Source organism: Cryptomeria japonica, chromosome 2 (assembly GCF_030272615.1).
Source record: "Cryptomeria japonica chromosome 2, Sugi_1.0, whole genome shotgun sequence".
Lineage (NCBI taxonomy): Eukaryota > Viridiplantae > Streptophyta > Pinopsida > Cupressales > Cupressaceae > Cryptomeria > Cryptomeria japonica.
The window spans coordinates 152861153-152933241 of NC_081406.1; the positions used below are offsets into that span (position 1 = coordinate 152861153).

The following is a 72089-nucleotide window of genomic DNA, read 5'->3' on the forward strand; positions in this document are numbered from 1 at the left end:
TTTGTTGGGAAATATTGATTAGTCTTCATGCTGTCTTAATATCAATGTTTAGCATTAATCTATGTTCGTTCAATTATTAGTTAAATCACTGTCATTATTGATGCTTATTAATCTTAATCGATGCCATCAATTACTCCATAGTATATGCCTTATTCAATCTGTTTTGTTACGAATCACCGATTTGTATATCTTCTCTGATCATTCTGATTTTGCATCGACAGTATGTCTTGATAGTATTGTATCTCCATGTACCGCAAACATTGATTCAACCCTCAGCTCACAACGTTCGTGTGATATATGAATTTCATGGCCTGATGTATGATCTTACTTCCCACGGATCATGATCAATTACAGAACCATCACTTATCTATATCGAATGCCCAAGGAGTCTTCCCCTGCTCAGCGCTAGCCTTTGCGTTGAATATGAGTTGTTGCATCGACCAGGTATTTGTCTCAACTATAGCGCCAACATAATGATTATCGGAAACATTCTTTAATTCTCCATACCCACAATAGTATAGCTGAGAGTTGCTTTTATCCCAACTAATAATCTCGAACTCATTTATTTTAATTGTCTTAATAAATATTATTGTTATCCATTTTTATTCTTCAGCTCAGTCAAGTGGAGCTGGTCAAGTTTTATAGTTTTAAGGGGACATGTCTGTTGTTTGTGGTTTTGCCAAGAGATGCTAGAATGCCATAAAAGAACTTCAGATAAATGCAAGTGTTCACAACAAAGAAGAACCATACAGCATTGCATATTTGAGAAGGCATTTTCTTTATTCATAAATGTCAAATGAAATGCTCCCACACAAGCAGTGGGGAAAGACTACCATATTATAAGAATGAAATATAAACAAAGACGAGGGATCCGTCATTGCCTCGTAATGACGAACCCCTGCAGCTTCAGCTCCAGCTTCTTCATAGAGGTCCCCTGCTGCTCCAAATGTCTGCAAAGAGATAGAGAAAAATTGTGTTAAGAGCTCGGGATACCATATCCTTGCATATACATTATCATTACATACACAATTTACTCCTATGATGCATTATACTAGTCTAATCATGATATGTACCAGAAGAAGACCAGAAACAAATCTGAAGCTCTTAGTTTTGTCTAACAGTTTGTTCAATGTGCAGATATAGGTGAGGTTTCATTAGTGATTACTTCATTCAATGTGCAGATACAGGTGAGGTTTCATTAGTGATTACTTCATTCAATGTAATTATTACAGCATGTGGGGTAAATGGGCTCCCACAAGGGTTGAGCTCGGCATGTTGTGATACTAAGGACTGATTATTGTGACAAACATGCAAACTATCTTTATCCGTCTCCTACGGTAGTCACAATAAAGAAGTACCTATTCGCTCATGGCAATAAGTTGATAGGAACATTAGGGTCCTAAATGTTAGTACCAACATACTGTCATGAATGAGGGGCACTCATTCATGGAGACCATCATACAAGAGAGATAAAGAGGATTGCATGATCATCATAATAATTGCAGTTAAGAAGGAAAGTTCATCATTTAATGTGCCAATATCAAAGAGATGTCATTACAGTGTTTCAGAAAGCTACATTTCAACAGTCATAAGGCTCAAAACAACAAATACTGCAAACAGGGTACACGTTTTGGGTGGTTAAAGACAGCATGATCAGGAGTAGTCTCAAAGGCACAAAGAAATAGAGTATGCACTCCTATCACCCAAGGGATGTGCATGAAAAGACATCTGAAGCATTATAACAATCTGAGAATAGAGATAGGCATCAAGGTTTGAGAATGCATTCAAGACCCTATACACCAGTGATAGATCCTCAGAGCAGCACTTTACCTTCAGGACAAAGGATGCAGTCCCAATACACATAAAGCAGCATCTTTGGGGCAGCAGAGTCTCAATCTAAAGAGAGGGTCTACAATAGAACAGACAAAGATAATCTTGCCAACAAGACAGCCTGTGCATGAAGATATGATAGTCTTAGGGGTAGAGGATAAGTTACATCTATAGGGGAACAACATCAAATACACAAGGAGCAGATTTACAAATGTGTTCGTAGAGCAGCCTTACCAAGACGGTGACGTCTCTTTTTACAGAGAAGCAATAGCATGTTCCAAGTTCCAATAGCTACAATTATAATTATTAAGAGTCCTTTGTTTTAGACTTGTATCATCATTAAAAGACTAATGACTTGTGACTGTGAATTCATGTTTGAGTCAGGCTTACTGGGTTCTCAGGGCAACAAAGGTCCATGATTGAATATAACAGAGAATAGTCAATAGTTTAAAACACAAAGATGTATTTTACACAGTGAGCAGCTTTTAAGCAGATTCACAGAGAAATTTGACATCCTTACTCATGTCAAAGACATGTAAGAAAACAAAAAAAAAATCATATGATGGTAACCTACAGGAACAGTCATATGTGTGGGCAGCCTAATAGTACAGTCCCTGTTAAGAATTGCAGCCTATAGAAAGCGTTAGTATAATGAAAAGGGCAAGGTTACAGTCCAAGAGAGTAGCAGGACAGTTATTAATGTGTGAACCATCAACAAATACATGATTTCATTCACAGTATTACTGTCAAAAAGTCATATAACAGCTATACGAGGAATTGACAGAGCCCATGTTATGAGCAGTAATGGTACAGTCATCAGCAATATCTCTTATAGAAAATCATGGTAATCAATATGTATGACAGAGGTAGAACAGTCCATTGCCAAAAAGACAGCAACATTGAAAGATGGTTTAAAGGCCGTGACAGTCATATGCAACCTTCTAAACATGCATCACAACCAGTTCACAACATTGGCAGTGAATATCAGGCCAACAAGGACAGTCTACAACAGTCCTAGCCACAAAATGGGACAAAAGAAGCAAAAATACAGTAGAGAACCGCAGTGTTTCACGAATTTTCAAATCAAGAAAATGTTCAAGTGGTAAAACCATATTTTATTGTTTCGAATCCAAGAATGCAGCCGCAAGAACACAGGGAAGCAAAAAACATAGCAAACGGTAATATTACAGTATTTTTTCCAAGGTAAATATGGTCAGAATTGAATTATTTCTATGGAGAAAATGTGCATCTGAAATGGCTAAAGTAAAGAAGCCTCCAAGCCCTTGCGAACTTCTCTATGGCATCGCCCAAAACACAAGAAGATCAGAAAATATGCCCTCCATCCAAAAGGCAGAGCTTGTAAATGTTTTCTTCTTTTAGAAAATGCAAAATGATAAGTTTGGCCTACTGTAGAATCGCTCAGAAATTGCCAAAATTCGTGGCTCGAACCCTCCAAAGTCCAAACCCTAGCTCATGGCGGCCACTTCACACAATAGCAGAAAAATGAAGATATCAAATGCCAAATGGAGATGAAGAATGGAATAAGTTTTAGGGTCTCTTTTCCCTATATTCTCATCGATGGGTTAAGGCATTATTGCCTTTGTTTTATTTTTTCCTCTTTCCATCAAAAGCCCTCGTGAATAGAGCTAAAGAGGTCAATATTTTATCCCTCTAAATATTGTGCCAAGGTATCATATTTAAGTGATTTGTTATATCACTTAAGTTTTTAAACTAGTGGCTGGACCTCAAGAAGGTCCAATTTGTACTACCGATAGCAATTTCTCAGATGAAGTCTACCTGACTTGAAAGCTCACTGTTAGACCTACGGCTGTTATTGGCAAGTTGTCTTATACCCTTTTAAGATTGTTGTCAGTGCTCAATATGCGTTGTTCTTGACTTTTGATAAGGATACTGTCAGATAGATTGGCCCTTAACTCTCTTTATCTCCATCGCAGCAACTATCATAGAGTCTTTACTCATCAGTACCGACATCGATGACAATCTTACTGTTTCATTAAATCTGCTTTAGTTGGCTTTTTGGTTTTCTAATTTTGTTAGTTCAAAACAATTGAAAAAACAAAAGTGCTGGCTAGTGAGAGGTTGAAGCGTGCACCATTTTGCAATAATTTTGTGCATGCCCAGTAAAAACAGTGAAACACTATAATTTGTTGTCCTAGTGTCGCATTGCACATACAGTTGGAGATTTGAGAATCCAAAACTAAAAAACGCTTGGCTAGATATTTGTAGTACATATTGGTTATGTTTCATTACTTCCTGATAAATTTTCATGACAGTGAATACAAAAGACTCCTCTTCATAGATTTATAAATTTACGCATGAGAGTGAATACAAAAGACTTCTAACTATATCAATTTTATTCACAAAAGTGGCTAATAATTAGAACCTGATGACTAAATTTGTAGCCATCGACAAATAAGTGCAAGGTGTTAAAAGTATAAATGCAAAATTGTCTATTATGAAATGTCATTATGCAAACAAACTGTTATTTTCTGACCGAGCTGTACAAAAATAAATCAGTGGATCAAATAGTCTGTATTCTTTTCTCCTACTATCATGAATTTTGAAAACATTTTATTCTATTCTATTCTACTATAATCTTTACATAGCCTTTCTATTCTATTCTACTATAATCTTTACATAGCCCTTGAAGACTGATAAAAAATATTTACAGTTGCATTATATGGTCAGACATTGAAGCTCCAGTGGTCCGAGGCCTTCAATTAAAACATGCTCATGAGATTCGAATAAAAAAGCCACAGATCATTACTCATAATATTTCGGATCTCTTTGACGTGTTCTGGGGCACAAAGTAGAGCACATTCCTGAAATCAGGGGTGAGTGACATACCAATTTACACAGTAGCCAAACAGTTTAAATGCAAGCCAATCTAACAAACAGAGGACCAAAAACATTTATCACTTGTTGCTTACCAAAAATCCCACTGCTTATCTGATATGCATGTGTTTATTTCAAGTTGAACCAGCTTAGTGCAGTGTTGCAAACTTTCAATTTTCAGTAAGGCACGACAAGACAAAAAAATACAAAATAACATACAATAGTCTAACAACATTTCATGTGCAGATATTTTCTAACCTGTCGGAAAGTTGTGCATTGATGATTGCAAATATTTGAATGAATATTTTATTGACCAAAAGCGATGACACCTGCAAGATAAACAAACCCTGAGCAACATGCCCAAATGATGATGGCTCAATTAAAGCAGTGCATAAATCTCTGAAAATGATTCACGAAGCATACTTATTTTTTATCCGGACAGTTGTTGCAGTCGAGCTTCTTCCTTTTTCCTTAGTACCATGTATGAATTGTTTTCCATTTTTGCATACCGCTCGTAGGAGAATGCTTGGTCAATCCGGAGGTCTTCTAAGGATTTCACTCTGGAGACAAATCCAATGGATTTGTGGCTACTATGTCTATTGTGTTTAGGAGGCATGGCTACTGTGTCTATTGTGAAATTTGTTCACAGATGCTTTACTTTGGATTTAATAGTTCCTTAAGAATATATATGGCATTAACAAATGTAAACCAAAACATGAATTCAGTGAACATCTGATTAAAGATATTTTAACATGGTCAAGAATATAGCCCAATGTATGTAAAAACAAATGTGGTATCATAAGCCCACCATCTAAATGCATGTCTTTTGAATCATACGCTCATTGTAGGCACATAGTACATGTGTGCTTACATAGACATAACTAATTCAAAACAGGAGAAGAAAGAATTGAAAGAATTGAAAGAATAAGGAGTAATAGAGTGAGAAACATCGATTATTCACTGGCTAGAGCATTGTAAAAATCTCGTCAAAGAAAATTGAACCCAACACTGATTCCTATAGTGGCCAAGGTGAGAGCAAATACACTACCAAGTCTTAATCTAGCTTGAACTTTATCATCAGATGTGCAATATGGTGCAGCAACCTTCCAAAACCTATTGATAAGTGTTTCAAGGTCTGAACATTCTCTCTGCCAAAAAGCAACTCTATTAAATAGCCTCTAAGAAAGTAAAAGAAGCACATAAAACAAACGTGCAAGTCTCTCTGAGTTATGATAATAATATAAAGGTCAAGATTTTCAACTTGCAGCATAGATCAGATTGAGTAAATTGTTATAAAAGTACCAAGAATAATAGACAGCCTTTAGAATACTTAAGAGACCATAGCAAAAATCAACATCCAAGAAAATTGAACCCAACTCTGATTCCTGTAGTGGCCAAGGTGAGAGCAAATACACTACCAAGTCTTAATGTAGGTTGAACTTTATCATCATATGTCCAATATGGTGCAGCAACCTTCCAAAACCTATTGATAGCTGTTGCAAGATCAAGCCAGCTGTGAAAGAAGCAGCAAGAAGGATAGCTGTTGCAAGATCCGTCCAGTGGAACAAGAGAAGGTATTCTTTTTCTAAAAAATATAAATAATTCAATTTATTGATACTTGCAAAACTGTGCCTATATGTTAAGATCTTCTTTCTATTTACAAAGTTGGGTGTAATTTTATGTAACAGGTAATGTGCTTACCGTTTATACTGGTATATGGCAAGTTTCTGTGAGGCTCATTTAAGTATATGGCAAGTTGCAGTTGGTTACTTTCACCTCTAAATCATCAATCAACATCCTAATCAAGCCACAGGATTTTCAACCAGAATAACTTGAAGAACCACATCACAGATATGTAGTGGCTTCATAGTATAATTTGAAACCAAGGAATTTTGAGAATTGAGCTGGATTATTGTATTTGTAGAGGTGGAGTTCTATTGCGGAATATAGTAAGCAGTCCCTATTTGCAGTGATACCATAACTGCAGTCACAATGTGTGATGGAAATTGGGAGGTATTATCTTTGATTTGCTGGTGCGGGTAATTCTCTTCTTGCAGAGAACTCTATTCTGCCTAAATGCCAGGGCATGTTCTGCATTGAAACTTTGTGCCAAAATTTAAATTTGAAATAGTAGTGAATCCTATCTTATGAATGTAATAGCTTTTCATAATAATCATGTTAAATTCGTTTAGATTTATTTCTGTGATCTATTATCAATTTTTTTTCCGGCATCAAATTTGTAATTTATTTATCTTTCTTTTTAATCCTATTCAAGATTATGCAGTGTGATCCAAATGTTGATGAAAACAAAACAAACTTAGTTATCCCATATAATTGTGAACTGTGAAAACGTCATGCTTATTAAATCCTCTGTTTTCCTTTTAACACTAACTTGTTATACAATATAAATTCGTTTTTGGAAATGAAAAGAGTGGCGAATTACCCAAAAATTTCAATCTCTCAAACTTATCCTGATTGCAGGGTATTCACAGAATAATTATGGTAAGGAGGCTTTGAGGATTTTTTATCAAATGCAAGCAGTAGGTGTTATGCCTAATTGTGTTACCGTGGTAAGTGCACTTACAACTTGCGGAGAATTGGGAGCTTTGCATCGGGGTGAGTGGATCCATGAGTACTTAGTTAGGAGGGGATTTGAATCTAATGTGTTTGTTGGGACTGCCCTTGTGGATATGTATGCAAAATGTGGCAGTGTTGAGTTTGCACGACAAGTATTTGATAGAATGCCTAGGAGAAATGCGGTCTCTTGGAGTGCGATGATTACTGGGTACGCCTTGAATGGACATGGAAATGAGGCCTCGGGGATTTTCAATCAAATGCAACTCACAGGTGTTAAACCCAACTCTATTACCATGGTAAGCTTGCTATCGGCATGTGCTCATTTAGGAGCTCTTCAACAGGGCTAGCGGATCCATGATTATGTAATCAGAACTGGACTTGATTCATTTGTTTCTGTGGGAACTGGCCTCATTGACATGTATGGATTGCATGGATATGGCAAAGAAGCCCTATTACTTTTTTCCCAAATGAGACAAACACATAAGAAACCAAATGAGATTACTTGCATACTCAGGTCATCAAACCCTATAAAAGGCCATATATACCATGGGTTATTTGTAAATTGATTAGGTGCCCTGTAATTTTTGTTATCTTAAGGTTTTTATTTCTGTTGCAGATGAGATTGTGAGGCAGTTTTACAGAGAAATCTTGAATTTCGAGTTGCATAGGGTTTGATATTGATGAACTTTTGGAGAACTACAGAAGTTTGTTTTCTGTTTACTTGTTTTCCAAAGTTAAGGAGCATATGTTTCATTCCTTTGGCTTGTTCAAGCAAAGTAACTAAATGTAGGGTCATCATTTACAAAATGATATTTTTTTGTGATGGTTGACATTTTAGACTTCAGTTGTGGCTACACAACCTCTTGGCATATGTTCAAGTTTTCCTGAGCTGCAATGCCTTTCTGCTAGATATGATCTTAAGAAAGATCAAAAGCAAAGCAATAGGAAATGGGTGTTTGTTTTTGCTGATATGCTGGAATGTGAACTGGGTTGGATATGCTGGAATGTACCGCAACAATAGACGAAGGGGAAGCCGGAGAGGAATGGAGAAGTCATGGGCATAAAGCATCACTAGCGGTTAAACTCCTTCTGCACCATGGTGCCAATCAAGGTAGTGATTCGAAGTGGATTTGGTATAACAAGCTTGTAGCTACAGTATTCATTCCCCTTAAGCAATATTCAACAAACCCAAAAAAACCCAATTGATACATTTAAACGTGCATGTATTACACAAAGAAAAAATGAATGAATGACAGAAATACCAAAGGGTTCGAATCAATGGTTGGAGTGAGGGGGAGTCGTGTTCGCTCAGATTTGTTGGAGATAAATTCCTGGGGAGTCGACTCTGTTCAGTCATCAGTACATTAACCAGTGGATTCTTATCTTAATCCGGTAGATGGGTTCAAGCGATTGTTGCCAACAATACACCTTGGAATGAAAATGCAACCCGCATGCAGGCAACCACATCAATATCCACCACAGTTGTAGTGTAAACCCCAACCACGTGGAGCTGTCACAGAAAGCCTTTCGGGAAATGTTTTGGCAGCAACGGGAAAGTGACAATTTGGCGACGTGAGACAAATTATTTAAAGAATATGTGATAAGTTATTTTTATTTATTACATATTAAAATTAGCATATAATTTGTTAATTAAGTGATACATAGAAATAATTTATCACATATTTTAAATTTTTTTTTTTTTTTTGGTAGGTAATAGGCCGAAGCTGCAGTATTTTGAATTATTATTATTATTATTATTATGTTTTTGATTAGATTGACCCTAGACCTTCCCCATTTTTATGGAAGGCCACGAGACACAACTTACAATTCATTTGAGATGTCCCTATTGGGAATTGAACTTGGATCTCCACAGTGAGAACTCAATGTTTTAACCAATTAAGTTCAACCCCTTGGACTGAGAATAGAATTATTAATAGGCCGAAACAGCAGTATTTTGAATTATTATTATTATTATTATTATTATTAGAATGACCCTAGACCTTCCCCATTTTTATGGAAGGCCAAGAGTCACAACTTAGAATTCATTTTAGATGTCCCTATTGGGAATTGAACTTGGGTCTCCACAGTGAGAACCCAGTGTTTTAACCAATTAAGCTCAACCCCTTGGACTATTTTTGAATAATTTTATTATTAAATGAAATAATAAAATTATTTATTTAAGTGATTTAATTTATACTCACTTTAGTAAAATTATTTTATTATTTGGATTTATTAATATCTTGACTTAAATGTACAAAGTGGAATAAAATGAATATTTGATAAAGTGTTAATAAAATAAAAGAATCACTTTATTAGATATTTGTTTTATTTACATTTATTAGGAAGCCAATGATATTTTTTGCATTTATGAGGAGTTGCAGACTGTTCAAAGATATTTTAGGGTCATTTATTGAGCATTTAAGAGCTTTTATGGCAGGAGATGGGGTGGCTTGACTTTTTCTCAAACCCATCCCCTTCTAGACTTGTTTTGGACTCTAAAAAATAGACTTTTAGGGTGAATTCGACCAAGATGATTAGGGTTTAGTTGATAGGGTACAATTGTTGGAAAAAGCATATATACCTCCAGTCTTCATTTGTAAGGGGGGTCTTTTCATTCACTGGATTATTGTAACTCATTTTGCAGAGTTCTTTACTCCTTAGAGAGATTTGTAACTCATTTTTCCAGATTTGTATATCAAACTACCTTTTAAGATTAATATATAGGTGTTTGCCTTCTCCTGTTTTTGTCAAATTGTATGCACTTAGGTGATTTAACACTACTATTTTGTGATGTTTATCGCTTCCTTGTAGTTTCTGTTATTATTTAAGTATCTTTTGCAGAAACATTATGCCTTGTTCAGATTTTTACAAGTTGTCTTGTGCTGTAGCTGTCAAAGTTGTGAAGCTTATGTCTTCCTTCTTAAATCAGGTGCAGAAATAACATTCTTGTAGAGTGTTTATGCAAGGTATACAATTGGAGTTTGTGCAAGTTAGCTTATTGCTTAGTTGAAATTGTGTAATAGTTATTTCTGATTTTACAGATTTGGGTAGAACACTTTGGTGCATCACCCATTAGATTGTAGTTTCAATTCATGCAGTCATTCTTACCCTTCACTCAACAAAGTCATTAGAATAACTAATATTAGGTGATAACCAGTTAGAAAGAACCAGCTTGCTCTGGAGGTCCACTTCATTTTAGGTCACCCACAACCTTGAAGTGTTCCCATGTTTCAATAGGTTATTGAAGTTCACAGCTTTGGTGAGGGTGCAAGCCTTATTGATAACAATTATATTTTATTATTTCTTACTTATCTACTTATATTATTATTATTATTATATGTATATATATATATATATTTTTCTCTTTTATATTTTAATTTTATTATTATTTATTATCTAACCTTAGTTCAAGAATGGGATATTACATGAATCTAGATGGTTATGAATGCCCTACAATAGTACATGAAAAAGAAAATGAACTTTGAGAGCTTTGGCTCACAAAACGGGATTAAGTTGTAAACCACCTATAGCAGACCCTAATACTATAGCAGGTCCATCAAAATCTTTCTTCTTTTGCCTCTTCTAGCATTTGGCAAGGGCACAAACTATCCTCCTCAACCACGTGTGATTTCCATTTGTCTCTTCTCTCATGGAACTATGTATACTACAGCCCAACCTAATCCTAGAAACACTTCTCCTTTGAGAACTCCTCACATCACCTTCCTTAATTCCTCTCCATGTACAATTCAACACTACATAGCCCAACTTCCTCCACAAAATGTACTGTATTTCCCACTTCTCTCTCGTGGGACTAAACCCAGCAAAATCTGAGCTCCTACCCCGAAAGTTTCCTACAACCTCATTTTCACTCTCCTCATTTGTATCCACCTCTCTTGCATCATCAGCTACAAAATTTTCCTCATCACCATCTTCTACAAACTTTACATCTTCACTTTCAGCCACACTTTTCTAAAACTTCCATGCCCAGAAAAGGACACTCAATTCCTTCTCGAACATTCTCATTATTCTCCTTAGTTGTTGCTACAATATTCTCTTCACAACTCTTTCTCGTAATGCTTTTTCTCTCATCCTCTACCTCTTTTGCAACCTCTTCTTAACCACCTTCAACTACAAATTTTTTCTTCTTCTCTTCTTCCTTCTCTAAACATACAAGTTCATCCACACAAAACCCTTATTCTCCTCTTCTTTCCTCTTTTCCGCCACTACTATACCTTCTTTCAAAACTCATACAGACTTCTACATCATGCTAATCTCTACTCTAAATTCCTTCTCTCTCAACACAAGCGATGAAATTTCTAAATTCTTCCCTATGTTTATCCTTATGCTCACACACACCACAACTCACAACCTTCAAACCTTACTCACACTTCCAACAAACATTATTCACACCCACACCTATCCTTTACCCAACAAATATTTTTTGAAAAGGCTTCTCTACCCACTCTTTCTCAGTGGAAGTTATCAACACCTTCCACCCAACCTCAACCTTTGTTGTAGGATAGCCCTCAACTTCACTCTTCCTTTCTGCAATTAGAAGACTCCTTGCTTGCAACAAAATCTCTCTCTCACACACACCCTATCCTCTACCAACGATCTTTGTTCCTTTCCATATTTCCGTCTTGCAAACGTAAAAGGACCCAATAGATATCTTAGTCCATTTGTCTCACTTCCATGTCCCAACATTCAATTATTTTCCACACCTTTCCTAATATAGCACTATGTAGATTTACATTTTTCTCAAGGACTTCATCTCCCATCCACATTTAGACATGAGAACCTCTAATTCCTTAATCATTTTTTGGATTTCTACCACTCCACTTTTTGTTGAATCTTATTGCACTTATGAACTTTCTCTAGTTTTCTCTCCAATTCCAACCACTACATCCACATCATATTTCCTTCCAAATGAAACCCCTACACTCATATATAATAATAGTTGCTACACTGGTTACTACACTCATATAGATAATAGTTGGGGTGGTTCCTCAATCCTCCAAATGCATATATAATAATAAAAGAAAGAAAAGATTAGGAGGGTACATGGCACCTCTCCATATCTACAAAATATTTTCAGGTTGACAAATTTGAAATGGTGCACAGTTTCACACTTAGAATTATGGTGGGCCCCTTTTGTCCTCTAAAGGGTCTATGAGCCATCAAAAGGACAGTTGGGTAATGCACTCATAAAACACATGGAAGGATTTTTCTTTTTAAAATTGTTACATAACTAATAATACAATGTCATTGCACCATCGATGGTGTAAGTATGAAAGATGGACCTACCAGTAGCTACCTTCATCATCTGACCTTACATACAAGACATATATTTTCTTTGTGAGAGCAAAATCAGTCCTACTATAATAGTGTATTATTTACCAACAATAGTACTGCAATTGATATCATGTCATATTACTAGCATAACATTCAATAATTTTCAATCTCCATCTTTCAGGAAGCTAGACATTTTAAATCTAATTGAAACACAATTATGTGGTGGTTATGCATGCAGCCAAGCATGAACACTTCTTTTTTCCTGCATAAGGTCTTTCTTTTGTTTTGATTTCTTATGGAAATTGTTTTGAATAAATAAAAGTTTTATGCTCGTGCATTGGTAGAAAGTATTACAGATGCACATGCCATAAGAGCTCGGCATAATTGTTATTTTCTCAAATATATATCAATTATAATAGCCTTCATGTAAAGAGACTTGTCTTAATAGATTAAAAGTCTACTACTATATAGTGTACACTCTTGGATGATTAACATATTCAAGTGATCAATTCATCCTTTTTCTCTTTGCTTATTTCATAGTCTTGTTAGCAAGAAATCTTGGGAACACAGAGCAAAATTTTGAGCCCCATGTACTTTCTGAGTGTTCGAGTTTATACCCTTAACTCAGTCATACAAAGGGAATAGGGATTAGATCCAAATAGAACGCTAACTTTTTAATAGAACGTAAGGAACATCACATAGCATATTATATATAGAACTCCAATGTAATTGCATTATTTGCATCAATAAAATACAATTACATATCCTTATATCTTCCTCTATATTCTTCCATTATATATTATCATGCCTACCAATACTTTGTCATCTGTTGAACACACCAGGATGTTAGGCAGGGGAGGGTAGGAGTGAATTGGCATACACTAAAATTCATTCATACATTAATTGTTAAAGCATTGAATCCAGATTTGCAAAAGTAAACAAAGCATGCTCCACACAAAGACACCATAATTTTCAAGTTGAAAACCCAAGAAGGGGAAAACCACGATGACGATCGGCTCTCAATAAATAGATAAACAACTATTACTATATCTGTTTTAGGCTCATTGCCACCTAGAATCATAGGATAAGGTACACTGCCCCAGGGCATGATACAAGGACTTGTGCACTTAAGATCACTTCTTCAAGGAAAGATACAATAACATGACTATCATAGCTTTACAATGAACAATACTGGTTGAACTACAGTAGATGAAGCATTTCAAATGCTGATATTGCAGTCCTCTTTGAAGCTCATATATGATTTTGTCACACTGATTCTACACACTTCACAATAATTCTGATATTTGCACTATGTGATCAACACACACAACTTTATCATTCACAAAGGATTTATTCCTCATATATACCTTTCACTGTACCCTAAAAACTTCTTTAAATTGTTCCATACCTAACAATACAATGTCACTGCAACATTGATGCTGGAAGTATTAAAGATGGACCTACGAGTAGCTACCTACATCATTTGCCCTTGCACAAGAGACATGCATTTACCATCCATTGCTTTGTGAGAGCAAAACTGGTGCAGGAGCACCTGAGGGTTGAAATGCCCTTAACCAATTTTGTCTTGTGAGACCTTCCAGTGGTCATGTAAATACATAAGAATTTGCTCTAGTCCATTTGTATGGTTGTTTAATTGCAATTTTTAAAATTTCTCTTATCGGCAAGACCTACCCCCGATCAGCAAGTCTTACCCCGATGAGTTCGCCAGAGTTTGGAGTGGTTCACACTTACCCCAATGACCCGATAAGTCGTCAGTGCTCGGAGTATTGTTATCGGAAGGAGTAGTTTCAAGTTTTCCTGATGATAAACTTGACCTATATTCGGACGGTGATCGTGGATGATCCTACCGCTATCGCTATACCGCGATGGGAAGATGATCGCCAGATAATCCTCATGACTTGGCGACAAAGCACGTGCAAAAAAAAGAGGCGAGTTAACGACCATGGAGGTTGAAGGTGGACCAACGACGGTCGCTATACTGCAATGGAGAGATGCACGAAAGTTATTCCTTGCGACTTGGCGACCAAGTGGCGAGACTCGGCAAGAGAGCAGCTCAGGCGAGTTAACGGATGAGCAAGTCTGGGATGATCGAACGATTGTCGCTATACCACTATGGCAAGATGCATGAAGGTTATCCTCCGCGACTTGGCGACCAAGGTGGGGCCCAACAAGAGAGATTCATTCAAGGCGGTTAGTGAGGCCATGCTAAGGTGGTAGGGTAGGGACCCCGGAGCCAATCAGGGGATGCCATGTGGCAGAGCGCAGAAAGAGATCAAGGAAGATCAGACGGTTAAATTTCAAACCATTGGTGCAGTTGCAAATGGAGACCATTGGTAACGAGATTTATCTCGTCCAATAGGAGGAGTTCCAAACAGAGGATGTATGTATAAAAAGGCCCAACAGGCATCTGTAAGAGGCTTAATGGTTAATCGTGGATCATTGATCATTGTTTGTCGATTGCCTCGAAGAACATATTTTGTTTTTTTGGAATGCAATAGAGAAGTCCATTTTTTGGTTTTCAATTAGAGTTTCATTTCTGTTCATTTCACGTATGTTGTTAATGTAATTGTTTCATTTCTTTGTTCTGTGAGTTGTTGGTTTGAACCCATGAATAAATTTGGGATCTGTAAATAAAGCTTTCCTTTTCAGTTTTTGTTCCCTATTTGCAATAATCAAATGGCTCTGACTTGAAACTCCACAAGATCTTTGGAGATTGTCAAGCAGAGCTAGGAATGTACAGTAGGTTTTCATTTGAGAGAGACCAGGAAATGGCAATTGCCATTTCTACATACTGAGCCTAGGTGAGCTTGGTGAAGAAGGTAGAAGATCAGGAGGAAGAGAATAGACTCCTGAAAGAAAGATTGCTACAATTGGAGAGCAAACTAGATGCAGTTGAGGATAAAACTGAGAAAGTAACAATCCAGGTCAGTGAAGGGAAGGGTAAAGAATCAGTGGAAGAGGATAGGATACCTCCCCCAGACCCTTTCCTACCTGAAGAACCTTTCCTTAAAGCAGTTAAAGTCTTAGGAGGAAAATCCCTAGAAAGAGTTCCACTTTTTTATGGGAAAATGGAGCCTGAAGTAGTTATGGAATGGATTAAAGGATTGGAGAATCACTTTGAGTGTGATGGAATTAGTGAAGCCCAAAAGGTGAAGGTAGCTAAGTCTATATTGAGAGAAGCAACCTTGACTTGGTGGAAATTTATCCAAGAAGAAAGGCAAAAAGAGGGTAAGAACCAAATAGCCTGTTGGAACAGAATGGTAGCCAAGGTAAGGGAAGCCTATGTCCCTGAAGATTATGAGATCCAACTGCACAAAAGGAGACAAAACCTGAGACAAAGAGACTTGGATGTGAGCAGCTACACTGAGAAATTTCAGAAGTTGTGTCTGAGATCCAAGGTGGTAGAGGATGAGAGCATCAAGGTAGCTAGATACTTGAATGGCTTGAGATGGAATATTCAAGAGGAGTTGAGTTTGTTATGTCCTAACTCTGTGTATAAGTGCTATCAATTGGCACTGAAGGTGGAGGAAAAGAGTAAAAAGAAGCAAGAACAAAGCAACAAAGGAAGAGGCAGAGGAAAAGATTGTAGAGGCCAAAGAGGCAGTTTTGGTGGAAGAGGAATAGATCAAAGGTCCCAAGGAGAGTCCAAACTTATAGAGAAAAGTGAGGATTCACATAGCAAGAGCAGCTATAGAGGAAGGGGATCATCTAGCAACCCAGGAAGAGGTAGATCTATTGGACCGGGAAGAGGGTCCTACTTCTCCACCATGAAGTGTTACAATTGCCAAAAGTTGGGTCACCTTGCCTATAGATGTCCAGAGAAATCCTCTTCATCTCAAGGAAGTGAAAGAGGAGTGACATATGCGCAAGAAGATGCAGAAAGCAGCAAGACACAAGGTGTGAGCTTAGCTCCCGAAGATGGAGAAAATTTAATGATGAGAAGAGCCTTGATTAAGGAACCAATCAAAGAAGAACCAACTCAAAGAAGAGCTTTGTTTAGAATCAAATGCAAGGTCCTTGGTAAGGTTTGTAGAGTGGTGATAGACTCGGGGTCTACTGACAACATTATGTCAGAAGAAGCAGTAAGTAAACTGAAGTTGAAAAGAATTCCATATAGTAATCCATATAGGGTCACTTGGCTCAACAAGGAACAACATGTAGTAGTGAATGAACAAACATGGGTTGAGTTCAACATAGGTAGTTATAAGGATAAAATCTTGTGTGGCATCCTACCTATGGATGCTTGCCATCTACTTCTTGGTAGACCATGGCAGTTTGACAGAAAGGCCATTCACAACGGAGAGAAGAACTCTTATCCTTTTCAAAAGGATGGAGTTACATACCATATTCAGTCCTTAAGTGATGAAGGAGAGAGCAACAAAACTAAAGGCCCAAATGTGTTACTAGTAGGTGAAAAAGAGTTCATTAACACTCTCAAGGAAGGAGAAGGAGTGGGGTTTGCTCTTATAGTGAAACCAAGGGAAGCAAAGCAAGAAAAGAAGGTTCAAATACCTCATGAAGTGCAACAGATACTAGACAACTTCAAAGAAATCATAAGTGATGGAGCACCAACAACCCTACCACCTATTAGAGCCATAAGCCATCAGATTGATTTCATTCCAGGAGCATCATTACCCAACAAAGCAGACAAGTCCAAGAATTGTTGGACCAAGGGTTGATAAAAAAGAGCACAAGTCCTTGTGCCGTACCTACAGTGTTAGCACCCAAGAAAGGAGGAACATGGAGGCTATGCACAGATTCAAGAGCCATAAATAGAATCACTATCAGGAACAGATTTCCTATCCCAAGAATTGAAGACTTGATGGATTGCTTGGGAGGTGCAAAGTACTTCACTCAGATTGATCTCAAGAGTGGATACCACCAGATCAAGATAAAGGAAGGTGATGAATGGAAAACAACCTTCAAAACCAATGAAGGACATTATGAGTGGCTTGTTATCCCATTCGGTCTTAGTAATGCTCCCAGTACATTCATGAGACTCATGAATGAAGTGCTGAAAGATTTTATTGGTAAATTTGTTGTTGTATACCTAGATGATATCTTGATTTTCAGTAGAGCTAAAGAGGAAAATCTAGAGCATCTTAGTATTGTATTGCAAAAATTGTATGATGAGCAACTAACAATAAACTTGGAGAAGTGTGAGTTTATGAAGCAGGAACTTGTCTATCTTGGATTTGTAGTTTTAGGAGGAGATTTGATGATGGACACATCAAAGGTGGAAGCCATCACAAATTGGCCAACACCAAAGACAGCAAGTGAAGTAAGAAGTTTTCATGGTTTGGCACAATTCTACAGGAAGTTTATCAGAGGGTTCAGTGAGATTTGTGCACCCATGTTGGATACCATCAAAGGAGGAGTTAAGACTAAGTTTCAGTGGACCAATGGCACTAACAAAGGGTTTGAAATTTTGAAACAAAAGGTAGCTACACAACCAGTACTCATTCTTCCTAGTTTTGACAAGTTGTTCACAATTGAATGTGATGCAAGTAATATAGCAGTTGGTGTTGTTTTGAGTCAAGAGAATAGACCTGTAGCTTTTTTTAGTGAGAAGCTCAATGATGCCAAGAAGAAGTACCCATCCTATGATCTCGAGCTGTATGCTCTTGTCTAAGCTCTTAGGAAGTGGAGGCACCACTTGTTACCTAAGGAGTTTGTTGTTTACACAGATAATCAAGCTTTAAGTTTTCTGAATTCACAAGATAAGCTGAGTCATAGGCACGTTAAATGGGTTGAGTATTTGCAGTCATATACTTTTTCTATTAAGCATAAGAAAGGACAATATAATAAAGTAGCAGATGCTTTGAGTAGAAGGCTACTAACAGTGCAAGAAGTGCAGATTCGGAGTATTGGAGTTGATTACTTCAAGGATTTGTACCCCAATGATGAAGATTTTGCAGCTATTTACAAGGTTTGTCAAGAATTTCAGAATCACTTTCATAGTGAATATGCTGACTTTACTTTGCAGAATTGTTTGTTGTTTAAAGGTGGACAGCTGTGTGTTCCTAAAGGATCAATGAGGGAAAATCTGATCCAAGAAAAGCACAATGGATGTTTGAGTGGTCATTTTGGCCTTAATAAGACATTGGAACTTGTGCAAAGGTTCTACTATTGGCCCAAAATGCAAAGGGATATCCGAAGGTATGTTGAGCAGTGTATGGTTTGTTAAAAAGCTAAAGGTACAACTACTAATGTTGGTCTTTATCAGCCTTTACCTATTCCTACAAGGCCATGGGAATGTGTAAGCATGGATTTTGTGGTTGGATTACCCAAAACAAAGCTTGGTTGTGATAGCATTTTTGTTGTTATTGACAGATTCAGCAAGATGGCACATTTTGTTCCTTGTAGAACTACCCATGATGCTAGTCACATTGCACACTTGTTTTTTAAAGAGCTTATAAGAATCCATGGTTTGCCGGTTAGTATTGTTTCAGATAGAGATGTCAAGTTCCTTGGACATTTTTGGAAAACTCTTTGGAAAAGACTGGGAACTAACTTGTCTTTTAGTTCAGCCTATCATCCCCAAACATATGGTCAAACAGAGGTGGTCAATAGGACACTTGGAAACCTTTTAAGGTGTTTGACAAAAGAATATGGACAGAGTTGGGATCATGTTCTTCACCAGGCGAAGTTTGCCTACAATGAGAGTGTCAACAGATCTACTGGGAAGAGTCCTTTTGAGACAGTGTATGGTATTCACCCACGAGGTGTTATGGAATTATGAGATCTTGGTAATTTGTCGCACAGAAGTGGTCAAGCTGATGATGGTGCTCAATCTATGAAGGAGGTTCATGACCAAGTTAGGCGAGTTCTGCAAGATTCTTCACAAAAAGTTAAAGCCCAAGTTGATACCACACAAAGAGATGTGCAATTTTCAGTTGGAGATTTGGTGATGGTACATTTGAACAAGGCTCAACTTCAACAAGGGGTTCCCAGCTGTTGTCCTTATTTTTGTTTTAAAAAATGAAGGACCATTACATAAATTTTTTGTGAAAAAATGAAAATTTTACTCTAAGGCACATTTCCCGAGGTAGAATTTCAACTAATCCTTGAATTGGCTTAATCCTCAGTCCATCCTCGAACCACGTTTCGAATTTTGTCACATTCTCGGTTCGTTTGCTATGTCTTTCCTTCAATTTCGAGTTTTTTCTCCTTGACTGCAAGTGGAGAATTTTCCTTGAACTTCAAGTTTTAATGATTTCCATTGTTTTGGTCTTTGTAGGGAAATTTTTGGCTAATTACAAGTGCACTTTATTGAAAAATAAAAACTTGTAATTTTCTTTTTATTTCCCCCTTGATGGGTTTTGGCTTTTTCAGTTAAAATAGGGATTTTTTGGTTAAGTTACAAGTAAACTTGTAATTCTTTTCTAAAAACCCTACTTTAATGGTTTTTACATGTAATAGGGATTTTAAACCCCTATTACATGTGTGCAAGTGAATTAAAACTTGTTATAGGGATTCTGTTAAAACTTGCTATTTTGCCCAAAAAACCCGATTTTCTCTATAAAGTGCATTTTTGAAGGATTTTAAACATGTAATTGCATTTTAAAAACCCGATTTTGCCTTGTCGAGGGAAAAGTGACATTTTAAACTTGTCATGTTGCCCAAAAAGCTCGATTTTGCCTAGGAATGAGATAAAGTGCATTTTAAGCTAGTTTTTTTCTCAAAAAAACCCGAATTTCAACAATACATGCAAATTCGAACTTGCTATTTCCTTCAAAAAACCCAACCAGCAAGGAGAAACGTTTTTGTTGAAGATTTCAAGCAATTTTTGTGGAGATTTTTAGGAAGGAGAGGCGTTTGGGATTCTTCCCTATTCTTGTGCATTTGCAAACATCTTTCACGCCATTCTAGGGTTTTAGGAGTTCGATTTATTGCTGGTTTCTTGGTGTCAAAAATGCAAACACGTTTTTACCAAAAATCACGTTTGTCTCTCACAAAATGCCACAAATCCTTCCTCTTCAAAGTCGTTTCTGCCTCTCTTGCCTAGGCGTTGAAGGTGGATGAAGATTCGACCCCTCAGGCCATTTTATTTGGATTTGTTGCCACGTTTTTTAGTTTATGACGTTTTTGTAAAAACGTGGCAAGGGTTTGGCATTGCGGATTGTCTTTATTTAATGGATTGTCTTCTTCTTTCAAAGATTGTTTCATCTTTTTGAAGAGGCATTTCAGATTAAAGCAAGGTATGATTTCTTTTCTTTTCTTGTTTCATTTTCTTGTTTTCTTATTTTCCTTTCTAGTTGTAAATTTGTAAATATGTTGTTCTTGCCCCTAAAATTGGTTGTGAGAGAGATTTCCCCCCTTCATAAGCAATTTTTGGATTGTGTTGTTCTTCCCCTTTTTTCCCTCTTTACTTGTATTCGGGATTTTAAATCCCGATTACAAGTTGGCTAGAAATACCCATATTCAAAGTTCTTCCCATTCTCATGAAATTGACATTCCCGTATCTTCCCATTTTTATCCATTCATGTCACCCATGTCCGTACTTTCCATTCTCGTCATTTTCCACAAGTCTAGTTCTCATTTTCCATCCATTTCTCCATTTGCAAATTTACAAGTGTACTTGCATTCGGGTTTTACAAATCCGATTGCATGTATGCTTTTTCCAACTTGTATACTTGCAAAAATTTCACCAAGATCCGAAATTGGTCAAAATCAAGATTTCCCCATTCCCATTTATTTCCCCTCTTTCTCTCACAAAAATCGTGAAGTGCAAGAGTCGAAGTTTTTCCCATTTGAAGAAGGAAAAATGTTAGTTGCAGCTGAATATGATGTTGCCTTAACACTTTTAAGTCTTCATCACAGTATTCCAGGTTGCCAATCAATGTCAGATTTACCGTCATCACCAATTCCAAAAAAGATGAAGTACAAATATGACAAGTACCAAAACGAAGTTGCGCCTTCCCAAGCTTCCTCTCCTTTGGATCGCATAAGAGATACAGAAATAGGGCATGTGGATATGTCAGAGTTTGTCAAGAGGGTTGAGGATCCACAAAATAGCAATATGCAGCGGCTGTTGGACAGCCATATCCATCACGCATCTTCTTTGACAAGGAGACCTGAATTTGTTCTCACTTGCGCCCATCACTTTGACAAGGAGACAAGAATCATTAAAAACGATGATGGTGAAGCAATAATCTGCCTAGATGCAGACACAATTGAGAAAGTTTTTTGAATACCTTCCGAACCTATTTACATGGAAATATCCAAAGAGAGTGCAGTTGAGTATTATGTGAAAAGGGAAAAAGACTGTAAACGACATATCAATAGGTGGATCCATGAGCCACGAGCCGCCTTCTCAAGGTGGGCTAAGTTGTACCGCTTTGACTTCAAATGTGAAATAGGAGACATCGTAACCCTCCTCAACAGAATAATGGGCCTTGAACATTGAGCCCTGGATGTACGAGTTCATCATGTTCATAAGGCAATCCCATTATATATCATGGGGAGAAGTCATCAGCGATGCCTTGTGTGAACAACTTTCAGCAGTCTCTTCCACCATGACTTTCTACATGAACTCATATTTGGTGTACTTGGTAGCATCACTTAGACATTTTCGAGGTCTTTCTACCAAGGGTGATCGCTCGCTTATACCAGTTTGGGAATTGTTATCTAAAATTTCATTACCCATGTAATTTTAGCCAAAGGATGCATATTTATCAAATGATTGCAAAACAAAAGGTACATTGCAGTGTTTAAAAAGAAAAAGGCGTATTTTTCATTTGTATTGAACAATGATAGATTACAAATTGAGTTCATGCATCTGAAGCATATTTATATACACTGAGTTTCTTAAAACCTCACACAAGCCGCGAGCTTAGCATTTCTATCTTTCCTACATATCCAAAACAGAAAAGGATAGAATCAAATAGTGAGTGTGAGGATAACCAGTCATTGCCTTGGGTTGCTTTGACTGGTTATTGGCTGCCCCGTTGCCCTTATGAATGTTTTCTCGACCTTCAGACTCTGAAAAACCCCTACTTTCCTGCACAAAAGAGAAGAGGTGTTAGATCCAACAGATCTAAGCAATGAAAGATTATCCTACAACGTATCATTTATCATAGCCTATCATATTTCTGTTTTGAAAGGGCGGGAAAGATAAAGACACAAATCACTGCTTCAGGAGAAAGAAATGTTTATGCTAATGTGTTTGTTTCATGTGCAGATAATTAGTTACTCTAATTGGCATGTGCCCCTGACTGAGGCTCCCTTCGGGTATGAGACCGACATACCCTTTAGAGTAACTAATCTCAGAATATCAAAGTGGAATGATGAAGAAACCAACTGAAGTATCAAAGGGACATGTTTGTTTTAAATATGAAACCTTTTACTTTACTATTCATGATATGCATAAAAAGAAAAATATTAATGAATAAACTGTTTTAAGGGACATATTATTTCAATGTGAAACCTTACAGTATTTAAAAGGGGCAATACTACATCGTGAAGATAAACAATTCAATGCAACAGGTTGGTATAGAAACAGAGTATCTGAGTTTTCTTTTTAATGCATCTTCAAACAATGAACTTCAATGAAATCAGAATCAGCTGGTAATGAAATGGGTGTCACGAGCCCGTGCTCGAACTTCATTTCTACATAAGATCAAAATGCACAGTCAGGAGACATAAGGTAGCAATGGCATTTTATGACTAATTGGAGCAAGGGAAATCTGCACTGTTATTCAATCTATGTTGAAGTTTGGGAGAAGCTTGTAAAATGAATACAGTTATTACAGCATACAGAAGACATGGGTACCTTCACAAACCAGTCACATTATCTTACCAAATGCAACTAACAGGTCTCCAAACGAATCATTTCACATTTGCCAGCACACTCCCAGCATGTGCCAAAGCCAGAAATTTAACAAGGATAAAACGCAATCAGGATCGTGAGCATCGACAAGAAGGAAGGCCAAATAAAATCTCAATGCCTGTAAGTCATTTTGATGAAATTCCAGAGGAGCTCAATTCAAATGGAAGACTGTTGGGGTCATTTGATGATGGAGATCCTCAGACAACTAATCTTTATGTAGGAAATTTGTCACCGCAGGTGGATGAAAATTTCCTCTTACGCACCTTTGGTCGGTTTGGCCCTATTGCCAGTGTCAAGATAATGTGGCCAAGAACAAAAGAGGAGCATAGACGGCAATGCAATTGTGGCTTTGTTGCTTTTATGAACAGAGCTGATGGTCAGGCAGCAAAGGATGAAATGCAAGGTGTTGTTGTTTATGAGTATGAACTAAAGATTGGATGGGGTAAATCTGTGACGATTCCTTCTCAAGCTCTTCTTGCACCACCCCCAGGTCACATGGCTGTCAGAAATAAAGAGGGTCATACAGTTACATGGTCAGATCCTGGTTGCCCATCACTTTCTGGTGTAACAAGTCAGGTGTCTGAGTTGGTTGTAACTCCAAATATTCCTGACATTGGGGTTATTCCTCCAGAAGATGAGCATCAAAGGCATGTTATTGACACCATGGCAATGTATGTGCTCGATGATGGATGTTCCTTTGAACAAGCAATAATGGAAAGGGGACGTGGCAATGCACTTTTCGATTTCTTATTTGACCTTGGACCCAAGGAGCATAGCTACTATGTATGGCGACTGTATTCATTTTTTCAGGTGGATACCGCCACAGTTACCACAACAGACAGGAAAGAATCCAGAGCATGAAAGGGATTCTGGTACCACCTACGCCGCTGGAAGGAGCAGAAGGTTTGACTTGGAGCGCCCACTAACTGAGAGTCAGAGAGATGAGTTTGAAGACATGCTCCGAGCTTTGACCTTAGAAAGAAGCCAGATAAAAGAAGCTATGGGTTTTGCCTTGGACAATGTTGATGCGACAGGAGAGGTAGTTGAGGTTCTTACTGAATCTTTGACCCTGAAGGAAACCCTTCTTCCGATCAAAGTGGCAAGGCTTATGCTGGTTTCTGACATTCTTCATAACAGCAGTGCACCTGTAAAAAATGCATCTGCTTATCGTACAAAGTTTGAAGCAACTCTACCTGATATTATGGAAAGTTTTAACAATTTATATCGAGCCATCACTAGCCGGATTACTGCAGAAGCTTTGAAGGAGCGTATTTTGAAAGTTCTCCAGGTTTGGTCAGATTGGTTTCTCTTTTCAGATGTTTATGTGAGTGGACTGAGAGCTACTTTTCTGCGGCCTGGAAATTCAGGTGTTTCACCTTTTCATTCAATTCGTGGAGATGCTCCACTAGTTAAGGGCACTAGCAGTTTACAAGAGCTCGGCAATTATGTGTTAGAAGGAACTAAAGAAAATCAAGATGCTGCACCGGCCATTGGAAAGGGAGCAGCGGTTAAAGAATTGTCAAGTCTTCCTCTTGCAGAACTTGAAAGACGGTGTAGGCATAATGGGCTATCTATTCGTGGTGGAAGGGAGATGATGGTTGCACGTTTGCTTAGCTTAGATGAAGCAAAGAAAACAAAAGCCCAAGATCATGATGCTATCTTTCAATATGGACAGAGTTATCCGTTGAGACATGGAAGAGAAAGCAACAGTACTTCTAGATCAGAAGGAAAATGGAATTCAGAGTTGGATAGGAGCATGTGTCAATTATTTGGTATTGTAATTTAGGTTTCTTGGTATTCATGCGGTATCATGGAATGCGATGATTCCAGAGTATGGACAAAATGGATTCTTTAGAAACGCCTTGAATATTGTTAGCAAATGCAATTGGTGGGTGTATGGCCAGGCTCTTCACATTTTGTCATTGTGCTCCCATCTTGTGCCAAAATGGGAGTTTTAGAACAAGGGTATAGTCCGATAATTTTTCTCGGATGTTGTAGTTGCAAGTTTCCTGATGGATGTGCGTGCAAAATGTGAACAACAGACACAGCACGTTATTTTCCTGGTAAATATGTATGCAAAATGTGAAATACAGACAGATCACGAGAATTGTTTGACAATACTCTTCACAAAAATGTCTTCTCACGAAATGCAATGATTGTAAGCTACACACAAAATGGGTTTTTTTTTTATGGCTTTACACAGATTTGAGATCTCGAAGAAACAAAAGAGAAGATGTATTATAACTAAAAACAAAAAAAAACCCTCTTTGTACTTCCAACAATGGCATATTAACAGAGAATGCAGCAGCTAAGGAGCCGTTTCATACCTGTAGAAAATGGGACCTGTTTTTTAAAGGAAGATTCAGAAAACTCCAGCATGCCTTCAAGAAAAGTCTTTTAATACACAGTCGCAACCCGGGTTGTTTTAAAAATCTGCAATCAAATTTGTCTTGGGCAGCAACACCAGTAAAAACATATATCCTTCATCAAAGATTTCGTAGAGCAATGAAAAAATCAGGACATCAATGGCAGCACCAAAGGTTCTCAAACCCTCGAAGAGTTTCTTAAGTTGTTTTCATTTTGCAAAATGAGAAAAATGCGATGGGAGTGTAAAGCTTTTAGGGTTTTCACAAAAAACCCTTTGTCATTTTTTATATTCTCCCTCGAGTCCGCTGGGCTTATGAAATATTCAATATAATAAAAATCAAACATATTCGATAAAATAGATGTTTATTAATATATCAAATATGTTTTATTTTTATTATATTTTTGTTTTCATTCTTGGTTAAAAAGCTGGTATTTCTTTGTAAAAGGTATTTAATTACAATGCAATTATAAATTGTAATTGAATATTATTATTCGAAATGTAAAAGGTATATCCATATGCAAGAAGGAGACTAAGTCTTTTGACTTAGTTTTGAAGGAGGAGTTAATTCAGGAGAGATAAGGCTCTCATTGAAGAAGTCTTTTCAGTTTGGAGACATAAGGAGAGCATATAGGATCATGCATAACCACTTGAGAAATATTCAAAAGGAGTTGAGATAATTTTGGAGACAAGAACGTTTTTATAGGAACATGAGGTTGTTTGAAACCAAATGGAGTGAATCTAGGGAGGTTGGAGCACTTTTAGGTAAAGGGTCGAAGTTGGACTTTTCCACCATTTTGGGGAGCTTTTATTACTTGGTTAAGTGTTTTGAAGCTGTTTCTAGTGATCTTTTGGGTTGGTTATTTATTAAGGAAGACTTTTCCAGGTTTATAGCCCTCTTTGGTGTCTTCTAGACTCCTCTTTTTGAGGCACTTTTCTTGCATCCGACCCAATCAGTTGGGGGTTTTTGTACTTAATGCCTGAAGACACTTCATTTGGAGGGAGTTCAGATTTATGCAAGAATAGTGTTTTGAGAGACTTTTTTTCTTGTCCTTAGCATTTTTCTTTTGCACAGATTCTGTAACTCAGATTTGGAGATATGATATATGAAACAGCATCTTTTGGAGCGATTTTCTATGGAATCAAACCTTGTTATCCTTCCAATTTTTTGTGTACAAGCATGATTGATGAAGCTAAATTTGTGAGTCATATTACTCCTTGTTTACTTGTCTCAGTCAGTACCTTAATATAGGAACGTATGTATGTTTGCAGGTCATAGTATGTGTTTTAAAGTTCAAAATTTTTGAGTGAAACATTATTATTTCCTCATTGGTTCGTCTCAAGACCTTATTATGAAATACTTATGCAAACGTATAATAGGAAAGAAGTGTTTATCAATTAAAGTAGAATATTGCAGACTGAGATCAGTTTCTTATTATTTATCTCTCACATTTTGGTGCATCACCAGGTTCTAGTTAATTTTAGTTCAGTTTTAAGTACCATTTCAGTAATTTCTTATCCTTTACCCTGCAAAAATTAGTCCAATATTAGAGAGTATCAGGTGATTATCCAATAGGAACCGGCCTAGGAACCGAAGGTTTCATTTCAAGTTGCGCATTTCCCACATGCAGAAGTGAATCCCATGTTAGGCCAGATTGCTAAACTTATAGTTTAGTAGGGTGCAAATTTGTGCCTTAACAGGAATATTATGATCAGTTACCTTTGAGACCCAGCAGATTGCATTTCAGAAGAGTCCAAGATGCATTCTTCGGTTACTTCATGTGCCAATTTGACAGAACTCTGAAGAACAAAAGGGTATCAGATGAAGCATGGGAAAGGGTGAGTGAGTATGAATGCTTGTTTCTACAATTCCCGACCTTCACCTATATGAGAATCGGATGCTATAGTGGGCAACCATATATGCTCCCTAGATACCCAACTGATAAGATCATTATTATGGAGTTGAGAAGACAGATCATGGTTGCCCACACTCATCAGTCCGTCAGACATAAGGTTGGAATGGGGATCTCTACAACAAACCCATTAAAAATTGGTCGGTAGTCTCTTGTCACATCCGTTAAAACCAAGGCCATGGAGACTGAAATGCAAGAAATTAAGCTCAAAAGGTTTAAGTCCAAAGCTGATTTTGATTACCGGGGTATGAAGGAGAAGATCAAAAAATCCTTCGTGCACATGCATCGCATTGAGGATATCTGGGTCGATCTCCATACAAAGGTCGACATTCTGAAGATGGATTACTGCAGGCTCATTGTTGAGCAAGTTGTTGATTTGAACTTGGTGGATATTCCACAAGGGATGATTAACAGTGGGCACGCACTTGATCCTGAATATATTTCATGAAGGGTTTAGGAAGCTCCACTTCCTTTAATCCAATGGTCACACAAGGAGTGCATATCCATTCTTGAGACATTTCAGCCTATCTTGGCTAACACCAACGCTTGGCTGAAAAGTAATGTTGTTAGACTCATAAAAATCAAGATTGGAAAAGAAGATGATTCTACGGGGCCTCTTGGACATAAGTCTGATATTCAGGTTGACAACAAGGAAGGCGCATCATCTTCGGGCACAAGGATCAAATTGCGAGTTAGTCGGGCAGTAGTGCTTCCTCCTGAGGAGGTGACAGTTTGTGGGAAGGAAAAGTCACGGTTTCATGTTCAAGTGATCGATCTGGACAATCCAGAAGAAAGGCAACAATCTGATGATGCTCCCAAGTCTCCAGCATCGGACTCGCCTCATGAGATTATTCCACCAGTTACCATTGAGACGCCCCTTTCTCCTCCTGACTTGCTTGTTGATGAATCTCCTCAAAATGCCATTTCTATTTCGGCATACGAGCCACCTCCTGATCATCAACAAGAGAGTGTGCAGGAAGCTCCTGAGGATACTCTTGTTTGTATCCATCTATCAGAGATTGATACCTCCACTTCTGGTTTTGAAGAATTTATGAGGCAATCTTCATGCCCATTGGTAACTGAGCAAACTGTGGTCGCCATCCAAACAAATATTCCTCCTAGGATGACCACAGTTATTCAAATAGAAACTACTTCTCCTTTACCTACAACTGCTACTGAAGGAGAGTTGATGGCTTTACTTCCATGGCTTAGTTCTTTTACTCCAAAAAGGAAGAAGCAAGAAATCTCACCTGATGCCTTTGATTATCAGCAACTTACATAGTCTAGATCCAAGGTTGCTAAAAAGGCCAAGACTATCTCCAGAATAACTGTTGACAACAACAAGATGAAGGTAGCTGAAATTGTTGAACCCATTGCAGATAAGCCACTTGAAGAAATGTCAGCTGCTAATTACAAAGTTACGAGGATAGAATTGGGTAAGCAAATGCATGAGGTAATTAAACATGATGCTCAGTTTTCTGTAGCTTCATTGGTACAACGGTGTGATGAACTTCTAGCAAAGAAAGACAAGCTAGAAGAGGAAAACCGACAACTTATGGCAGTTGTTCATAAAATCACAAAACCTGCTGCTGAAGGGAGTAACTCCATAGGTTCTTCCGGTTCCCAAGAATCAATTCATGGAGTGGAAAGGGCTTCTCAGAAGGTACAAGCATTGGATTCCTGGGTTGATCAGCTTCATGATCCATGTGCACAAGTGATGAAAGAAACTTTTCAGATGATGTCTAAGTTGGAAACCGTTGAAAAGAAACTGGATCAGACTTCCGATACTTTCAAAAAGAATCTGGAAAGTGTTGAAGATAGTTTGACAATCTGGCGTACCATGCCTCAACAATAGTTGAGTATTCTACAGGAACATGCCATCATCTCTTCCAGGGTCATATACTTGGAATTTGAAGAGCTTCTAGAAAATAAGGCCCTTGTTCTTAAATCCCTCATTGAGGAGATTGGTGATACAATGAGATTACGAGGTGAAGTTTTCCAAGATATTGTCTCTCATTGTGAAAAGGCCTCCTACAACATATTAAGTCAGGACGGAGAGTTGATTCTAGAAGAAGAAGTTCTTGCTGATTTACAGATGAGGATTCATAATGAATGGAGGAGCGAACAATTCTCGGCCGCTTCAATTCAAATGTTGATGAAATACCAAATCTTTTTGCATGAATTCCAGTCCATCCTGGAGAAAAACAGCTCTACACTCCTCCGATGCCATGATACTATTGTGAAGACCATGGTTGTTGCCAAGAACACCCATGAACCGGATCCCGCTGAACTACAAATGATCATCCAGAAGTTTGAAGGATTCATGTCTTCACGTGCTACAGCTTAAGTGTTTTTCAACACTTAGTTGTATTTTTTCCACTTTTGTAATCTTTAGTTGTAGTTTGTATTTTTTCCACTTTTGTAATCTTTAGTTGTAGTTTTTTCTTTTGACAAGTTACATGTAAAAGTCTTTTTGTAAAATGCAAGTTAAGTCATTACTCGCACTTTTGTAATTACATGTATGGCAACTACAAGTTGTGTTCAATTAGGGCTGTAGTTGGAATAAGTCTTAGTTAGTTATTGAATAAGTCTTGGTGGTTGAGAGAATCTCTCAAGTTAGTTAGGATCCTCCCACCTTTTTCTCAAGCTTCTCTTCTATAAATACTTGAGGGGTCTATTGTAATCTTTATCTTTTGGAAAGCAAACAAAAACTCTGCCAAATTTACATCAAAGAAGTCTTTAAGCTTTCATGTGTAAATTCAAGAATTGAAAGGAATAGAAGGAAATTGCTCAAGCTTTGAGTCTTTGTGCGACATTCTTGAATTTGTGTTCTATATTATCTTTCTTGCAAGTGTTTCTTAAAGAACTTAATCGCATTTGATTTGCAGTCTTTGTGCTGCAAGTATTTGAGGTTAATATAGATTAAAATAAATACTTTGTTGAGAGAAGTTGTAAATCTTTGTGTTTTCACTTATTCTTAAGAGAATTTAGGAGCAGATTTTGTGAGAAATAGCTGTGAGTTTTTGAGCTTATACTACTTCCCATTGTTTTATGTAGAAAAGAATAAGATATTGCAGTCTTTGAGTTGTTATAATTTATTCTTGATAACATTAGTATAGAAAAGGGTAGATAGGACTTCACATAATCAAGTCTTTGAGCTTGATATTGCTGTCACGTCCCGAAGGAAGTGACGGAAGCCTTTGAGCTTTCAAGAAACTTCATTTCCTTTCTCTCATTTCATTTCGAAAGTTGTTACTGTTGTTTTATATAAAATCGCTATAACTTTTCTGTGAAGAGAAAAGGATATTGTCTTTCTTGAAAGAAGAAGAAAGATTGCTGTCTCATCCTATTTTATTTTCAAAGTTGTAGTTAGATAGGGGGAGCCTTCCCTTAATTAGGAGAGTTTTACTCACACGATGTGGTTGAAACCACAATTTTGTATATCTCCCCAAGTGCACAAAATTTTCAACCAACACCAATAAGCTACAAATGAGGAGAATAGGCCCTTGTAAAGTTTTAGCCAAGTATGGCTCTAATGCCTATAAGATTGATTTGCCATCTGATAATGCTTTGTCTCCCATTTTCAATATCGCAAATTTGGTTGTCTACAAGGGACAACTTCCCAAGGAGGATGCGCAAGTTTCAGATGTTCAACAGTCACTTGCCGACCTGCCATTACTTTCTCCTTCCATGCCTCAGGCTCAGAAAGTGTTGGATTCCCGCATTCTCAAGAAGACTAGACATCATGTCTACATGGAACATTTGGTCAAGTGGATGCATAAACCTGATTCTGAAGCGACCTGAGTCCCTGAATCAAACTTTTTTAAGTCGTGAATTGATCTTTCCTTGCTGTCGAGCGCAGTCACTTGACTTCTTTGTTTTGGGGGGAGTATGGTGCAGGAGCACCTGAGGGTTGAAATGCCCTTAACCAATTTTGGCTTGTGAGACCTTCCAGTGGTCATGTAAATACATAAGGACTGGCTCTAGTCCATTTGTACAAAAGATGCATTGTACACCCATGGAAGGCCATGCTACAGGTCAACGCTTGAAGGACAATGAATGACAGTAAAGGGAACAATAAAGCTTCATGATGTACAGAGATTCAGTGGTTGAGGGTGTCAAACAACCTCTATAGGAGAAGCCTCAACAATTTTGATGAATAGGTGCCAAAACACAAGGGAATGACACAAGCTCAGTGTCATATCACTGTCAAAACAGTGAGCATAAACATGGTTCAAAGTCATCATCCAAGAAAGACTCAGTGCACATAGATCATTTGACAGGTTAAGGGCAGACTTTGTAAAGTCACCAGCTAATACAGTGAGCAACTACAAGGATTTAAAGCATTGTCCCAGTCATTCAGGGTATAAATACAGTCTTTTACACAAAGAGAGATGCTAGATATGGCGTTATCATAGTGTAATTAACATAAAGTATTCTATGCCCAGAGAAGACCAGTCTATTCAGAGCAGTCCATAAATTATGAGACACTGAAGGTTGCTAAGTAGTAGTCAACACTCACAGCCTTAGAGGATACAGTCATATCACTAAGTTTGGTGCAAAACAACAAATAACCAGAGTTATAGTCTTCTTAAGAGAAGAGATTGAAGAGTCCCTAAGCTTGGGACAGTCACATCAATGATCAAACAGTAAAGAGCAGTCCCAACTTATTCTGATGCAGGGACAATACCTAATACATTTATCATAAATGGATAAAGGAGACAGTGACGGTCCTCAAGATCTCAGTCCATAAAAATGCAATCACTCTTCCACGGGCAGTCCATTCACAGAGATAGCCATATTTCAGGCTTTTATGCCTAAAGCCAGCATAATATAACCCCAGCATGGAGTACAGAACAGTCATGAAGTTCTCTAAAGAAAGTTGTAGCAGTCAAACCCCAAATTGCAATCACAGTCACTGTGTTGTGACAGCAGCATGAGCCGAGTTTGAGTAGTGCTAGATTGATGCATAAATACAATCAAGGTATAACTGTGTAAGGTCAAATAAGGTCACGGGCTTACTGTCATTAAGGACAGAGAATGGAAATTGTGGTCACCAGTTATAGCAGTCTAAGAACCAGATTTCAGTAAAGTATAGTATAGTTATCAAGTCTAGTAACACTCAAGAGAAATGGGTTTTCATTGTGTAGATTTTTGAAGGAAAATGATGAAAAGCCACAATAGGCAGCCTTACCAAGTGTTGTGACGTATTCACACATCGCCCCATTGCAAATGGGGACCCCTACTTTTTGCCTTCTCGGGTTTGTTTTCTAGGTCTTTTAGGGTTTTGTCTATTAGTCTTTGCATGTTGAGTGTTGCTAGAGGGATCACTAAGATAGCAGGCTCTACTTGAGCCAGGGGGAGTCAGCAAGTGCTCCAGGTTGGGGTTTCTTTGAAAGTCTCCCTTAGGCCTAGTTTTGCTCTTGTTGCTAATAGTGTCTTGTTTGAGTTTCAAGAGGTCAATGAAGCTTGGTGAGTGAATATCCTCTTTGAAGATCTGAGTTAGGTCAAGTTGGTGAGTGATGAAGTCTGGAATGTCATCCTGATCTTCAAATTTCCTGAAATTTGGCTGTCTGGAATGTCATCCTGATCCTGAAATTTGACTGTCTAGAAAATTGAAGAATCCTCCAAAAACTAGATTTTGCATTATAACTCTTGGAGGTCCGAAACCACTCTCAAACATCCTGACATTATAATGTCACTTATACTTAAATGTTATATTCCATATATGAATCCTGACGGAGAGACCAAAATGTCAAATTTCGCTCCTGACCCTTCCAAAGGGTCCAGAGCGAAATCCTTAGTTTGACCCCCTATCTTGCCTAAAATGATGAAAATGACCTTGTCTTGAGCTAATTTGATGGTAGATTCACTTAAGTGACAAGAAAGGAGCTTGAATTCGATCAAGTTTGAAGGAGAATTGGATGAAGGAAGCGGGAAACCAACCAAGAACATGGATTTCGCTCCTGACCCTTCCAAAGGGTCCAGAGTGAAAATCCCCATAGACCTCAATTTCTTCCTTGTTCAAACCAAGTTCTTAGTTTCTAAGACATGTTGGCAAGTGGATTGGCATGTTTTTGCCTTAGGGAGTGACTAAAAGTGAAGGAGTGAAGGATTTTAGCCTAAAATAGAAATTTCGCTACTGACCCTTCCAAAGGGTCCAGAGCGAAATTCTTGAAAACTCCTATTTTCATCTTTGATGAGGTCAAGACATTGATTCTTATGTCATGGATGCAAGTGGAGTGTATTTTTGCCTTGCAAGGAAGATTGGATTTGAAAAGATGAAGAGTCAAGCCTAGAGGGTGGATTTCGCTCCTGACCCTACCAAAGGGTCCAGAGTGAAATTCCCCAAAACCTCCCTTTTCTCTCAATTTTCTGCCAAGCCAAGTGTGGGTCAGGGTGAATTGGGATTGGAGATTTCCTTAAGCATGGCTTTGAGTTGCTAGTGATAACCAAATGTGAAGGATTTTGGCCTAGAAGGAGAATTAAATGTGAAGGATTTTGGCCTAGAAGGAGAATTTCGCTCCTGACCCTTCCAAAGGGTCCAGAGCAAAATTCTTAAGAACACCTATTTCCCCTTCAAAACAAGTCAAGTTATTGGTTTTTATGGCCTGGATAGGAATAGATTGATATGTCCTTGCCATTTTGAGGTGATTTGAAGTGGAAAAATGATGAAATAAGCTCAAGAAGGTGAATTTCGCTCTTGACCCTTCCAAAGGGTCCAGAGCAAAATTCCTAAAATCCCTCTTTTCGTTCCATTTTTGTGTCTAACCAAGTGTGGATCAGGGTGAAATGAGCTTGGAAAGACCCCTAGGTGTGCCTTTGAATGGATTGTGGCCACCAATGATCAATATTTTGAGCTAGAACAAGGATTTCGCTCATGACCCTTCCAAAGGGTCCAAGGCGAAATCCCAAACAGGTCTTGTCCCTGGCCATGGTTCTTAGCAAAATTCTCCTTTCATGCCATTTTGAGGTCAAACAAAGTGTTGTCTTCATAGGGGAAGGATCCAGAGATGAGAGTCCAAGTATAGAAAGTGAGAAGGATAGATCTAGGTGAAGGAAATCAAGCAAATCTTGAATTTCGCTCCTGGCCCTTCCAAAGGGTCTAGAGCGAAATTCCCAAAATCACCCAATTTGCCCATGATTGAGATTAAGAGATGGATTCCTAGGACTTGGTGGAGAGAAGGCTAGGATGTGCTTGTCTTAGGAGGTATTTTGGAATGAAGAAATGAGAAGAATTTGAGACAAGAATGCAAATTTCGCTCCTGACCCTTCCAAAGGGTCCAGAGCGAAATTCCCTATAGGTCCTATCCTTGGCCTAGGCCCAGAGCGAAATCCTCTTTTTGGTCTTTTTGGGGGTCAAATCAATGATGTCTTCAGGAGAAAGCGATTCAAAGGTCAAGAGAAGTTCAAGGCAAGGAGATGATGAAATTTGAGCTAAAATGCAAATTTTGCTCCTAACCCTTCCAAAGGGTCCAGAGCAAAAATTTTATAGGGCCTATCCCTGGGGAGAATCTTGAGCGAACTTCATTTTGATATCTTCTTGTTGATGATTTAAGGTAGAAAAAGCTATGTTAGAATGAATTTATTATGTGTCCTTAATCATCTTTTGGTTTGTTTTGCAGATGAAAGAAGACTAGGCCAAGACAAGGACGATCTATTCCAGTCCCATCATTATCAAGGACACTTCAAAGGCATGGAGGAGGACTCAAGGTGCTTCTAAAGCGTTGGAAGACTAGGAGTGTTCAAGGAGTTCAAGTTAGCCTCAAGACCTCATTCTACCACATGATGACAAAGAAAGGCTTTGCCAACACCTCAGAGCGAGATATGCTACTGGAGAAGGAAGCCTCATCAAGCAAAGGAAGTACATCATTCATCACGTCAGAGATAGAAAAGGATCAACCACGTCACGAGCGTTAGACAAGGTGGCATCCCAATCATCATTCCTCCGATCAGATTGGTCCACCTCAGCATGTCCAGATTCAATGTACCTGACTCATCAGAGGCGGCACAAACTTCGGTGCACCTACCCCTACTTCCTATTGGTCCTCGCTCCGGGAATGTAATTTTCTAATTGGCTAAGGAAGTTTGTTGTAACAAACCCTAATTAGGGTTTCTATCTTGTAATCCTAGCCATTTATTCTAAGTCAATCAAAGTCGTCTATTTGTAAAGGGTTCTCTATATAAAGCCCTGGCTCCTCATTTGTAAAGGTTAATAGAGGATAGTTAATAGCTAGTTCATAGTGAATAGTCAGAGAGTAGGAAATAGTTAGAGTAGAGTAGAAAGAGAAGGCAAAGATTGTTGCCAAGATATTGTTGCAAAAGACTTGTAAACTTCATTGAAAAAATGGTGAATTCTATGCATCGATTCAACAATTTGCATGGTCTCTATACTTCTCAAATTTGATTTCATGTTATTAGATGAATAGACGAAATTTGTATGATCAACAGTGAAATTCGTATATCCATACTACTAGCGGTTTGTTGATTGCAGACTTGCCTTGTGTAGTCAATTGGAATCATTCAGCTTAAGCTTCACTTCAATTATCGCTTCTTCATTGATATGCATCAACTTGACGGTGTCCATGCTTGTAGCGATGATCTAAACATCATAAAGCTTTCCTCAGAAGATCGCACTAATCTTGTGGAGATGATCCTAGGATGTCAAAGCAAGACTTAGAATTTCATCAAAGGTCATTCATTGCTCTTACATTCTTATTGTTAGAAATAGATCCCATTCCAACCCTTATCCTTTTTCCTTTTTTTCAAAATCAAGGGCCAGTGAAATTCCACGTTCCAGTAATATCCAAAGCAAATCAAACGTTCAGGTCGTTGAAAGTTAGTCCCCTTGTAATTCCAGCAAAATCACATCGTACCGCAAAGAGCTTATCCACACGTAAAGAACCTACATATCAGAACCTTGGAGTTACTCCGACTAATCCTTCAGCGAGATCTTCAGCAATCGGGAAACTTTGTTCAAGAGAGGATAAGGTACCTTTAGGTATTTTATTCTGTGTTTGGTCATGTACAAAAGACACATCAACACCAAGTAAAATAAGCAAAGAACAGTCTTCTTATGATCATGGACATGAGAGGATGGCATGTCAGGGTTGTAAAGAAGCTTCCATCATAAGGATCAGTCCCAGTTTGTATCACAGCAGCTCAAGAAAAACAGTCTTATGACTGTTAAAAGGGGTAGATGTGTGACAAAGTACAGTTAAAGAAGTATAGTAGGTCTCAAAGCATAGTGTGCAGTTAATGGCACAAGAGCATAAAAAATAAATGCAGTCACAATTTGACTGAATAGACTTATAGCAGTCCATTCACTTAACAGCAGTCCTAAGCCTTTGAAAGGACTGTAGGAGCAAAGGAGCTGTAACAAACTTCAAATAAGCAGTTCAATGTTAGAGGCCACTGTCAAATGTAGAGGGCAGACCCAAGAAAGAAGGCATCAGACTAAAAGGCATCAAAGAGGAATGCACCACTGCCATAAGCAAATTTCAGTCCTTCAATTCATGGCTAATACAATGAAAGACTTGGGGAACAAGCCTGAGAACCAATGATCAAACAATGACAGCCATGAGTCACCTCCAAAACCGTCAATAGTGCAGTCTTAAGACAGTCCCAGGTTACAGGTTACAGGTCACAGGCTCCTGAAGTCATACAGCAATGACTGATTGTAGTCATACATGACTGCCACAGTCAGGTACAGAGAAATCACTCCATAACAGCCTTAATTAAGGACATTGGTAACAGTCAATGACAAAATATTTAGAACAAAGAGCCAAAGGACAGTGTTCGAAACTTATAGCAGTGTAAGGTTAGGGTACCGTGAACACTATGCAGTCCAAAAGATCATGAAGACAGTGCTATAAATAATACAGTTGAAGCAGTGAGTAGTCTGTGAAGATGAAAACAAATCATTGATGAAGTTATAGACAGTTAGAGCAGCAGTCAAGATAATAAAGATATACCTCACTGTCATCACCCAGTTAAGGAGATCCAATGCAGAATCAATATGCACAAAAAACAGTGAATGATTTGTGCAAGGCAAGGTCTGATAGCAGCCCTATTCACATAATGAGCAGTCAGTTGTACTTAGATGCATTCAAAATATTCTTGATCAATGATTGCAATAAAAGATGAGATCACAATCTTTACTAAGCACAGTGATTCAGGTGGATATTGAGACCATTTATGAAAAGGATGAACAAATCACATGCTTAAAGACCCAGAAGGATGAAAAGAGACTCTCAAATTCAAAGTAAGCCATGCACAGAAAATACAGGCCATTCAAATGGAGCAGGCCCAACGTTAAAGAGAAAAGGCTACATTCTCAGTAAAGAAAGACAAGAAGTGATTCTCAGATTTTAAAAAGCCCTTTATAGCAATCCTCAATAGAGATCTCAATAAAGGCAATATACAGTGGTATGCAAAGAACAGTCCTAAGAACTGAAATAAACACTATGACCAGTCTAAAAAGCCCAATGAGAAGTATATTTGAATTTCAAATTCAAGCTAGCAATCAATACAAATTTGAATTCAAATATTCAAAAGAGGCCAATCAGGTTGGCTAGAAGCAAATCCCTTGGTTAGAGGAGGACTTGTAGGCCTGATTTGCAGTTCAACCTTTGATTTGAGGGCCCCAAAGGGTTACTCATCACCCAAGGGGAGTTTTGAAGTAGTTAACATCAAGTTTTCTTCAGTTTTGACCATGATTTTGAGGGATTTTCAACTCCATCCGCCCAACAACTGAAGAAGATGATTCACAGCCAGTTAATACCTGATTTTGAGGGGAAGGAGCAGTCAACAATCAAGTCAGAGGGAGCCAAGCAATTCAAATTTAAAAATACTGGAGCCTCTTTTGATATAAGTCCTCCTCTCTTCTTCTCTAGTTTTGAGTTTCGTTTTTGGCTGTAGCAGCAACATCTATGCTTTGTAACTCATTTTCTTATGAGTATTTTCAGATTTGTGTAAAGTTTTTCAGACTTGTAATGAAAAAAACTTTAATTTCTCAATAAAGAAGACCAGTTCCTTCTCAAAAGATCTTTGTTCTAGCATTGTATGTGAGTAATTTAGATAAAAATATTGTGATGTTGTTGAAAAATCCTTTATTTCTATCTCATTCCTCAATGTTCGACTCAAAGAACATCATGTTATAGTGCAGGTCATTGATTGTGTATTTTGTTTTTGTTGAATGAATGTTGTGAAATCAGCATTGTTTTCTTTCAATCAAACAACAAACATCAAAACCTTTCACATGAAACATTAATGCAAAACATGTATAGATGAGTTGTGAGCAGAGATAGCTTCGGAGTTGAGAATTTTTTTGTACGTTCAATAGCAGATCAAGTACTTTAATCATTGGTGTATCACGACCTTCTTAGTTTAGTTCCAGTTTTGAAATCATCTCTTTATCCCTTTTCTCAAGAAAAGTCATTAGTTTTTAGGATATCTAAAGGGGAGCCAGCCCATAATCTGGAGATTCACCTTCAATTTGAGCAACCCACAGGCTCGAAGGTGTTTCCATGTTTCACTGCATTATTGAGCATTGCGCTTAGCTCTCGGGTGCAAATCTCTGTGACAACAACCCTATCCCCAAACTAAGCACAAGAAAAAGACAATGAACAAGGCAATGAAAATCCTTCTGCATTTCGAGTGTAATATCACCTTCTCGTTGATGTACTTCCAGTGGTCCATTGGTCTATTCCTGAGACCCGTGGGCTATGTGGAATGAAGAATGAGGGTCAAACATTAATGAGGCGAGAACTTGCTATTTTTAGTAAGTCAAGGGTTAGTTGTTTTGGTGATACTATCCTACTGAGCTCTCCATGCTCTGTCACTGGGTGCAAAGATCATGCTTTTCGGAGCAGTAGTTCATGACTTACTATTTTCAGTAAGTGGTAGTATGGAATATTTCTATTTTTGGCAGTGGACATGGCCCTGATCCTACAGCAGTTCATTGGTCTTCCTTGCTCAACTTCATCCTGGTTTTGTTAATAATCAATATTGGAGTCATAAGTGATGTAGTTAAATATTATTTCCTTATCCTAAGGTTTAATATTTAATTAATTTGATTATTTTTACTACTGATTAATGACTTTGGAAATTGTGCATAATGTCTCCTAAGTGCTAGGTGAATTGTTTATGTCTGGAAAGGGACGCCAATATTAAAATGGGAGATGTTATTTTATTCAACAAAAGTATTTGCTAAGTCAAATCGTGGTCTTTGCTTGCTTCGCGTGAGTTTTGACTAAAGTATGGCGCCATCCTTGGGTCCACTTGGGTAAATGAAATGCAAATGGGAAAGATGAATTTGGGCGCATTTGTGAGCATTTGCATTTGGATTTGGTGGAGTTAGAAGTTATAAATAAGAGCCTTGGGCTCCCATTTTGTTTATCTTATGAAATTGCATTGTTATGCTGCCGGATTGGCGATTGAAAAAACTGAGCTTCTAAGTGTGGCTTCCTAGCTAAGTCTCAGTTTCGTACTTGGAAGATAGTACCTAGCTGTGTCCTTGTATTTCTAGTGTTGTTGGTGAGCGATTTTGCAGATTGTGGATTGTTTTGTGTGAGATTGGAGTGTTTTTTGGTTGCTGGTCACGGAGCTACTGAAACTATATTTTGCTCATACCTCTTGGCCAGACGATTCCATCATTCTGGGTACCAGCTCATCCATCTTTTCTGCCACTGGCGATTCATCTTGTAAGTTTTTAGCACCTTGCATTGAGTATGGAATTTTATAATGCAAATCAAACTTCTCTGGTTAAGCGTTGGGCTTAGGGAGTGCATTGGGATGTGTGCTAAATAAATGAGTGTTTTGATAGTTTCCTTTGGGTTTTTTTCATTGTTGTCAGTATAGTATTGGTTTAGAACTGATTTGGGGTGAATTGGGTAAGCAATGAGAGAGTTATGAGTGTTTTAGTGAGTTCATAGGCTGCTGGTTTTACATTTCCAGCCTGCAGATTTGATGTTAGCAGAATTTCATGCTATTTATTTTGGATGTTCAACATTGCTCTTCTACTCTCACTCTCTGTTATTGTAAGGTTAAGTAGTAGTACTACTAACCATTCTAACTTGTAAACTCTCATCCCGTTGAAAAGTGGATGAGGCTGGCTTGCTGCCTATTTCAATTAAGTTGTAATTCAGTCCTCCCGCTGCATAAGCGGTCAAGTGATGATTGGTTGTAATCATCCTCCCGCTGCATAAGCGGTCGAGTTGAGTTTATTTGTAATTCAATCCTCCCACTGAAATACCGCGGTTGAGTGATTTGTGTCTGATGTATGTTTCTCTTGGCTGGTTCACCGCCAAGTTTCTTGCTTTCCCGCTGGATAAGCGAAAGGGGCTGGCTTGCCGCCCAGTATTGCATTCACTTCATCTTTTCAACAGTTTTGAGATCTAACGATCCCCTATTCATCGTATGCTCTCACCTTCCCATATTGGGCACTTGGTGATCAGAAAGTGGAAGGGTTGCAATTTTCAGCAAGCTTTGAGTTTATGTTTTCTAACCTTAACGAGTTATCTGTTGGTTGATGATTATTATTGGTCCTAAAAAACAAAAAAAAATATCTGGGATATTACAGTGGTATCAGAGCTGGTTTTCCAGCTAGCCTATGAGTTTGAGTGGGTTCAGCATCCATGAGTGACAGAGATGTCATATACTACAACCGAGAACAGAAGAGACAGCAGTTACAGATTCCGATAGTGCCGGAAGAGGATACATTTTCAGAAGTACTGAGAAACAAAGGGAAGGAATTGGATTCTTCAGACTCAGTGGATTCAATGGCAGACAAGGCTACAGAATAGAATGAGGCACTTGATAAGAAGGTTGAGAGACAATTCAATGCCATGTTGGACATGATGTCTCTACTACTAGCCAAACTTAACTAGAACGTTGTTGGGACCCCTAACCAACCCAACAATGGACCGGAAGCCAACACTTCTAATGCTCTTGTAGGCAATGGAAATGGGAGTAACAATGGGAGCAACAATGGAGGTTCAGCCCCAAGACCTCTACAACTTGTATTTCTGCCAAGAGAAGTACAACAAACTAAAACAGAGATACCTACAGCTGACGAAATAAGAAACATTTACATGGAGTATGCTTCTCTCCCTAGTGAGATCGGAGATATTCTCACTTTGGATCATTTTATGAATCAGAAAATGAAGAGAGGAAGGAGGAATGACAATAGATTTGTACCCCAAGGGATTATCAGCAAGCCCTTGGAAGAGTGACTTTAGCATACTTTGATGGAAGCACTAAGAGCACAGCTAGAGCATGGGTGCAGAAGTTGGACAATTACTTGTCCTTGAGGCCTGTGCCGGAAGAAGATGCCATCAAGTTTGCTACCTTGCACTTGGACGGAGTGGCCCACGAATGGTGGTACCATGGGTTGGTCACCCTTGGTCATAACTTAATCACTACCTATGCTGATTTCAACAACAAGTTGATTGAGAGATTTGACACCAAGGATCCAAAGATGAAATTTAGAGAACTTGCTCAACTCAAACAGGAAGGTTCGTTAGACACTTACGTAACTGAATTCTAAAATCTATCATTTATGGTAAGTAGCATCTCGGAGAAGCATTTAGTTGTCCTTTTCACTGAAGGACTTGAGGAACCTTTGAAAGGTTGGGTTAAAACATTTGATCCGCCCACCTTGGCAGAAACTATTAAGAAATCTCAACGCATGGAGTTGGCTGCCCCAAGGAATAAAATTCAGTCCAAGCCTTTTCCTTTCAAAAAGGATAAGAAGAAGTTCACAAATGAGACCAATAGGTTCCCTTCGTGAATGGATGATGAGCTCCATCAAAAGATTCGAAGGAAGAATCTTTGTTATTCTTGTAAAGAACCTTGGGCCCACGGACATAAGTGTCATGGAAAGGGCAATTTGCATCAGATGGAGTGCTATTTTGCGGATGGATCAGATTCTGAAATTTCAGAACAGCAAACGGAAGTCGAGGACAACGAGTATGAAGAGGCTCCTGAAGGGCTTGAAATTGGGTCAGAAGATAGAGGAGTGGTTGTTCAACTCTCGAGCATTCACAAGAATGAGTCCTTTAGAGTTCAAGGTGTGATTGGAGGGCATCGTGTCATTGCTCTCATCGACACAGGAGTGACACACAATTTCATTGATGAAAGGATGGTTGCTAAGAGGGGACTAGTGGCAGAGGAAGTTGAGGGCTTCAAAGTCATGGTAGCAGATGGCTCCACTATATCCTGCAACCGGATGATTTCCAACATGTCTCTGAAGTTGGGGAATCATGAAATCAGAGATGATTTCTTTGTGTTTAGCATTGGTGGGGCTGATGATGCAGTCCTCGGGATTCAATGGATGAGATCTCTTGGTGAGATCACACTAAACTTGCAAACCATGGAGCTGAAATTCATGTTTGACGGGAAGAAGGTAGTATTGATAGGGATGTTGCATGGTGGACTTAGAGTTATATCTTTGAAAAGGATGGAGAGGCTGATCCACCATAACCAAGCGGAGTGGGCAGTAGAGTGTTTCATAATGCCTTCAAATCCATTGGTAGATAAGGGTAGCTATTCCACAGACATTCAAGCAATGATCACGGATAGAAGTAAGGTCATGGTCATGCCCTCAAAACCACTAAAAGAAAATCTAAATTATCCTGAAGACATTCAAGCCTTGATAACCAAGAGAAGTAAGGTGTTTGAGAACCCACCTCTTGGCAGACCCCCTGAGAGAGGTTCCGAACACATCATTGAGCTTGAAGAAAGAGCTAAGCCAGTTATGACTACTCCTTACCAGTGAGAAAGAAGGATGGCACCATGCGCATGTGCGTGGATTACATGGCCCTGAACCAGAAAACTATCAACAATCGGTATCCTATCCCGAGAATTGATGAGCTCATTGACAAGCTACATGATGCAGTGTTCTTCTCTAAGATTGACCTCAGATCGGGGTATCATCAAATTACGATGAGAGCTTCAGATGTGGAGAAGACCACCTTCAAATGCCACTTTGGGCATTTTGAATTCCTAGTCATGCCCTTTGGCTTGACGAATGCACCCGCCACATTTGTGTCATGTATGAACAAAATTTTCCAAAAATAGCTAAGGAAGTTTGTTATGATATTCCTTGATGACATACTAATATTCAGCAAATCTTGGAAGGAGCATTTACAACACTTGAATGAGGTGCTAAGCATACTAGAATCCGAATCCCTGTTTGCCAAGGAGTCCAAATGTGAGTTTGGAATGGAAGAGTTTCTCTACCTTGGTCACATTATCAATGCAGGTGGTGTGAAGGTGGACCCTGGAAAAGATTAGAACCATCATTGATTGGCCTCCTAAAAATATAACACATTTGAAGGGATTTTGGGGTCTATGTGGTTTTTATCGGAGGTTAGTGAAGGGATATTCTCAATTGACTGCCCCCTTCACAAATCGTACAAGGAAAGGAGCTTTTGAATGGTCCGAAAAGGCGCAAACAGTTTTTGAGCAGTTTAAGGGGATCATGAGTTCCTGCCCTGTTTTGGCTTTACCTGACTTCACCAAACCTTTTGAACTACAGTGTGATGCATTTGGAGAAGGTGTTGGTGCATTCCTTATGCAAGATAAGCATCCCATAGTCTTTGAGAGTAGGAAGTTGAGAGGACCTGAAAGACTGTATTCAATTTATGACAAGGAAATGCTTGCCATAATGCATGCCCTTGCGAAATTCAGGCTGTATCTAGTAGGGAGTAAGTTCATTGTTAAAACTGATCATAATAGTCTTAAACACTTCATGCATCAAAAGGATTTGAATGAAAGACAACAAAAGTGGGTGAGTAAGCTGCAGGCTTACGATTTCGATATTGAGTATGTTAAGGGGAAGAACAATGTTGTGGTTGATGTCTTATCCAGAAGGCCCCATTTGAGCTCACTATGAGAGCTTACTGCTGATTGGAGGGAGTTGTTGCTTGCCAATTATACGAAAAATCAGTTTGCAACCAACATTATTGAAGGTACTTTTCATGATGAAAGGTAAAAATTGGTTGAGGGGTTGATACTATACAAAGGAAGGATCTTCATTGTGGCTGAATCTAAGCTAAAGGAGAAGATTTTGAAGAATTTCCATGATATCCCCCTTGCTGGTCACCAAGGTTACTTCAAAACATACAGATAGATCCGAGAGAGATTTTCTTGAAAGGGACTTAAAAATGATGTTTTGAAGTACATCAAGGAGTGTCACACATGTCAGAGAAACAAAGATGAGCACACTCTGCCAACCGGTTTGTTACAACCCTTACCTATTCCCGATCAAAAATGGGAAAGTATTTCCATGGACTTCATCACTGGGTTGCCACGGGCTCAAGGGAAGGATAGTATTTATGTGGTGGTAGATAGGATAACTAAGTTCGCTCATTTTTTCGCCATCACCAGCTCTTTTACAGAAGCTCAAGTTGCTTAAGTGTTCTTTCGGTATGTGTTCAGATTACATGGGTTACCAAAGAACATTGTGAGTGATAGGGACAGCAAGTTCGTAAGTGCCTTTTGGCAGGAGATCTTCGAATTATGTGGTACTGTGCTCACTCCAAGCACAAGTTATCACCCACAAACTGATGGGCAGACCGAGATAGTGAATAAGTGGTTGGAAGGATATCTTAGAAACTATGTCTCGGAGCAGCAGAATGCATGGGTGAGATGGCTTCACCTGGGAGAGTATTGCTACAATTCCTCCCACCATATGTCCATCCGGATGTCACCGTTCATGGCACTATATGGTTATGAAGCTCCTAGCATCGTTAACTTAGTATTTGGTGATAGCAGAACCCCTCAGGCGAAGGATATGATGCAACAGAGTCAAGATATTCTGAGGATTCTAAGAGACAATCTCCAACATGCACAGAATCAACAAAAGTTGTATGCTGATCAGCAGCGAATTGAGCGCACCTTTGAGGTGGGCGACATGGTTTACCTGAGGCTCAAAACCTACAGACAGACTACTCTCAAGAAGAGAGGGGTTGAGAAATTGAAGCCACAATTCTATGGGCATTTTAGAGTCAGCAAGAGAATTGGAGAAGCGGTATATGAGCTGCAATTACCGGCAAACAACAGGATTCATAATGTATTTCATGTGTCACGCCTCAAGAAGGCTTTGGGACACAATGTTGTTGCTTCAGCTGAGTTACCCCCGCTTGATGAGGAGGGAGAGCTAGTTTTGGTTCCAGAAGCTATCCTTGATTTCAGCGAACGTTCTTTCAGGAAAAGTGTGATCAAGGAATACTTGATCAAATCGAAAAATTTACCAGTAGAGGATGCTACATGGAAAAATGAAGAGATTTTACTTCATCCAGCCTTACAGTTGCTTGACGACAAGCAATTTTGGGGAGGGCGGACTGTAATGTCCCTTTCTTGTTGATGTACTTCCAGTGGTCCATTGGCCTATTGCTGAGACCCGTAGGCTATGTGGAATGAAGAATGAGGGTCAAACATTGATGAGGCGAGAACTTACTATTTTTAGTAAGTCAGGGGTTGGCTGTTTTGGTGATACTGTCCCACTGAGCTCTCCATGCTCTGTCACTGGGTGCGAAGATCATGCTTTTCGGAGCAGTAGTTCATGAATTACTATTTTTAGTAAGTGGTAGTATGGAATGTTTCTATTTTTGGCAGTGGACAAGGTCTTGATCCTGCAGTAGTTCAGTGGTCTTCCTTGCTCAGCTTCATCCTGGTTTTGTTAATAATCAGTATTGGAGTCATAAATGATGTAATTAAATATTATTTCCTTATCCTAAGGTTTAATATTTAATTAGTTTGATTATTTTCACTACTGATTAATGACTTTGGAAATTGGACATAATGTCTCCCAAGTGCTAGGTGAATTATTTATGTCTGGAAAGGGACGCCAATATTAAAATGGGAGATGTCATTTTATTCAACAAAAGTATTTGCTAAGTCAAATCGTGGTCTTTGCTTGCTTGGCGTGATTTTTGACTAAAGTATGGCGCCATCCTTGGGTCCACTTGGGTAAATGAAATGCAAATGGGAAAGATGAATTTGGGCACTTTTGTGAGCATTTGCATTTGGATTTGGTGGAGTTAGAAGTTATAAATAAGAGCCTTGGGCTCCCATTTTGGTTATCTTATGAAATTGCATCGTTATGTTGCCGGATTGGCGATTGAAAAATCTGAGCTTCGAAGTGTGGCTTCTTAGCTAAGTCTCAATTTCGTACTTGGAAGATAGTACCTAGCTGTGTCCTTGTATTTCCAATGTTGTTGGTGAGTGAGTTTGCAGATTGTGGAGTGTTTTGTGTGAGATTGGAGTGTTTCTAGTTGCTGGTCGCGGAGCTGCTGAAACTATATTTTGCTCATACCTCTTGGTCAGGCGATTCCATCATTCTGGGTACCAGCTCATCCATCTTTCCTGTCACTGGCGATTCATCTTATAAGTTTTTAGCACCTTGCATTGAGTATGGAATTTTATAATGCAAATCGAAATTCTCTAGTTAGGCATTGGGTTTAGGGAGTGCATTGGGATGCATGCTAAATAAATGAGTGTTTTGATAGCTTCCTTTGGCTTTGTTTTCATTGTTGCCGGTATAGTATTGGTTTAGAACTGATTTGGGGTGAATTGGGTGAATAATGAGAGAGTTATGAGTATTTTAGTGAGTTCATAGGCTGCTGGTTTTACATTTCTAGCCTGCAGATTTGATGTTAGCAGAATTTCATGCTATTTATTTTGGATGTTCAGCATTGCTCTTCTAATCTCACTCTCTCTATTATTGTAAGGTTAAGTAGTAGTACTACTAACCATTCTGGCTTGTGAACTCTCATCCCGCTGAAAAGTGAAAGAGGTTGGCTTGCCGCCTATTTCAGTTAAATTGTAATTCAGTCCTCCCGCTGCATAAGCAGTCAAGTGATGATTGGCTATAATGGTCCTCACGCTACATAAGCGGTCGAGTTGAGTTTATTTGTAATTCAGTCCTCCCGCTGAAATACCATGGTTGAGTGATTTGTGTCTGCTGTATGTTTCGCTTGGTTGGTTCACCGCTAAGTTTCTTGCTTTCCCGCTGGATAAGCGAAAGGGGCAGGCTTGCTGCCCAATATTGCATTCACTTCATCTTTTCAGCAGATTTGAGATCTAATGATCTCCTATTCACCGTATGCTCTCACCTTCCCATATTGGGCACTTGGTGATCAGAAAGTGGAAGGGTTGCAATTTTCAGCAAGCTTTGAGTTTATGTTTTCTAACCTTAACGGGTTATCTATTGGTTGATGATTATTATTGGTCCTAAAAAACAAAAAAAATATCTGGGATATTACATCGAGCTCCATAGGACTCAAGATGGTGTTCCTACTTGCAGCCCTAAACAAATGATAAGATAATTGTAAACAACAAATTACAGATCTATAAATGTGGATGGTTCTCAAACTAATAGATGATGGGTATTAATATTTCACCAATTTCATGCATAATCCCAATGTAATGTGCCCTTCTCCTTAGCACATGGATATTCACGAGGTTGGCCTATAATTGACCCTCGTAGGCCAAGGAGTTGATTAGGGGGTCGACTTGGCGGAAATTTGTGGCTTCACATTTTATTTCTATTTGGTTTAATGGCGAAATAAGGGGATAACACATATCATGAGACATGTGCACTTTAATAATAATGAAATAATATTTTAAAAGTGCAATTTAAAATAGCATGAGTAATAAAATAATAATAAAGTGTACCTACCCGAATCTTGTAGAAGGAATCTTATGTTGGGTTATGAAAAGAATAAATAGAAGAGGGTAATTCATGTTTGTGTGTCAGTTGTTTGTTATCTTCTTTGTTTTGTGGTTGTGGAGCCAAGACTTGTCCGCAGACTTGATCATTGGGAATGATACCTCCCTCTGATCCGCATAATTGAGGTGGTGAGAGATCCACCGACGGGTTGCAGCTGAGAGAAAAGGATAATTCAGTCCTTCAACATTGTGCTTATTGAGTTCTCATGGCATCTTCATGGTAGACCGGATCGGGTGTATTCAGCTCATCCATATTTTGACATTCATTTGCATCGATTCTATTTAAGGAGGCAAGGCGATTCATCCCTAAGCATTTTGAAAGGGAAATAAGGAGGTTGCAAGTTCTATATCAGGTCTGAAACAAAAATCATGCCACACCTCCAACCCCATGGTTTTGCTCATATCTCTTCCTTGAGGCATTGTTTCCTTTCCAAATTGGAGCGCCCACCTTTGAGGAGTCAAACAATGATATTCATGGCTTAGAAGGAGACCTTGGAGTCGAGAGCAATTAATTACTGTCAATCACTTTTGCAACAGAGGCGATTTGGAGATTAATTTGATTTGGCCAAGAGGAGACTTAACAAGAGGAGATATCGCTTGCTTCTTCATCTACAAACCTAGGTGCTACCTTCCAGGTTCATTTGGCATTAATGATGCATTGTAATTTAAGTTTGTATTTTTGAGTCTATCGCTGTCATATGTCTTCACATAATCTGAAAGTGATCATTGTTGCTAGTCAATGTATTTTGGTACAAATCAGCTAATGTAATAAGCAAATAATATCCCAAATAAAGAAGTGATAAGTTTGGTCATAGATGTCTGATTGCATGCCAACTATTTGTCATAATTACAGTCTGCTCTAATCTTATATTTCTGCATACCAATCCATGCTATTGAATCAAATATTAAGAGTTATAGTTGCATTATCATCCTAGTTCATTATCTTGTGATTAAATTTTGTTGAATGAGTGCAAGAGAAGTGAGGTACTATAACAGGGAACAACGGAGATAGAAGTACCAAAATCCAAAAGTACCTGAAGTGGATACATTATCAGCAGCATTGTGGGAAAGAGACACTGGTAAAACTATTCAAAACATGGCAAAAGAAGATAAAGATGCACGAATTGAGAGAAAATTTGACACCATGTTAGACATGATGTCTCGATTGTTGGGAAAAATGGAACAGCAGTCCAACAACAATAACTTCCATCAACGAAATGAAGTTGAACATAGCAGGAACAATGAAAATATTAGGAATACTGAGGGAGACAGGTCTGTCCACATAACTACTACTAGAGGATCAGTCTCTAGACAACTTTTCCCTACTTTCACACCAAGGGAAGAACCACCTCCAATTGTTCCAACTACTACCTTCGGAGATGAAGCAAGGCAAGCTTACTAGGAGTACAATGCATTACCTGCTAATTTGAAGGAACAATGGACCTTTGATCAATTCATGAATCAAAAAAATAAGAGAGGAGGAAGAAATGAACATTATACTCCACCAAGAAATGATTATCAGCATACACTTGGTAAGATTACTATGCCTTATTTTGATGGCAGCAACAAATGTACAGCTAGGTCTTGGGTGCAAAATCTTGATAATTATTTATCATTAAGACCTATGCCTAAGGAAGATGCAATAAGGTTTGCCACCTTACATTTGGAAGGAGCTGCTCATGAGTGGTTGTACCATGGACTGATCACTCTTGGTCATAACTTAATTACCACTTATGATGAGTTCACTGAGAAGCTGATTGAAAGATTTGATGTGAAAGATCCAGAAGTAAGCTTTCGTGAGCTAGCACAACTTAAGAAACATGGTTCCCTAGAAGCATATGTTGTTGATTTCCAATAATTATCAGTCATGGTTCCTAATATCAGCGAAAGGAGGCTGGTAGTTCTATTTATTCAGGGGTTAATGGAATCACATAAGGGCTGGTTGAAGGCCTTTGATCCTCCCTCTCTACAAGAAGCTATGAAGAAGGCACGTGGGATGGAATTTGCAGCACCTACCAGCAAGTTTACATCAAAAGGGTCATCTTCCTACCATGATAACAAGAAGTTTTCAAAGAAAAATGATAAGGCAAAGGGTAAGTCCACTTTTCCACTTGATTGTGAGACACTCAATGACTTGAGAAAGAAGAAATTGTGTTTTTATTGTAAGGGGCCTTATGATGGTAATCATGACTGTCTTTTAAGGCCAAAAGGGAAGGCAAACAGAGCTATGTGGGCTCTTTATGAAGGATAAGATTCTGACCAGCAATCAGATTATGAGGATTCAAAATCAGAAAACTCAGAACAAGAAGGGGAAGTTGAGTTTGAGGTGAAGCTTAAAGAGGCTCCCATTCAGCGTGAGGGTTCTTTTAGGATGAGAGGTGTACTTGTTGGACAAAAAATCATCTCTACTTAACATAGGTTCAACTCACAATTTTATTGATGCAAGGCTTGTGGAAAGGCGTGGCATACGCACTGAGGATTTTCGGGGAATATGAGTGAAGGTTGCTGACGGTTACACTCTCAAGTGTGACAAGATAATTCCCAACCTTCCTATGTGCTTGAATAATTTTCAATTCAAGGCAGATTTTTATGTGGTGAACATGGGAGACACTGATATGGTTTTAAGAATGACATGGCTGCATCACATAGGAATATTTACCCACAACCTCCGTGAGATGGAAATGAGATTTGAAAGGGATGCAAAGACACGTGTTGAAGGCACTCAGGGACACTAGTTGTAGGACTATTTCATTTAGAAGGATGGAGTGTCTCTTGCGTCATGACATGGTTGAGTGGGCAGCAGGATGTGTTTTGAAGCCAACACAAGAGGAGCAACAAAAACCTATCTATCCACTTGACATTCAAGAGTTGAGGATCAAGCATGATAAGGTCTTCAGTGAGATTCCACATGGTAGACCTCCAGATAGGGGGATATAACACATCATTGAATTAAAGGAGGGTGCTAAGCCCATGATAGTCACTCCCTACATGCATCCTAAGTGGCTCAAGGATGAGAGAGAAAAAACCATTAAGGAGTTGCCAGCTATGGGACATATCCGACCTAGTAAGTCACCCTTCGCTTCATCCGTAGTTTTGGTCAAGAAGAAGGATTGTACATTGCAGATGTGCATTGACTACAGGTTGTTGAACAAAAAGACTATCAAGAACAGGTATCCAATTCCTAGAATTGATGAGTTGATTGATGAGCTACATGGTGCACAGTATTTTTCTAAGATTGACTTAAGGTTGGGATACCACCAGATTCAAGTTAGGGAGCAAGATATTAAGAAGACAACATTTCATTGTCATTGTGGACATTTTGAGTTCGTGGTTATGCCATTTTGGCTAACCAATGCACCTGCCACATTTCAGTCCAAGATCAACAGGGTGTTTCATTTACAGTTGCGGAAATTTGTGGTAGTCTTCTTTGATGATATTATGGTGTACAGCAGGACATGGGAGGAACACATTACACATCTTGTTATAGTTTTGGGTATTCTTGGCAAGGACTCTCTATATGCCAAGGAATCCAAGTGTGACTCGGGCATGATAGAGTTTCTTTATTTGGGTCACATCATCAGTGCAGAAGGAGTGCATATGGACCCCGACAAGGTCAAAGCAATTGTAGAATGGCCTATACCTGTGAATCTTACACAACTTAGAGGGTTTTTGGGCTTATGTGGTTTCTATCGCAGGTTTGTTAATGGATACTCACGACATGCAGCTACACTTACCGATTTGACTTGGTGTCCTCCATTTTGTTTTCAAAAATGAAGGACCATTACATGAAATTTTTGTGAAAAAATGAAAAAATTTACTCTATGGCATGCTTCTCGAGGCATAATCTTGACTAATCCTTGGACTGGCTTAATCCTCAATCCATCTTCGAACTACGTTTCGAATTTCGTCAAATTCTGGGTTCGTTTGCTATGACTTTCCTTCAAAATCGGGTTTTAAAATCTCGACTGCAGGTGGAGAATTTTCTTCAAACTGCAAGTTTTAATGATATTCATTGTTTTGGTCTTTGTAGGAGAATTTTTGGCTTATTACATGTGCACTTTTATTTAAAAGATGTTACTCGTAATTTGTTTTCAATTTCCCCTTTGTTGTTTTTATTATTTTTATTGTTTTTTGGTTTGTTTAGTTAAAATAGGGATTTTTTGGCTAAATTACAAGTAAACTTGTAGTTCTCTCCAAAAACCCCTACTTTAATGGTTTTTACATGTAATAGGGATTTTAAACCCCTATTACATATGTGCAAGTAAGTTATAACTTGTTGTAGGGGTTTTATTTCCCTTTTACAAGTGCATAAAACTTGCATCTCTCTCCAAAAATCCCGATTTTGCCTTGTTAGTGAAAAAGTGACAATTTAAAACTTGCACTTTGGTCTAAAACACCCGATTTTGCTCATAAAATGCATTTTTGACATTTTAAACTTGCTATATGGTCAAAAAATCCCGATTTTGCCTAACATGTTGAAAAAGTGAAATTTTAAACTTGTTATGTCCTCCAAAAAACCCAATTTTCATTATTTCATGCATTTTAAACTTGCTATTTGTTCCAAAAAACCCGAATTGCAAGGAAAAACGTTTTTTTTTAAGATTTTAGGCAAATTCTTGTGGAGATTTTTTGGGAGATAGAAGGCATTTTAGATTCCTCCCTATTTTTATGCATTTTCAAACACCTTTCACGCCACATGGATGTTAAGATTGCTGGTTTTTAGCTTTATAACAGCAGCCACGTTTTTTTTGCCATTTGGAATGCCACGAACCAGCAATGTTATGAATCATTTTGGCTTAGTATGCTAAGGTATTGAGGTTAGAAAGAGTCTTGGCCATTTTCCATGCCATTTCTCATGCATTTGCTGCCACGTTTTTCAATTTTGGGCATTTTTTCAAAAACGTGGCTAGGGTTTTGGAATACGGTTAATTTCTTTTTAAGAGATATTCTTCTTTATTTCAAAGATTAATCATCTTGTTCAAGAGGGATTTTCAGATTGGAGCAAGGTAAGATTTATTTTCTTCTTGTTTCATTTTTCTTGTTTTCAAATATGTTGGTTCTTCCCCCAAAAAATCGGTTTTGTGAGAGAGATTTTCCCCTTTGTAAAGCAATTTTAGAATTGCATTGTTCTTCCCCATTTTCCCTCTTTACTTGTATTCGGGATTTTAAATCCCGATTACAAGTTGGATGAAAATCATTGTTCTTCCCTTACGGATAAAAGATTTAACCATCTTTTGTTTAAATATGAAGTTGCAAAGATGAAAAATACCCATTCTCTCAAAATCGGGTTTTTAGAACCGGATTACATGTTGAAAGTTCTTCACATTTTCTTGAAGATGATCTTCCCAAAATCTTTTCATATTCATTTCCATCATCCGTACATACCATTCATACCATTTCATCCACTCATTTCACACCTTCATTCATTTTCCCCATTAAAAGTCTACCTGCGGTCAGCCATCCAAAACCCGAAATTGGTCTAAAATGCACTCAAAAAACACTTGAAAATGAGTTCTAAAGGTCCAATTACAAGTGCAAACTTGTGTTTACCCATTACACATATGAAGTTGAATGTTTGTTCCCCACAATCGCAAGTTAATGCTCTTGTTTTTCCCACACATGCAATGCAGCTTCCAAAACCCGAAATTCACTTGTGAGCCCATTTTTGCATCAATTTATCTCTTCCCTTGTCAGTCCAGTTTGCACACACGATCTACCAAATCAATGGATTAAGGCATGGGCCTTATTTTGCAAGAAGATTTCAAGAATGAAGGATGATACAAAAAAGAGATACAACAACAATTCATGATTGCGAGCATAGAATGCTTTCAAGACAAAGATGGTCATGACATAAAAAGAGGAAGGCCGCCCTTTCCCTCTTGAAAAACCAATACTACCCCAAGCAAGAAGATAAGGATGCAATTTCCTGTTCCGGTTCAAGATGTCTTTACCAATCCAGAATACTTCAACTTCTAGCATCCTAAAGCGACATGAAGATCATCACAGACAAAGAATGATGTAGTTAGAGTCGTGTCTTTAGACACAGGGAATAGTTTTAGTTATGCATTTGTAATTTTATTTTCACAAGTTACATGTAAAAGTATTTTTTGTAAAATGCAAGTTACACATTACTTGCACTTTTGTAATTACATGTAAGGCAACTACAAGTTGTGTCCAATTAGGGCTGTAGTTGGAATAAGTCTTAGTTAGTTAATGATGTCTTAGTTAGTTATTGAATGAGTCTTGGTGGTTGAGAGAATCTCTCAAGTTAGTTAGGATCCTCCCACCTTTTTCTCAAGGCTCCTCTCCTATAAATAGAAGAGGGTCCATTGTAATTTTTATCTTTTGGGAAAGCAAGCAAAAACTCTACCAAATTTACAGCAAAAAGTCTTTGAGCTTATGTATGTGGATTGAAAGTTTTTTAAGAATAATAAAGAAGGATTACTCAAGTTTTGAGTCTTTGAGCTACATGTTTGAGTTTGAATCTTTTTTTTCTTCCATGCAAAGTGTTTCTAAAGGAGCTTAGTCTAATCTGATTTGAAGTCTTTGAGCTACAAGTAGAGAAGATTAATTAAAATAGGAAAGTCTCTAGAAGGAGCAGCAAATCTTTGAGCTTGCGTCTATTCTTGAGGAAAAATTACTGTTTGATAAGAAATAGCAGCAAGTCTTTGAGCTTGCATTAGTTCTTGTCTGTGTTGAAAGAATAGATTATTCCAGTCTTTGAGCTATTATCTTTTATTCGTCGTAAAATTTAGTATAGCAAAGGGTAGATAGGACTTTCGATAGTCAAGTCTTTGAGCTTGATATTGTTGTCCCGTCCCGAAGGAAGTGACGGAAGTCTTTGTGCTTTCAAGAAACTTCATTTTCTTTATCTTATTTCACTTGAAAGTGGTTATTGCTATTCATATTCAATCACTATCCTTTTCTGTGAAGAGAAAAGGATATTGTCTTTCTTGAAAAAAGAAGAAAGATTGTTGTCCCATCCTATTTTATTTTCCAAGTTGTAGTTAGATAGGGGGAGCCTTCCCTTAATTAGGAGAGTTTTTACTCGTGTGTTGTGGTTGAAACCACAATTTTGTATATTTCCCCAAGTGTACAAAATTTTCAACCAACATGACTAAGAAGGGAGCTTTTGTTTGGACTCCTGAAATGCAAGAATGCTTTGAGATGTTCAAACAAATTATGATCACCTGTCCAGTACTTGCTTTACCAGATTTCAACAAACCCTTTGAGTTGCAGTGTGATGCTTCAAGTGAAGGGATTGGGGCTATCCTTATGTAGGACAAACATCTAATTGCTTTTGTGAGTCGGAAGCTGAGAGGTCCTGAGAGGAGCTACAACATATATGATAGGGAAATGTTGGCCATCATGCACGCTTTGGCCAAATTCAGGCAGTATTTGGTAGGTAGCAAATTCATTGTAAAAACAGACCATAACAGCTTGAGAAATTTCCTTGGGCAACGGGATCTTAATGATAGGCAGCAGAAATGGGTGAGCAAGCTGCAATCATATGACTTTGACATTCCTATATCAAAGGTACGCAAAATGTAGTTGTTGATGCACTATCTCGCCGTCCACATTTGAGCTCCATGGCACAAAGCTCAGAAGATTGGAGGCATCTGATTGTGGCATAATATGTCAACGACTCTTGGGCTTCAGGTTTATTTGAGGGGTCGATTCATGATGATAGGTCCTCCATCATGAATGATCTAATCATTTACAAAGGGAGGATATTTTTTATCCCATGATCGGATGTGAAGAACATGGTGATGAGAACCTTTCATGATACACCTATGGCAAGTCATCTCGGCTACTACAAGACATACAAATAGATACGGGAGAGATTCACTTGGAAGGGTTTGAAATCAGATGTTCTTCGATATGTCAAAGAGTGCCCTGTTTGCCAGCAAAATAAACAAGACCAAACATACCCTGCAGGCTTGTTTCAACCACTTTTGATTCCTGATAGGAAGTGGGAATGCATTTCCATGGACTTCATCACAGGTTTACCTAAGGTGCAGGGTTACGACTGTATTTATGTGGTGGTTGACCATTTGACTAAGTATGCTCATTTATTTCCGATCACCACTACATATTTAGCTACACAGGTAGCAAAGCTTTTCTTTCGGTAGATATTCAGATTACTTGGTTTACCTCAGAGTATAGTTAGTGATAGAGATAGTAGGTTTATAAGCCACTTTTGGCAGGATCTCTTCAGACTTTGTAGGACCGAGCTCACTCTGAGCACTAGCTACCACCCGCAGACAGATGGACAAACAGAAATAGTGAACAAATGGGTGGAGGGATATCTCAGAAATTACATTGCAGGACAGCCTTGTTGCTAGGAATAATCATTATGTTATGTTGTCATATTATGTTTATGTTGTCGTCGGTAATAATGAGGTACGATAGTTAGTTAGTTAGTTGTCCCGAAGGACAGTTGGACGAGACGGTTGGTCGCACCCCTTCGGGTATTATATATTCTATACCGTTCCTTCTTAGTATCATCATGATAGTCATATCTAGGTTTAAGGTTATAAGCACTTGATGTACATGGACAGTTGAATTAATACAGAAACTAGTTCTTTAATATATTTCAATTATGTTTTGTGCATTTACTTTCTGCGTTTAATCGTTTACCCATATGTGGCAAACATTTGGCGTCGTTGCCTAGACATACTCGGGAAAGGAAGGAGCGGATGGCGTATGGGCACGATGGGCCTACCCGTCGGTGAGATTAACCCAGAGGCCGACGATGCGCAAACAGAACAATCATCGTGGGATGCAAAGCGTGATGGAAAGACGCGAAGGGGAAATTGAACCCTGTAATAATCCCGGCACACTGTTGATATAAATCGTGGCCGAAAGGCAAAATAAATAAAAAAGTTTTTTTTGGTGTACATGGTGTGTGCTTGCTATGTATGGAAGTGATTTATGTCAAATATACTAAATAAGAACAAAAATAAAAAGATACAAAGTGATAAATGGGAAGTGGCACAAAGAGCGTTGAATCTCAGACAACAAATAGAATGAAGGCATAGGCTAAAGCAGCTTGCCGAGGGACGACTGGCCGAGGGGTTGCTCGAAGGGAACCCAGGAGGTGTCACGGAGGTTGCGGAGGCAGAGATAGACGGAGAGAATTACACTCTCTACACTGTTGTAGGGTTTCCCAAAGGGAACCTAGGAGTCACGGAGGGTTGAGAAGGAAAACTCTACAATTCACCAGAATACCACCATAGGGTAAGAAGTCGCAAAGAGTTGGTGGAACAAACAAGGCGAAGTCTAAACCTGATCGACGCTACCAGAGACCTACTAAAGAACTTGTCCATTTCGGAGGACAACCGGAGGGAGACAACCGAAGGTGACGGTACGGCCGACGGTACCGAGGGAGCACAAGGGTACCGTACGGGAGGCAATTTGTTCAGTTCAGGGTCAACCACCTTCTCCGGAGGACCCACGAGTGGAGGGTCAGGTGCAGGAGGCAGAGGCGAAGGATCACCAGGTACAAGCACACAAGACACCAGAGGAGCGAGACCCAGTGGTGGGATGGCAAGTAAGCAAAAGCTACCGAAGTTCAACGACGATGGGAAGGAAGATCCCGCCCACCATTGCCGCACTTGCGAAACCATATGGTCAGCGAACGGTGTTACCAACCAGGACGAATGGGTAACACAATTTCCAAAAATCTTAAGGGGAGTGGCCATCAACTGGTACTCAAATATGGATAAGGCCAAAGTCGGCACATGGCCCCACCTGAAGGAGTTTAGGATAGAGTTCTGCCTCCTCAGAGACGACAATGAAATAGTAGCCGAAATCTATGGCACAAAGCAGAACAAGAACCAAACTGTCTGAGCCTATAGTCGATGGCTCAAGGAACTGTTGGGGAAAATGGAGAGTCAACGAGCGGATGGGTTGAAAAAGAGATGGTTCATGGAGGGACTGAAACACTCCATCCGGAAGAAAATGAAAATTGTTCCACCAACCTCGTACGAAGATGCATATAATAGAGCGATGGATCTCGAGAGCGAGACCAAGACATCCAAGAAGAAAAAGAAGGATAGCTCATCCAAGGATGATGACTCCTCCGAGGGAAGCAACAACGATGGCGAGTTCGGCAAAAAGGTGCAAGCCCTATAGAAGGACATGCTAAGGATGATGAAAGAGCTGAAGGTTATGAAGGGAGGTCCAAGCAAGACCGACGAAGGGGAGCTTTGGTGCACGGAATGTAAGACGGACGGCCACACGAAAGGCTCCTGCCAAAAGAAGGCCTATTGTGATATATGCCAGTTGAAGGGGCATCCCACCAAGGAATGCCCCTACAACATGAAAACACGAAACCAACAAGTATTGCTTCCACAGAAACAACCAACTACATCGGGCGGGTACCGGCAGCTCCCAAGCGAACAACAATGCAACATCGGGAGGCTACGGAGATAACCGGTGGGGAGGACGAAACAACAATAACAATACAAGGAACCGGATCCAATACGATGCCAAAGGCCGACCGATGGTACAATGCAGAGCGTGCAGCCAGTGGGGGCACTTCACCCGAGACTGCCCGAAGGGAGAGGCCACACAATATTTGTGCAAATGGTGCAGACCGGGAGACCACAAAGACGCCACCTACCCGAAGTCCGACGTCAACTTGCTCAATATCGAGGAAACCAAAGAAGAGGAAGTGTTGGCCGTAACCCGCGCCCAAGCCAGACAAGCAATGTGCCCAGACTCGGAGATGGAGAAGCGAAGGGTATGGGAAGCACGAGAAGAAATTGAGAAAGAGATACGAGAGGGAGCGAAGGCGAAGGGTACGACGGGTACTTCCAGCCAACCGGAGGTGGAGGAGGCTATACTACATCAAATTTTAAAACTGCAGGTGCTTGTGAAGGTACACGACCTCCTCTAGACGATGCCTCAATTACGAATGACATTGCTGAATAATCTCTCCCAACCACGCACCAATACCAACCACCGCACAAATGTTCTTGGGGGGTCTGCAATAGACCCAAGGTTGTTGGCAGTTAACACTGGAAGGAACTCGGCCATTGTGGAGATGGGTATCCTTGGCACCATGCTAACCAATACCATCGTCGATGGTGGATCAGGAGTGAATGTTCTTCCAAAAGAAACCTGGCGGAAGTGGGGGAAGTCGATGCTATGGCCATCTACATTCAATTTGCTGGGAGCAGGTCAGCATGGAATCAAACCCATCAGGACACTGATGGGCCAGCAAGTTACCATCGAGACGCAACCCTTCATACTGGACTTCGTGGTAGTCCCACTAAAGAAAAAAGGGTATGATGCGATCTTAGGGAGAGGGTGGTTGGTGGCAGCCAAGGCCACCCACAACTGGAAGAACACTTTGTCTATGGAGAATGGAGGAAGGAAGTTTATCATAGACCTTGGGACGCAGTTGGTTAGTGAGGAACTAGCATCATCTTCGGAATAGGAGGGTGAAGGAGAAGGCGACCTGAGGGATGAAGGACGAGGCTGCAGGTAGCCCAACGACGAAGGGATTCTCAAACTAGGAGAGTGCTCTGAGGATGAGACGGGGCCATTGAACGGGCTCTTCCACTGGCAAATGGAGGATTACGAAATGTTCCAGAGCTACAGGCTCGAAGTAGAGGAACCAGAGCAAGTAACAAAGGAGGTGTACTTGCCAGAATACAGAGAATATTGGAAGGGAGACGCCCCAAACCTCGATGACGTAGATAATCCCAAGATCGTTCGTGTCGGCAATGATTGAACCCTGTGTGGAACGCCGCGGCCTTCAAAATCTTTATTATTCTTCTTCTTCTTATGTACAGGAAGGAGATCGTGGTTCCTGTAGAATTTATGGTTCTAGGTCTTCTGATGGCCATTGAAAATAGACTTGCCATCAATGGGTCCAGATTGAAACCCTACCACGAGAAGCGCGCAGAGGACTTGAGAGGCCGAAAGGACACCCGAGAGTCCGGAAGGGGACCCGAGAGGATGGAAGGGGACCTAAGAGGCCGGGCAGGTGACTCGACCAGCACAGGACCAAAACGGGACTCTCGAGCGAGGCAAACCGAGAAAGGGCAATCCCAGAGGCACGGGACCCGAGCCAAAGACTAGATTATGGATTTTTTTAAAAATAAAAAAATTTTAAAAATAAAAATAAAAATCTTTGAAAGTGGCAGTGGAACCTCCATACGGTAAGACTACCGTACAGTGGAACCACCGTACGTTGGACCACTGACGACGGAGAACACCTACGGTGGAATACCACTGTACGATGGACCCCCGTATAGTTGAACTGCATTGGGCGTGCGGAAGGAGGACTGTACAGTGTGGACGGTTGGTCGTGGTGTCTGTACGATGGAGGGGTGACCGTACGGTAAGGAGGGTGTTGATCGCACGGGAAGGTAGCCGTACGATTGGAGGTGTTAGTGTTGTTGTTGACCGTACAGGGAGGTTGTATGGCCGGGGTGCCATCAGGGAAATTACAGTGAAAAAAAAAGTCGACGACCAGATTGAAAAATCATTCGATGGCGTCTGGATCCAAGACGTTGAAAATATTAGAGTGGAGAAGAAGGGTTTTGGCATCTTAAAATATCACAGAAATGATGTGCACCATGGAATTTCATATGGTTCTAAGGGTTGTAAATTAGCATTGCCCTCGGACCCTGCGAGGGGTGCTGCCCCTCGACCCCACTAGGGCGCTGCCCCAGACCTCACTGGGGGCACTGCCCCCAAACCCCCAATTTACTTTTGAGCTACAATACACTTTTTGAGTTGGGCAAAGGGCATTCGAGAAGGCAAGGTAAGTGTTGGGTTGTCCTATACTATGAGAAAGAAGCCTGAAGCTTAGCATTGACGGGAAGCCATAAGCCGTAGAGGGAGACGGATTTGGAGATTGCGAACAAACATAGTCTGAGGGAAGGCATTGTTGGCATGCGAAGTCATACAGCAGCAGGGAGTTATTCAGTTCAGTTATCAACCTTTGGGGAGTGTGATGGAGGATTTGAGGCGTCTCCTAGCCTTTGTGCCAGAGGGTTGTGGCCACTTCCTGACATGAATGGTACGCTTTGAGGAACTCTGAGTATGTCTCGGTTGGATGAGATGTTGCCTTGGTGGATGCATAGAGGGCTCGAGAGGAGTTAACCACCAAGTTGGAGGTAAGAGTAGCGTGAGACTTAGCTCAGCGTACCCAAGAGTTGGATGCCGAGAGGGTAACGAGGGTGCCTATCGAGGACAAATTGGCTAGGGAGACAGTATCATTTGAGTTACTGAGTAGCAATTGGTGGAGGCTGAGACTAAAAAGTGTGTTTTGCAGACAAGTTTGGTTTAGGCATAGGAGGACTGTGATGCCAAAGGAAGCACTAATGGTGAAATCCGCACTTGAGCATCGGATGGTAGCAGAAAAGGGTTTTCAGGCGAGGACGCAACAGGTGTATGAGTTCCACGCTCGACTAGCGTTCGCAGTTCCTGCAGTTCTCTTACCCTTGTTTTGTTTAATGTCATCTCTATTTTGTATTAAGTCATCCGGAGACGACTTCTTTTCTTGGGGGGGATGATGTTGCCGGGAATAATCATTATGTTATGTTGTCATATTATGTTTATGTTGTCGTCGGTAATAATGAGTTACAACAGTCGGTTAGTTAGTCATCCCGAAGGGCAGTTGGACGCGACGGTTGGTCGCACCCTTTCGGGTATTATATATTGCATACCGTTCCTTCTTAGTATCATCATGATAGTCGTATCTCAGTTTAAGGTTATAAGCACTTGATGTACATGGACTGTTGAATTAATACAAAAACTGGTTCTTTAATATATTTCAATTATGTTTTGTGCATTTACTTTCTATGTTTAATCGTTTACCTGTATGTGGCAAACAAGCCTAAGGGTTGGGTCAAGTGGATTTATCTTTGTGAGTATTGCTATAATACCACTTAACACCTTTCTATTCAAATGACACCATTCATGGCATTGTATGGGTATGAGGCACCTGTCTTTCTTGATCTATTGTGTAGTGACAATAGAGTGCCTAGTGCTGGGGATATGCTACAAGAGAATCAGGATATTATGAGGGCTCTTCGAGAGAATTTACAAAAGGCACAAAATTAGCAAAAATTGTATGCGGATCAGAAGAGAGTAGAGCAGTCATTTGAAGTAGGTGACATGGTGTATTTGATAAAACAACCATATAGACAACCCACTCTCAAGAAGAGTGGTGCCGAGAAGCTTAAGCCACGGTATTATGGACCCTACAAAATTATCCGGCGTGTGGGAGAGGTGGCTTATGAGCTTGAGTAACCGACAAACTATAGAATGCATAATGTATTTCATGTCTCACACCTCAAGAACGCGTTAAGACATCATGTGATTCCTGTTATCTCCAAGAAATGCAACCTATTGCAAAGTTGAAAACTAAGCTTTCTGGAGAAACATGGGATCAATCCAAAGATCCAAAGCTGTGGGTCACCTATAACTGAACTGAACCTCCGGATTAAGGCCGACTCCTAGCTGATTCTATTTGGTTAAAACTACTGACTTATGAGGAAAAGGGAAAGAGATGAAATTAAAATCAGTAAAACTTAACAATTGAACTTAAAACAGAAATTAACTAGGTGAAACACCAACTGATAACTTATGATACTCAGAAGAACAGAAATTTGAAAACCATACTGACAATAATTAGCCTACACAACTTATTTCAAGCATGCACATGCATTAATGTTTCACAGAAAGGACTGAATTCATTCACTCAATAATGGAAGAAGAAAAACTTCACAATAAGGAGCTCATACATTCACTTAAACACAATCTGCAACCTGCACAATACACTATTACAGAGAAGGTATAAGGAAAATGAGACAAAATTAGTAGGAAAACAAGAAGGCTTTCACTACTAACTTGATCAATCACATGGAATACACAACTCTGTAAGTAATAAGAGGGTAAAAATTACTATCAAGAGCCTCTAAACTGGTTTTTGCATATATCATGAAAATGAGTTACAAAAGATGGCAAAAACTGGACAAAGGACTGTCAAAAGTCACTAAGGCCCAAATCTACATAACCAAGAACTGCCTCTCAAATGAGTTGTAAAGTGAATATATCCTTTTTCACTCCCTCCAAAAAGACATGAGAATAGGGACCTCTAATAAAACTGGGATCGACTGTAACAGTTGTCATTTTATGACACCCTTGGTCCATCAGTAAGAACCGATTAGCGATACGATCCATGGACCAGTGCTGCCCTAGTTGATCAAGGAGAAAGCAGAAGAATCATGAAGTGTGGGGTGTTGCCTTGCCCAGAGGAAGTTCCTCCCTTGGCCTTCTCTTTCTTCCTCGGAACTCTGGAACCTTGAGGTTCTGAAGTTCCTTCTCTTTGCCTTCTCTTATTTTCCTTCTCCAGAACTCTGAAACCTCGAGGTTCCGAAGTTCCTTTCTTTTCTTCTTCCCTTCCCTGGAACTCCTGAATCCCGAGGATCCGAAGTTCCTTTGCACAGTTCCGCCATTTCCTTACCTCCTTCTCAGTTCCTTGGAACTCCAAAATCCCCCCCGAGGTTCCGATGTTCCTTTCCCTTGCCTTCTCCGGAATTTCGGAACCCTCCCTCCTAGCCTTTCTTCCTTCCTTTCTTTGGAACTCTGGAACCATGAGGCTCGGAATTTCTCTTCCTTTGCTACCCTTCTTCCTTCCCGGAACTCCGGAACCCCGAGGTTCCTTCCTTAGCCCCTGTTTTCAGTTCTCCGAAACTTGGAACTCTGGAACCCGGTTCTGAAGTTCCCTGCTGCTCTCCTTTCTCCTTCCCGGAACCCCAAGGTTCTGAGGTTCTTTCCTTGTCTTCCCCACTTCAGGAACCTGATTTTCTGAAATCTTCGGACTTCTTTCCGACTGGCGACACTTCTGGATGGCGTGATCGACACTCAAGGCTTTAAATGCTTCGACAGTTTTTGTGACTTATGCACCTTCTTTTGTGGAGCCACAAGGGTGCATTTAATGTTTTTGGCAGAATTTCCATCAGGAGACGTACGGGGCCATGCTTCTTGTGGTGAGTTATGTCATGTCTGCATGCTCTGACTTTGGAAGGTTACTCAATCCACCCTTCTTAGGGTTGCCTTTTGTGGGTATGGCTAGGTTGCTTGCATGTAAAGAAGTCAAGTGCATGCAATTCCCTGCACTCCCAAATTGACATACAACGATCATGATCACTCTTGTTACCATTTTTCTATATAAAGGTTGTTAAGCATCATTGTAAAGGGTTTTCACCCTATTGGCTTGAGCTATTCTATGCTCTCTCAATTCTCTTGTATTATTCTTTTTTTTGCAACTGTAAGTTGGCCATTGGCATTATAATTAATTGAAAGCACCATTCTTGCCTTCTTTCAACTTATGTATGCTCTGTATGTTTTCTTACCTTCATCATAGGTGTATGTTTTGTGGCTCTTCTCTCATTTATGCTGTGTTAACTTATTTCTGGGTGTGACTTGTGGGAAACCTTCTCCCCTCTTGGCATTCAGTGAATTCTAACCTCCATACATGCATTGGGGTCACTCATACGACTGAAGTTTCTGCATCTCCTGGGATTTTTAGTTGATTCTTTGTGTCATTTCCGGTAGGGATAGGAACAATCTCTTCTTGGTGCATCACCTCCTTTTATTTCAAGCAATTCTCTCTTCCCTTTACCTTTGCAAGTTGTTAGGATAGGTTTAGGAGTAAGTTTTGAAGTGTTGAGTTGGTTCAACACCTGAACCTTGATGGAGAAGGAAGTCGGCCTTCTCTGGAGATTCAACCCCCTTGCGCTAGGTCCCACACTTCAGGGTTGTTTCCATGTTTCACAAGGTTGCTGAGTTGATAGCTCAGCAAGGGTGCAAGCTTTTATGATAATAATTCTGGCACACGCGGTGGGAACTAGTTTGATTTACATGCTAAGGATTTAGTGTTGTTCTTGGCATCTCAGCCTTTAGAGGCAGTCATCTTCAAGAACTTGGTGACTCTACTCACAAGACCAATCTCTTGTAAATGACTTGTTGCTAACTCCAGAACCCTGAGGTCTCCAGGTTCCGAAGTCACTAAGCCATCTCAATCCCAGAACCCCGGAACCCCCAGGTTCCAAAGTCTTTGCTCACCAGTTCAGTCTCTTGCTCAAGCAGGTTGCTAATTGCATGCCCAAAATTCATACAACGGCGTCTTCTAGAGGAAGTTTCCAATTCATAGAGCTCCCATCTCTAGGTTCTAGAAGGCGGAGAGGTTGACCTTCATTGTCACCAGTCAGGGGTGTCAAGGTTGCAAACACTCCATCTCCTAGGTCTCGTTCTACTCCTCCATTCACAAGATCATTCTGGTCTAAGGCTCCCACCACTCGTATCAACAGACCATTGTTTCACATGGCTAGAAATCAGGTTTTTGTTACCTTCAATGGGGAGTGTCCTCTCATTTTGACCCAATGGAATGACATACCGGTAGTTGCGTTGAAGAGTATACCATACTTCACTGGTGAAACAGCTACTACGCCCTTTGAGCACATTCAAGACATTGCAAACATCTGCTCCATCCATAATATCACTTAGGATGATGTTGCTATCAGACTCTTCGCCACATCTTTGAAAGGCAAAGCTTTGCAGTGGTATAGAGGGTTGTCGTCTAGCTTCATTCACAATTGGGACGAATTGGGGGAGAGGTTGTGCAACCATTTCGAAGACAAAAGTGATCACCTATCACTTGTGGAGCAGTTGACTACAATAAAGAGGGCACCCCACGAGTTCATGGGAGATTTCAATTTCAGATTCCATAAGACACGAAATAGAATTCCTGCTCTAGTGAAGCCATCTCCAAATCATGCCTTCTTGTATTATCTTAGAGCTCTCAACAACGATATAGCTATCATGGTACAATCAGTGGAGCCTCTCTACCGGATGCATATGACATAGCCATAAGAGCAGAAAATTGTTTGATTCAGGCTGGGAAGATAGCTCCAAGGCCTCCAATGCCTCTCTTCCCGGAAGCTCCTACTCAACAACCCACCTTGGCTCCTATTCCCATGGCGCCTGCAGGACAATCATCCACACCCTCTACATCTACCAATGAGCTCTATGAGGTCAAGGCTCTATTGCAAAACTTTAGCAATGAGTTGGTGACACTAAAGAGGCAACAAGCTCAACATAGCAGACCTTATCAGGCACAAAATCAGAACTATCAGCAAAATAGGCCACCCTTTTAAGGGCAAAACCAATGGAGCAACGCTAATCCTTTGAATAGTGTGAACCCCATAGCTAGAAGCAACTCAAAAGCGATAGTTCCAATGCAAAATAACCTCGCCCAAGAGCAGGATTGGTGTCAACCATGCAATCTGCCTCACAACCAAGGTGCATGCCAAAATGGAGTGTTTGTCCAAGCCTTAGTGGTGCAGGATGAGCTGAGCACTCCTGGCCAACAATATGACCCAAATCAACCTAGTGTTGGCACTCAGGCTTACTCGCAAGGGGATTCTACCTTTCTCAATTGGCAAGAGGCAGAATTTTGTGGTTTGAAGCAAACAAAAGGTGAGTCTATGCTGCAGTATACGAGGTCAAAGAAAGAGCCATGGAGGCTGCCTCACCTTCAACATCAGCCCAAGCTCCAACGCCCGATGTAGTTGTCCATGATACAAGCCAAAATACCATGCAAGGGAGCAAGAGGCAGGAGGAGGTCCAAGTTGTCCAAAGAGCAAAAGTAGACCTTGTAGCCTCAAAGGGGCCCCTAAAATCAGCTAGTGTTCCTTTCAACATAGTTGATCAGATGAAGAAGGCCAACTTCAATGTCACTATGTGGGAGGCCCTTTCAATCCCATCTCAAAGGGATTTGCTTAAAGAGGCACTGAAGGATGTTGATCAGTCAGGTGATGAGGTAGCAGTCAGCGAAAAGGCAGTCTCCGCCATTTTGGTGCAACCCAAGGAGGAAGATTCAAGTAAGATCAGCAAGAACCCCCCCTCCTATCTCTCCTTAATCATAAGACATAACTTAGTTCACAACTGCATGATAGACTCAAGAGCTAGTAGCTCAGTTATGCCTAAGAAGGTAGCTGATCTTCTCGGCATAGAATACGAACTCATGACCAAAGGGGTGGTCCAATTGGATGGCACTTCTATTAAGACAGTCGGGGTTGTTAAAAATTTGAAGTTAACCTTGCATGCATGCCCTGGTTGCACTGTCTTGCAAGACGTATCCATCATTGATCTCCCTGCCTTCTTTGCCATCTAACTGTCTAGAGACTTCACCGCCAAGATAGGCGAGTACCTGTCTTTTGATTGGTCCCACATGCTATTTCGAACAAGGTATGGTACCAAGGTTACCATAAGGGCAGAGCCCATTGCCCAAAACCACATTGAGCCCTACACCCCCAACCGTATAAACATGAATTGCACTTTGCATGAAGAGGGGGAGGAGTGTATTGTCTATGAGCCTTCCACTCTTTTGCAAGATGTTCCTGATTGCTTGCTGGAGGAATGGGCGAATTCTTTTCAGTTTCATCCATTAGCTGAGACTGAAGACATTGGGCTTAGTACCTATTGTATCCATGAAGAGGATACTCCTATCCCTAACCTCATCAAGACACAAGGAGACTCAGAGGGGTTATGGAGCATGTTCTTTGATGGTTCAAGAAACAAGAATGGTGCAGGTGTCGGTGTGATGCTTGTTTCTCCTGAGCAGGATAGATATTTCTTCACTTTTAGGCTTCAATTTCGTTGCACCAACAATGTCGTTGAGTATGAAGCCTTGATCCAAGGCCTCCAACTTGCACAAAGAAGAAAGATTAGATCTTTGCAAGTATTTGGAGATAGTGAGTTGGTTGTTAATCACATCCGAGCTTAAAGTGTAACAAAAAACAACCTACTCAAATCATACAAACACAGGGTTTGGGATTTGATTGAAGGATTCAAAGCCTTCAATATCCAGAGCATTCCTAGAAGTCAGAACAAGCATGTTGATAGGCTTTCAACGGTTGCCGCTCAATTCGACATACCAGCACATGTTGCAAGTGAGAAGGAGCAACACATCAGGCTTGTTCTGAGGCCCGCTGTCCCAGACAATCAAGTAAATTGGTAAGTGTTCGAAAGCGATCATCAGATCGTCAAATTCTTGCAAAATGAAGCAGAATTTTCTGCTAAAAATCAATCTAAGCTGCAAGACCAGTATGGAGATCAAATCATGCAACCCAACTCGAACAAATTGCCTAAAGGTCTAGTTACCTTGGATGGCATTTTCAACTCGGATGACCAGTTGAAGAAGAAGATGAATTTGGCTACAAAGAGGGGGGATTACAAGCCAGTTGTTGCTACTGAGGGTAGGTCCTTAAACATGGGCAAGGTGTATTCCTCAACCAAGCAAGAGGCCTTTGTTGAGCTTTGCCAAAAATATGATGATAGTTACTTGGACCTATGAAGATTTGAAGGGTTTTGACCCTAGCTTAGCCCAGCATACTATAGAGCTAAACCCAGATGCAAAGCCAGTTAGACAAAAGCAAAGACCAATAAACCCCAAGATTAAGCCACTAATGAGGAAGGAGTTGACCAAGCTCATACAAGCCAATATCATCTTCCCTATCAAGCACTCCTCCTGGGTGGCCAACCTTGTCCCTGTAAGAAAGAAGAATGGGGAAATCAGACTATGTGTAGACTTTAGGGACCTCAATAGAGCCTCCCTCAAGGATCACTATCCCCTTCCCTCTATGGAGTAGATTCTCCAAAAGGTCAGTGGCTCGGAAAAAATTTCATTCTTGGATGGGTATTCAAGAGTATGGTGTGTCCTTGAACCCTAGCAAGTGTCTATTTGTTACTGATCAAGGAAGATTGCTAGGACACATCGTATCCAAGGAGGGTTTGATTGGTAGGATCAACTTTGTGAGGAGGTTCATTCCCAACCTTGCCACCATGGTAAAACCGCTCACTTCCATGTTGAAGAAAAACTTGGCTTTCAGTTGGACCAAGGAAGGGAGGGTCGGCTTTGAAGAGATCAAACAAGTAATTGCTCAGGCCCCTACCCTTGTCAATCCTAACTATGAAAGGGATTTTATCCTGTATACCTTCAGAGGAGAATCTAGCATCTCAGTTGTCCTAACCCAGCTGAACGATGATAATTTGGAGCAACCTATTGCTTTCTTTAGTGAGGGACTAAAGGACTATGAGCTTAAGTATAGTTATGTAGAAAAGAAAGTCCTCACTGTTGTAAGGGCATTAAAAAAGTTTAGACACATGTTGTCCAACAATAGGATCCAGCTCTTAGCTTTGCATACAAGTGTCAAAGATTTCCTTCTAAACAAGGACATCAGTGAGAAGAGGGCCGGGTGGATAACCAAGGTCATGGAGTATGAAATCAACATCAGGATCACCAAGCTTGTAAGAGGCAGGGGCTACGTGAACAATGTGTCTCATCTTCTAAGACTACTTCAGAGGTCGCCCTTGTGTTACAAGAGGATCAACCAGCTGGCAACAACACTTAATTCAGTTGGGTAAGTGACATTACCATCTTAATGGAAGGTAGATACCCCAAGGTCTGGACTGGACCAAAAGAAGGCATTTCAGGTTGCAGTCCATTCCCTATGTCTTAGTGAATAGCACTCTTTTTCGAAAAGACTCCAATGGAGTCTTACTAAGATGTATCGAGCAAAACCAAGTTAGCAGATTGTTAGAGGAATTTCATGATACCTCTTCAGGGGACCACTTCTCTGCAAGGACTAAAACTATCAAAATAATGAGGGTTGGTTATTACTGGCCATCCATATTCAGTGACTCACATAGATGGGTGAAGAATTGAAAGAAATGTGCTCTCTTCTTTGGGAAGGAAAGACTAGCTTCCCTACCTCTTCATCCCATCCAAGCAGATCAACTGTTCGCCCAATGGGGTTTAGACTTCATTGGCATGATAAAACCACCTTCTAGTGCTAGCCATAAGTGGATCTTGGCCGCAACAGATTACTTCACTAGGTGGACAGAGGCCGTTGCATTGAGGGATGCCACTCAACCCTCAGTGTTGGAATTCCTCGAGGGAATTGTGACAAGATTTAGTGTCCCCTCCACCATCATATCAGACAATGCCAGGGCATTTGTTGGAACCCAAATCAGTTCTTGGGAAGTTAAGCATGGTGTATACTTGAAGACATCATCCAACTATTACCCTCAGGGTAACAACTGAGCTAAATCTTCCAACAAGAACCTCATCAGGATAATTAAAAGGACAATTGAAGACAATCAGAGGGCATGGCATACTAAGTTGAGGACAGCCTTATGGACTGACAGGATCACACCCAAGAGGGCGATTGGTAACTCCCCTTCATGCTAGTACATGGGAAGGAAGCAAGACTCCCAACTTCCCTAGAGTTACCCTCTCTTGAACTAGCACATCAGCTGGAATCGACGGAGAATGATGCCATGAGAGTAAGACTAGCTGAGCTAATGGAGTTGGAGAAGGTTAGAAGTGAGGCTATGCATACACTTGAGACTCATCAACAGCAAGTCAAGAAAGTTTTTGACAAAAAGGCGACTAATAGGGCCTTCAAAGAGGGAGATTTAGTTCTCAAGTGGGATGCAGACAGAGCCAAAGCTGGGCGACACTCCAAATTTGATGCTATCTGGAGTCGCCGATATGTCATCACTAGTTGCAAGGAGGCCAATGCATTTCATCTCTCCAGACTTGATGGCGAGGTTCTTCCAATCCCAGTGAATGGGATTCATCTCAAGCCCTGCTTTTGAAGAGGGTGTTATTAACTATGTAAATATTAGACTAGAAGTTGTTTTGCTTTCATAAGTGCTTGTGCACCTACCGCATTCTCCTTAAGAGGGTGTGCGTTGTAGTTTCTAGTTTTCCTCCAAGTGATGGCGCACACATGTTTTGGGTCTTTCAATGACTCAGTGCCCAATGGATGCTCAAGGCTTCTGGACATCATACTGAGCAATCAAGCATCCCGCAAAAATCGCCAAAAATGTTGTCATTTTATGACACCCTTGGTCCATCAGTAAGAACCGATCAGAGACACGATCCATGGACCAGCGCTGCCCAAGTTGATTAAGGAGAAAGCATAAGAATCATTAAGGGTGCGGTGTTGCCTTGTTGGGAGGAAGTTCCTCCCTTGGCCTTTTCTTCCTTCCCTGGAACTCAGGAATCCCGAGGTTCCGAAGTTCCTTCTCTTTCCCTTCTCTTGTTTTCCTTCTCCAGAACTCCGGAACCCCGAGGTTCTAAAGTTAGTTTCTTTTCTTCTTCCCTTCCCCAGAACTCTAGAACCCCGAGGTTCCGAAGTTCCTTTGCTCAGTTCCGTCTTTTCCTTGCCTCCCTCTTAGTTCCCCGGAACTCAGGAACCCTGAGGTTCCAAAGTTCCTTTCCCTTGTCTTCTCCAGATCTTCGGAACCCTCCCTCCTACCCTTTCTTCCTTCCTTTCTCTGGAACTCTGGAACCTCAAGGTTTTGAAGTTCTCTTCCTTTGCTTCCCTTCTTCCTTCATGGAACTCCAAAACCCCGAGGTTCCGAGGTTCCTTCCTTAGCCCCTTTTTTCAGTTCGCCAAAACCCCGAGGTTCTGATGTTCCCTGCTGCTCTCCTTTCTCCTTCCTGGATCCCTAAGGTTCTTTCCTTGTCTTCCCCACTTCAGGAGTTCGAGTTTCCAAAGTCCCCAGACTTCTTTCGATTGGCGACACTTCCGGATGGCATGATCGACACTCAAGGCTTTAAATGCTC

At 39.9% G+C, this 72089-nt stretch overlaps 1 pseudogene; it reads left to right on the forward strand.

Annotated features, from left to right (window-relative positions):
- The first annotated feature begins 23311 nt into the window (after window positions 1-23311).
- Window positions 23312-25193, forward strand: LOC131043668 (protein RRC1-like; annotated as a pseudogene).
- Window positions 25194-72089: the final 46896 nt, after the last annotated feature.